At 50.1% G+C, this 70,391-nt stretch overlaps 1 protein-coding gene across 8 annotated transcripts; it reads left to right on the top strand.

Annotated features, from left to right (window-relative positions):
* The first annotated feature begins 37,891 nt into the window (after positions 1-37,891).
* On the top strand, positions 37,892-67,628 carry AFAP1L2 (actin filament associated protein 1 like 2). Of its 8 annotated transcripts, none has more exons than XM_069459832.1 (18): positions 37,892-37,958; positions 39,204-39,298; positions 46,077-46,167; positions 48,803-48,886; positions 51,638-51,843; positions 53,002-53,181; positions 54,599-54,688; positions 56,220-56,304; positions 56,852-56,956; positions 59,318-59,529; positions 61,480-61,625; positions 62,472-62,583; positions 63,243-63,500; positions 63,594-63,759; positions 64,039-64,194; positions 66,177-66,358; positions 66,490-66,612; positions 67,534-67,628. In XM_069459832.1, the coding sequence occupies exons 1-18, from the start codon at positions 37,907-37,909 to the stop codon at positions 67,558-67,560; spliced, it is 2,370 nt and encodes a 789-aa protein (XP_069315933.1). In that variant the 5' UTR covers positions 37,892-37,906; the 3' UTR covers positions 67,561-67,628. The 8 variants fall into 8 exon arrangements, with proteins under 8 accessions (XP_069315933.1, XP_069315932.1, XP_069315935.1 ...); XM_069459831.1 differs by having other exon boundaries at positions 66,177-66,370; XM_069459834.1 differs by lacking the exon at positions 48,803-48,886.
* Positions 67,629-70,391: the final 2,763 nt, after the last annotated feature.

The following is a 70,391-nucleotide window of genomic DNA, read 5'->3' as shown; positions in this document are numbered from 1 at the left end:
TCCTGGCTTCTGGGGATATAATGAAGACAATGGCAACGTTTTTAATACCAGTTCATAGAAAGCTTATCTGCTTGTCCTGGAAAGGGCTCTGATTTTGGTGTGTGTTCTGCCTTTTCTGCATTCCATCCAGGTGTCTACAAGGGTGTCACCTGGGACGAGTTCATAGAGTAATAGGTACAAGCTTCAGTAGTATGAGGCAGTTTTGCCCCTGATTGATCGAAAATGCCCTGTCAATTTCCTCTGTCGATACAAAACTGATGCTCATTTTAGAAACATGCTTAGCATTGAAGCAGGAAAGAATTGTAAACATCTGTCTTGTGAATTCCATGAATAATGTAAAGAAGAATGCTTCCACAGGTTCCTTGCAAGCGCAGCGATCCATTTGCAGGTGGCCGAACACCTGGTGACTGGAACCCTCAGTCTGAAGGCCCTTTCCCTAGACTTAGGCTCTGTTTTGCTGTGGCCGCCCTCCTGGCCTGAGAGGCTTCATGGCAGGTAGGGACACAGCCCATTGTAGGCGTTGTACCAGTGAAGACCCAGAAAAGCCATGATTCAGTTTCTTGGGAAGTACTGCTGAGAAATGTTGCAGAAAACACCTATGAGCCCTCTGTAGAATCCCTCAGACACTTGGAGGACTCCAGTGTCCCTTTGAAATGGAGCCACCTGTGTGATGCCCTCTCCTTAAGCCTCTCAAGCCAATAGGTCCTCCTTCCTCTGAGCTTCCCCAGCACTTGGTTCATAGCTATTAATATCTTGTTGAATTGAAATTAAGGCATTTGTGAGCAGAATTGCATATTGCTTGTTTTTTTTTCTAGAAGAGTACAGAGCTCAATAAATAATTATTGAATAGACCTCATCATCACACTGGGGACAACCAGTAACCATTCTATACCATTGACTATTTTGGTAAGTCCTTGGTTCCATAAACAACATTGCCCACTGGTGCATAAGTTATACTCCCTTGATTAAATACATATGGCGTATGGTATAATGTCTACGATACAGCAGACAGTCAACAAATGTTTGTGTCTTTCCCTCCCTCCACCCCACTACCCCTTGATGACAGTGATGACTTCTTTCCAAGAAGTATATCGTCCTTGGCCAGACTTCACCCAGAGTAATCTGGTTTACAAATCATGCCTTGGGGCACATTTGATCCTTGCCTCGGGACTGACCTTTTTGAAGAGTCCTAGAGGAGTAATATCTCTGATAGGCTTTTCAGATAATCTGGTAAAACATTCCTTCTGCCAAACTTGTGTGATGACTCCTCCTGTGCTAGTTAAAATGAAGTTCTTAGCATCTCACATTTGGTTGTCTTGGGAAGTATGGGAGTAGGAAGGAGGGGGTAAGTCAATTAGTAAACTGTGGACCAATGAAGATGTTTCATGCGTTTATTAGTGCAATGCCCACTAGTGACATTTGAAAGCACCGAGTTGCGTGCCCTTCATCTACCCTATGTTGGGTAGGCAGGTGGAGGAGGATGTGCACGCCGAGCCCACCCCTGGGATCTACACACCACCTCGCTCCCATCCCTCCTAGCCCTTGGCTCTGTGGGTGGTGACTTCTAGGGAGGCCTGAAAGCTCCAATGGTTTCTCAGTCCCTGGATGATTCTGCCTGGGTGGTCTGTTATTCTTCCCATGTTTCTCTACTCTTAAGTCTTCAGTATTTCAATCCCTTGGATAGTGTTGAAGTTGTGTGTGTTTTTAATTGAGCATCCACAGTTCTGGATGTAACAAGTTCAGCAACTGCGTTATCAGTGTCTGAACTTGCAGTGTCGTTTCAATGTCTGTGATCATTTCAAAAATGATCTTGCTTGCGGTTTTTGAGTTAGGTAATTGCTGTAACCCTCTTCCAAGGGGAGCAGTGATCATAGAGGTCCTTCAGTTCTGAGTAAAAGAAACTGAGTATTCTCTACACCGGGTTAAAAACATTTTGCATTTATAGGATTTAACGAATACTGTCTATATGATAGTAGATGCCACCTTAGTGTCATCAATATCAGAGTTTAGTTCTATTATTTAACTGGCACTTATTCCCTAGTCTTCTCTAAATTGAAAGCCCTTAGGTATAGATAAAGTTTCACTCTTCGTTGTATTGCACTTGCCAACCCTACTGCACCTCCACCAGATCCCAGCCAAGGTCTGGTTCAGAGCTGCTCCTCCATATATGTTGGTTTATTTCACCAAAGTGCTTATGCAGCAATGAATAAACAGAGTCCTTCTGCTGGAAAATCTCCCCATCTCTCCAACACAAGGTTCAGAGTGTGTCCCTTTAAGGGGGTAAGTTTTTGGCAGAGGTAGTGGGAAACTATACAACTGGCCACGTAATACTTTGTTGTCCCAAATCCAGTTTAAAATTTTAATATTTGTTGCTAATGAGACTCTTAGAGGACTGGAATGTGAAATTAAAATCACTTTTCTTTTTGTCTGAGGGGTTGGCTAACACAGCACATCTGCCAATGGCCCTCAAGCTAAGAACGGTTTTCACAAACATTTGCAATCGATTTGATGATAGGTTCACTAACATTGAACCTCCATTAAGCACAATGTTATCTCCACTAAAAAAAAAAAAAAAAAAAAATTCTGTTCTCATTAGTAGACCTGTATTATAAAGCATTGTAGTCTATTATATTTTGAATTTTGTCAATAAAGAGTTTGTGGACCTTTTTGTTCTGTCTGGTTGGAGTGGTACCTACACGATAGCCTTGATTTTGCCTGTTGGCCTGCTCTAGAACGGGCTGGCAAACTTTTCTGTGAAGGGCAGATAGTAAATATTTCAGGATTTGTGGCCACATGGTTTATGTAGCAGTGACTTGGCTCTGGCACTGTGGTATGTAAGTAGCTATAGATTCTATGTAAACAAGCGTTCATGGCTGTGTTGCAATAAACATTTATGGACACTGAAATTTGAATTTCATATAATTTTCATATGTCATGAAATATCTTTTTTTAATTTTATTTCAGCCATTTCAAAATGTAAAAACCATTTGTATGGCTCGAGGGCCAGACAGAAACAGGTGATGGGTTTGATTTGGACTGAGGTCTATACTGTTTGCTGATTCCTATGCTAGAGGGTGACGTCTGGCATGACTAGGTTAGCTCAGACACTCTCGTGAGCCTGGAATAACGCGCAGGTAACATCTGGTGCAGTGACAAACTCCCATTTCCCCAGAGCCACGTTCCTGTTCCTCGGCCCGCCCCACCACCCTTCCCATCCCGCAGGCCTAGCTCTCTCAAATCTGTCTAGGAAAGAGTTTCTTCGGGATGCAACATCAGCCCTGGGCCCCTTCCAGCTCCAGTTGGAAGCTCTTTCCAAGGATAGAGAAGCTGAAACAGCTGCATTTTTTTTTCTTTCTTCTCGAATCATCCAGCTTGGGGGTGAGTTCAGGACTTTGGCAGCTCCCGTGTAAATGCTGAGCAGCTAGAGACAGAACAAATGTGGAGCCAGTGCTGCTGCTCCCACACCCGGGAGGACGGCTTCATCAGAGCCGGGCCTGAAGCATCTGCCTTTCTTTGAGGCCAGGGCTGGGGAGAGGGAGTCTCGCGCGCTCAGCTGGGTATCCCTGAAGACCCTCCGGGGAAGGACGCACATCTGCAGCTCTTTAAATGAGACCACTGTCCTGATTGTTAGTCCCATTGCCCCTGGCATTGTGATTCTGTGCCAGAGGTTGAGCCAGCTGTGCTGTTTGTCTCATGGAGAAAGTTTCCAGAAACGCTTTTTCCCTTTCTGCTTGAATGACCAAGTTTCAGAAAAATCCAATGATAATGTGCAGGCGTTTCAAATCTGCAACTTTAGCTGGGATGTTTGGGGTGGTGTTGCCTGGGAGATTTAAGGGCTGAGCGTGTTAAGGTCTGTGAAATAACCAACAGAATGTCCTCCCAAGCCCCAATGCTGAAGCAACAGAGAAGGGGGGAGAGGGAATTGGACACGTAGAGTTTGTGTGAGATGGTTTGAAAAAATTATTATTATTCCTTTCGATGCTATCCTTCAGAAATGATGGTGGTTTTCATTTTAGGACTGTGTTGTGTTACTCCTTAACGTGGCACGTAAGCACCCTGAGGGCAGGGGCTCCTGTTTTTGTATGTTCTACAAGCACTAGGCAAGTGTGGTCTTGGGACTTTACTGCAACCCCAGTCGGCATCTTCTGTCCACTGTGGACTCAGGCCCTACTAATCTTACCAGCAGAGAAGGGGCAAGATTATCTTGCTACTTGGAGTTGGTGTTGGGGGAAGGTGTTGGCAGGTAACCATGGTGACAAAGGCCTGGAGACTTCCAAGAGAGGGACAGGGAGTAGAAACAGAGCTCTGGGGACATGGCCTTTATCTTCTCTCTGCTGGCCACCAAGCAGATGTCCCAGTGTCCTCATTTTGGGACAGCCTATGGTTGGGGGACTTTGAAGTGGATAGGATTGAAAATTTAAAAAAGGGGGAGGAAGGGATTTTCCTCCTTAACTCGCATTTCCTGTAATGCAAATTTTGCAAAATAATAATTATGTAGTATTTTATAAACAAAAGGATATATTTTAAAACATACATTGCATCCATTCAGTGGAATACTATGTAGCTGTTAAAAAGAGGCACATCTGTGTATTGCCTCCAAGGGACATTAGAAAGTGAAAATAGCAAAGTGTAGGATGCTATATATAGTGTGAGCTTACTTAGATAAAAGAGCTTTATCTGTATTTCTCTATGAATATTTTGTACATAGAATATTATGCATAAGAAATTGCCGGCAGGATACACAGTCATGGACAGTAGTTTCCAGGAAGGGGACTGACGCTGGGGGGTTTCTCAGATGGGCAGGGAACTTTCATTGTTTGTGTTTGTACTGCTGCTTGATATAGCTCTGTTTTTACCCTGTGTATACATTCCATTTTTCCCAATAAAAGCTTAAATTAATAAAAATAGAAGAAAGTACACAGAAGAAGTCATTGAGAAGGTATTTGGCATCATGAATGCTTCTGGAGCCGGCCCCCTTTCTCCTGTTCTGGACATTGAGATACGGAGAATAAAGCGAAAGAAAATACTGGGTTCTTTCACTCATGGCAAGCTGGGCCCCTCCCACCCCGCCCGCCCTGTGCAGCTTCCCTTATCTCAGCCGTTAATTCTGGTAGAAACAATGGCAAGTCAGCCCAAGGCTGGGCTTGGTGTTTACAGAGGGAAAATCTGGGAACCCGGAGCCCCTGGGCCTGGAGGGAGGGTCCCAAGGCAGCCCTAGGGCATGCCCAGGTGGCTGTCCACCGACCAAGGGACAAGACCAGTGGTCACTGTGGGGTTAAACTCTCCCACCGTCCCAGGATTCTCCACAAAACAGCTCTTACAGCATCAGTCCTCAAGCCCAACAAGAAACTTCAATTTAGAACAAATTAGCCAAGAATTTTGCTGTTTCATCCAAGTTAAGGGAAAGAAACCTTTGCTGTTGCTGTCTGTACAGGATGTGACTTACTGGGGAGAAGTTAATGTAGAGGTTCCGGGGGGCAAGGGGGGTGGGCATTCTGTTTTATCTTTTTTTCCTTGAGAAAATATAGTAGGACACAGCCATATTACCCACACACCGGAGTCGTATTTAATTCATTAAGTTTATGAGCTATAAAGGGGCCGTTTTTTCCCCACAAAAAAAATAATCTTCTGTCTACTCTTGTGCTGTAAAAAAAAAAAAAAAAAAAAAAATAGAAGTAGTAAACATAGGGAATTTTCCATGGCCCAAATTCTGACCTTGGTAAATATTTTTTTTCCTTCTTTCTTTTCTTTTTATTTTTTTATTTATTTTTTTGACTTCTGGTCTGATGAGGGGCTTTGCCCTGCCAGTCTGCGTTCTTCAGAGTCGGCATTCGTAGCTCCCCACCCCAGAAGGCGTTTATCCCCCGGTACCTCTTCCCAGTTGAGCTGGACTTCTTTAAGGATGGTGACCGAGTCCCTGTCCTCCTCCCCGACCCCTTCTGTGCACCAACCCACCTGGCTCTCTCCTTTGAGAAGAGAGCGTTTGGACAACCAGATTGAGTGAAGTTTCCAGTATTATTGTACCTTTTTTTGGTCCAGAAAGTGATGAGGAGAGATGAAGAAGAAAGAGTAATCCTAGCTTGGCCCCACCAGCCATGGGCTGGGCACTTAGGGACTGTCCTCTCCGTGGGCCCTGCAGCCTGCCACGGCGAGGAATTCCTAGTATTCCTGCAGTTCCCAAATAGGTTTCATGGCCATGGGAAACATGAAGTTCAGTTCCATGTTGCTTTGCTGCTGCCCGAGTCCCAGTAGTTGGAGAAGGCTTTTTGGAGAAAGCAGGACTTGAACTGGGCTTTAATGGATGGAAAGGATTTATGCAGAATGGGAAAAAAGGGGGGCAGTTCCAGATGGAGAGAAATAATGAGAGTAAAAGTTTAGAAAGTGAGGAGATAACCATACTGTGGGTGTTTCTTGCAAACACGGTGGCCTCCAATGGTGAGATACAGAGGGGGGCTGCAGGTCCCCTCTGCACAATTGTCCTCTCAGTTGAGGTTCCAATGAAAACAAGTCTCAGACCAAATGCAGCTACACCGCAAACATGTTAGCAAGCAGGCCCAAGAACAGTCTGACAGCTTCTGCCATGGGCCTGATGAAGCCCCAGCTTTCTAGCTGTTCTGCCCAACAAGCACCTGCCTTAAGGCCGGTGCAAGAAAATGCCAGGGGCAGGATTTAGCTACCCTAGTGGATCAGGCACCAGAATCTTCCAATGTTGGGTGGACACTGCACTGCGTCTTGTCCCAGGCCTAGGATGTAACTGTGAGTGGTGTAGACTGTGGCTTACCCAGATTCTTAGGTCCTGTTGGTGCAAGGGCAGATGGGCTGCAACAGTGTTTCCAGCCACTCCCTTTGTTAATATCTTCAACACCACACTCATTTCAGCAAAGAAACATTTTTAGCATCCACAAAAATAGCTGAAGCCTCCTAGTAGCTGCCTCTGGGGTGTGGACTTCTGATTAGAGTCTAACCATCAGCCTCTGGTGTGTGTAGGACAATTTAAATATTAGCTCCCCATCCTTGTACACATTTAAATTAACCTATATGCATACGTACATATTGCACTGTTCAAAGGGGAGGATTAAAGTGAATAATAGACAATATTCAGAGTATTTGGAGTTTGGATAAAACTTGAGAAATTAACCTGTCTGATTTTCTATTAGTGGGTCAGGGAGGGTGATCAGCTGGCCCAGGGTCACCCTGCTTGCTGGTGGCAAAAGAGGACTGGATATCTCAACTGCGGGAGAGGCTCTTTCCAGTGCCACCCTCTGCGTCCTGTATCTTGACAGGAGGTGCCCAAAATAACCAAAGAATACAATTTGGGCATGTTAATTTAGTTGAGTCTGATGTTTGGCTTTGAATTAATATGAAAAGATTTTATCTGGTAGAGACACGTTGAAGCATTTATACATAGTATAGTACTTATACACATTATATTTTAAATGGGCTTGTTTTAAATACTTCAGCAAAAAGAGGGAGGAGGCAGAGATAAAACCAGGATGGCAAAATGTTTATGGCCGATGATGCTCAGTGATGGATTCATGGGGGTTCACTCTACTGTTCTCTACTCCATGTTTGTGACATTTTCATAATGAAGTTTTTCAAAATCAGAAGTGATTTTTCACACCCAGGCATGGAAACCACTGTCATGAGGAACACCTATAGGTGCCCCCATAATCTGATAATCAGTTTTGATGGAAGATAGAGTTTTGTTCCCGTTCTGCTTGTGTTATGGTTATTAAATAGTGGTATTGGTTCCAGAGTGGCCACCTCCTTGAGGGCAGGTGCAGTCTTCCCCCCTCCAGCTTTATTGAGGTCTAATTGACTGACAAAAATCGTATACATTTAAGGCATACGATGTGAAGGTTTGATATGTATGTACACTGTGAAGTGATTCCCACAGTCAAGGTAATTAGCACAGCCATCATCTCACATGGTTACCATTTGTTTGTGTGTGTGTATTGTCAGGGCACTTAAGTTCTATGTCTTGACACATTTCAAGTAAACAGTATGGTATTATTAACTATAATCAGTCACCATGCTGTACGTTAGACCTGCAGAACTTTTCCATCTTATAACTGAAAGTTTACGCCATTTAACCAACAACATCTTCCCATTTCTCCCACTTTCAGCCTCTGCAACCACTATTCCACTCTCTGCTTCTGTGACCTCAACTTTTTTAGATTCTCCATATGGGTGAGATTATTCAGTGTTTGTCCTTCTGTGCCTGGCTTATTTAGCATAACGTCCTCCAGGTCCATCCATGTTGTTGCAAATGGCAAGATTTCCTTTGTATGGCTGAATAATATTCCATCGTATATATATATGCCCCATTTTCTTTATCCACTCGTCTGCTTACACGTCCTCTTATCTCCTGTGCCAAGTAGGACAATGTTGCACCAACTCACTCTTAGCCGCCACTTGTGGAATCCCGCTCCTGGTGACTCACGCTTGTTATCTCTGCTCCCTGTCTGTGTACATTAATGTGTTGATGCAGTTAATTATCCCAAATGCCACGCTTCAGCCTGGCCTGCAAGGGTGGGGAGAATAAGCAGACTTTCTGTTTGTATTCAATTAAGTGTGTGTGCATTCCCATAGCCATCAGCTGCTGGTGTTGATGTTACAAAACATTATCCCACAGTTAGAAAAGGGCGGGGAGCCGTGTTTCTTCCACCCCCTCTGCCCGCCTCTGCCTTCTTGCCAAGGAGCCCGGGCAGGCTTTGGAATAACCTGAAATAAACTTGCAAGTTCAAGCAGAGCCTTCGTTCCTGTCTCACTGGCAATTAACAGTGATTTACTGGGGGTTGCAATTCTAGCCCGGCCTCTGTCCCCTGTTATCAGCAGCTTTGAGGACCGGTCTCATTATTGGTCAGTTCCTGGCTGCTCTGCAAACAACGCTTTTCACATTTAGCTCCTGCCCACAGCCACATCCTGTGTCTTTAGTGCTGAGCGGCACTGGGCCCCCCGCCCCATGTTGAAGGAGGGGAAGGGCGAGCAGTGAAGACAGCCCCCGTAGACAGAGGGACCAAATCCCTGGCGTTTTAGGGATGGAATGCACCCCAAGACGTGCTCTCTGTAACAAGTTCTCAGAGAACATGAGGCTGGCCTGATACAAATCTAAGTCCCCGCGTGTCCATCCGCAGACAGCTGATGATGTTTTGCCCTGGCGCGGACAGGGCGCTTTCGGAGGCTGTTTGTCTTCTCGCCTGTTCTCAGTGAGGCTCCTGTTACATGTACGAGATGGGAAGGCACCCAGAGCTCTGTTTGCCCTTTGGCTCAGCCAGTCAGCCATGTGTCACCCCCACACATTTGGGGCCCTGTGCATTGGCGTGGTGTGGCCTGGCCATCTTAATGGACCAGCTGGTCCTGATGCTAGCTGCTAATATGAAATCCACATCGGAGGAGCCCTGAGTGGTCCAATGTGAGGAATTCCTCTTTCAACCCAGGACCAGGAGAAAGACGGTCACTCCCGAAGAACTGGTAGATTTCTTTTTATCAGACAAGAATAATTGCCTTCCCTCCTTTACCTGTCGTCTTTGACTGCCTGGACGGGTGGCACTAGATTCCATATTCTCTACAACTTCAGCCAGGGTTTGGGCAGTATTTTCTGTTTCTGTTTTCAGAACTCCCGTAGGAAGTGTGCAGGGCACACACGAATGGCCTGGTGCAAGGCAGGGTCCTGCCCTTCCACCGGTCATCTCTGGCCTTCGGTTTTGGGGACCGTGCACGGCCCCACCTGCTGGAGTCTGCTGTGGGCTTCCTGTCACCGAATCCCTACTGGGCCTGCCTTTTTACAGCTCAGGCCTGCCTCGGTTGCACATTTCACAAGTGTCTGAGAATTTTGCCTTTTTGTTTAGACGTAGCATCTTGTTCCCGGGAGTGAAGACACATGGCTCTTCTCTGTGCTGAATGAATCTGTTCACTAAACATTCCTCCTGGGAACATGCTCACCTCCGTGATCCATCTCAGCCTCAGAGATGGACGGGGTGACAAATACATGAAGAGCATCTAGAAAATCAAGGATGGTCAAAGACAAGCTGCGCCTTAAACCGATCGTGGTAACTGGGTTTGGATGGAATTGGGCGGGAAAGGCATTTGTGCGGGTCGTGAGCCTTGCAAGGGGGTGTCCTTGAGGAAGGGTCCGGTTCGTTGGAGGCTACTATAGATGGTTTTCTGCATAGGATAAAGATCATGCTTCTCAAACTGAGCCCTAGGGGTTACTTGTTTCTCTGTGAGTTCTCTATGAGGATTTTAAATTTTCGTTTTGGTCATAATTTAAAAAAATTATTTTAAACATATTCTGGATCAAGTGGATGGCAACCTCATGGCTGAGAATTTGGGGCCTTCTTGCATTTACCATCAGGTTGGTGCCCGAGGATCACCCCAAAATAACAATCCTCCCTGGACTCCCGGGAGGATCCACAGGGCGTGCTTGGGGATTCTTGGGTTAGATGTTGGCGTGGGAGTGGAAGAGAACAACGTACACACCTTGACACTTCTGTGCTGGGAGGAAGCGGGAGGAGAGGCAGCCCTTAAACAAGCCTGGACTGCCCAGGAGTGTGGGGACAGACAGGATGGGGGGAAACCCTGGAAGCACCTTGCAGAGGGCTGCCCGTCATTGGTGGGTGTGACTTACCACCTTTCTTGAACCAATGGCTTAGCGAGTGTATGCCCCAGGACTCTGGTTTTTAATCTTGTCATTTGCATCAACTGAGGAGCCTCCAGGTACTTGAATCCTCCAAGAAAGATTCTGATTTATTTGATCTGGAGTACAGATATTAAAACAAAACAAAATTCACAGCCCAAGGAGGAGGACTCAGAGGGGCTTCCCAGCCTGGTAAGTCAGCTCAGGCCCTTACAGCTGAGGAGGAAGGGCTCAAAGAGGGGGATCCATTTGTTTTGGCTTCCATGTGCCCTGTTGAGGGTTGAATTATATCCCCCCAAAAGATATGTTCAAATCCTCACCCCGGGAATGTGACTTTATTTGGAAATAGGGTCCTTGCAGTTATAAACAAGTAAAAAGGAGGTCATGCTGGATTAGGATGGGTCCTTATCCAATGACTGGTGTCCTTATAAGAGGGGGACAATTTAGACAGAGACACACAAGGAGAATGCCCTGTGACAGCGCAGGTTGGAGTGATGCAGCCGCAAGCCAAGGAATGCTAAGGATGGCTGGCAGCTGCCAGAAGCCAAGCAGAGCCAAGGAGGGATCCTTCCCCAGATTCTTCAGAGGGAGTTTAACCCTGGTGATGTGCAATTTTGGACTTGCGGCCTCCAGAACCATGAGAGGATAAGTTTCTGTTGTTTCCAGCCGTTCGGTCTGTGGTACTCTGTTACGGCAGCCCTAGGTAGGACTCACAGGTACATGAGGGGTGATGTCCAGGCCCCGCTGCAGGAGACCCTCTGCAGCTGCCACAGCTGTGACTTTACTGAGTCTTTAACAAAGTGGCAGCCTGCACAGGAGAATGTCAGCAGGGGAAAAGCATGTGACAGCTCGACTCTCGTCCCCTTGCCCCTTCATTGACCCCACAGCAACAGCTCTGCTCAAGGTGCCTTGCTGTAAGTCAGCAGCAGAGACAGGGCTCTGTCTGGGCAAAGGGCATGTGTTTCAGGGCTCTGGCTCCAATCCTGCTCTGCACTGCATTAGGCGTGCGGCTTTGGGCAAGGCAATTTGTCTTTCAAAGACCTTAGTTTCCCCATCTGTGCAATGGCCATCATGCTATATTGCACACAGAGTTGTTGTGAGGATTAAGTAAAATAATATGAGTAGGATGCCTGGGCGTGGCACTGTCCTTTCGTGGTATGAGGGGAACAGGCTGAGTGTTGGAGGACAGAAGTCAAGTGGACCGATCAAGGAAGGCCTCCCGGAGGTGGGGGATGAGCTCTGGATGCCGGGCCGGAGAGCTGGGCTTTGATCCCAGCTCTGCCACTTGTTACCCCTGTAACCTTAGGAAAGGTACTTAACTCGGTGTCCTCAGGTTTCAGGTTGGATAATAGAATCCATCTCACAAGGTGGAAGAGGATAAAATGAAATTTAAATTACACAAGAGCCAAGCCCAGTGCCCCCACGTTCAGTGAGTGTTGGTTGGAGCCCAAACACGACAAGAAGGACCAGGAGCCGGAACCAGAGAACGAGGTTCACCTTCATTCTCCCTGCTTGGGCTGGTGAAGACCCAGCAGACGGACTCTCTAGAATGGCGCACTGGGCAGCTGGCTTGACTCTGGGCCAGAGAAACACTGCCTTGTGGCGTGTGTGGCGAATTCTGCAGGCCACATGTGCCATGGGAAGCCGGTGGGCTTGGGGACTGTACAAGAGACACAACTTAGAATTTCTAACTCCTGCATGCATTTCAAGAGTGGCCTCTCTCTGACTCCCAGGAACCCCTGTTTCCTCAGTTTGCTGCTTGTGTGTCCAGAACCTGCTCCTGCAAGGTGACTCTCAGCGCTGAGAGGCTCAGTTTGCTGTCACCAAGGGAGGGGCAGAGCCTGGTGGAGGGCGGTGTGTTAGTTTCCCAGGGCTGCCGTAACGAATACCACAGTAGCTTACGGTGCTTTAAAACTACTGAAATTTAATCTCTCACAGTTCTGGAGCCAGAGTCCAAAATCAAGGTGCCAGCAGGGCCACGCTTGCCCTGGTGACTGAGAAGAATCCTTCCTTGCCTCTTCCTGCTTTTGGAGGTGCCTGGCATTCCTTGGCTCTGACAGTGTCACTACAATCTCTGCCTTTATCTTCATGTGGCCTTATTCTCTGTGTCTCAGACCTCCCTCCCCTTTCTCTCATAAAGACCCCAGCCATTGGGTTTAGAGCTCTTCCTAAATCCAGGATAATCTTATCCTGAGATGCTTAATCTAATTACACCTGCAAAGACCCACTTTCGAATAAGGTCACATTTACGGATACCATGGATTAGGACTTGGACGTGTCTTTTTCGAGGGCACAAATCAATCCACTATAGTGGGTGATGATAACATTTGTTAAGTAGTGCTTTGTGTCTGATTTTCACGTGTTATCTAATTTAATTTTCACACCAACTCTGAGAGTAGATATGATTTTTCTCCCACTTCCGTAAATGTGAAAATGAAGGCTCAAAGAAGTTATGAAACTTGCTTAAGTTCACACAGATTGTTAGTGTAGCCATTAAATTCCAATCCAACGCTCTCTAACAACACTGAGTCCCTCATTATCATAAGAAAGACAAGATACAACAGCTGTCATAGTAAAATAGCTGTAGAAAAAAACAGGTTTTTCTGCCACCCATCCGTGCATAGGGAATCCCAGAAGAATTCCAGGAATTTTGTACTGATATTCATCCAAAGGTACAGAAAGGCTACCATCACTGTAGCAAGAGAACTGATCCTGAGATGTGTAGATGTGCACTCCAAAGAGGCCACACCCATTTTTGTTTAGTGGCCAAATCTAAGTCTAACACATATTAGGTGCTCCATAAATATTGGCTACAGCAGTAAATGCCTGGGGAAATGAAGCTATGAGAAGCACAACATGCCTGGCTTGAGACAGAGCCCCACTATGGGATGTGACCTCTTAGCTGCCAAAGGGAAGTGAAGATGGTTCCATCACTTTGCAAACTCGGCATCAGGGTTGTCCTAGCATCTCTGTTTAAATGTCACACGTCAGATGGGCATACTGATCTTGAGTGTCTACCGTCCCTAGGCTTTCAGTTTAGTGTTTGTCAGAGTTCCTCCAGGTCAGGGGTCCATGTTAAAAGTCAAGTGTCAGGAGTTTGGGAACAATCTCCAGATCATCTCATTGGTGTTTCTGGACTGGGATTGGTTGAGGCATCATAGTCATGCTACGAAATGTCACACCTTCTGAGACAGGAATCGCCCACCATTTTCTGCTCATGTTCATTTTCTGACACTTGCTTCTGTGATTTCACCAGAACAGCATAGATGTAAGTGGGGGAAATCACTATTCTGATGCAGAAATTCTGCTTGGAAAAGGAAATACATGTCCAAAGTCCTAAGAACTTTTGAGCCTCAACACTGACTGTTCTGATCTATGGGGTTTTGAACTATGTTCACTGGAATACATTTGGGAAGAGTTTTTAGGTTCCAGGACAATAGTGGTAAATGTTTTAATTCCCAACCATGCAAAATTTTTCTTCCCTTTTTCTAAATGTGTTTCAACTTGATCAGATCACCTCCCTGGTTTGCAGAAGCTCTCTGTATTAGACAAGGTTCTCCAGGTGAAATAGACCCAATAGGCTGGCTAGCTAGCTAGATATCTTTCTCTTTCTCTCTCTCTCCATCTGTCTATCTCAGGAGGTATCTATCTATCTATCTAGGAAGAGACTTATAATAAGGAATTGGCTTCCACAATTATGGAGGCTGAAGAGTCCTAAGATCTGGAGTGAGCCAGCTAAAGCCCAGGAAAGTCAATCATGTAGTGCCAGCTTGAGTCCAAAGACCCGAGAACCAGGAGAGCCCATCAGAGTTCCAGTTTGAAAGCCTTCAGGTTTGAGACCCAAGAATAGCCAAAATTTCAGTTCAAAAGCAGGAAAAGACTGATGTCCCAGCTCAAGCAGTCGGTCAGGAGGAGTTCCCTCTTAATCAGTCTTTTTGGTGTCCTTGATGAAGTTATATTCAGTTGAAACAAGGAGAGGCCAAGACAGAAATCCACAAGAGAGGCTTGTAAGATGGGATGTTTGCTTAGCCTTCTGAGTTTCCACTGGCCTCCTTTGCCTTTTTCCCTGACCATGTCTGCACCCTTTGTTAAATGAATGAAAAAAAGATGGATACGATCTATTATTCCAGTATAGGAAGAGCCATCTGGGTTTCTTTGACCAGGTCTACACTAAACCAACGAACACTTCTTTGAAATCTATTCCTAAAGGCCAGAGGAAGGCTTGATTAAAACATCATTTGCCAGCCAGCCTTTGCCATTCCATTAACAGATATAACTCCCCACGAACCCACCCTGAGGAGTAGACCTGCTGTGCAGGGTGCAAGGAGAGTTGATTCATTTCCAGGTGAAGTCTCCGATGAGTGCCACCAGCAGCACTGGTCCGTGAGTGTGCACTCAGCCTCCTTCCTGCCACCTTTCATTTCCCAGTTGCTCTGTTGAGAAGTAAGGCATGTTCACACACGGGGCTCACAAAATACATGTGAGTGGTGGATTGGTTTTTTTTAATAGCTAACATTATTAGAACTCATTTAGTCTTTTTAAAACCAAAGGTCGTTTTCAACCCAGTGATAAAGTTGTTACGTTTTGCAATTTGGCCACCCATTCTTAACAAATATTACACTAGCAAAATAATTACCATGCAAGATTTGTTGGTAAACTTGTCAGGTATTTGAACATCTCAATGTCACACACCAGAAACGTCAATAACAGTGGTCTCAGCACTTGTTGTAGTGTATTTCCTGAGTCTTTTACCCATTTTCTTTTACTGTTTGACTGTTCTCAGAGGGTACGAATTGATCACTGGCAACTTGTATTAATAAGCAGGGTCAAAATAGGCTAGCAGAATTCTCCTGTGCTTATATAATACAAATCTAGGCAAACCGTAGTCTCTTAGATTTACCTTCTCTGCTAGGCTCTATTTTCAAGTGACTGTGGTTTTAAAAATTATCATTTTACTATTTGTACGTGAAAGAAGCAATTGCAAGGGAGGCCAGCTGAGGTGATGGTGGAAGGGGTTACAGTGATTTGAATCCAGATCTGGATTTACTGGCTGTGTGACTTTGGGCAAGTTACTTAACCTCCTCGAATCTGTTTCTTCACTAAGGGATGACGATATATACGATATAGGTTTATCATAAGCATGAGCTCAGTGAGATAACCTTTGTCATCATTTGGCTGACTTTATTATTAATAAAAGCAATTTCCCTTTTTGGGGTTGTATTCTGCTTTTTCTTTTTACTGGTTTATTATTAAAAGCATTTTGTATTATTTAGTTAACTATAATTCTGTCTTCATAGTTTATTTCAACAGAAAATTACTCATCATAAAATCTGTTAATCCTTGTTGCTGAATTTAGAGCTCATTGAATTTGTGTTTTATTTCAAGCCAAATTATATTCAGAACAACAGAAGACAAAAAGAGGCTCCTTTGTTCCTAGGTTTTTCTCATTCAGCTTCACTTCTAAGTAAGCAACCCTTGAACCAAGTTTGGGATTCAGAGCTAGGATTGTTCTGAGGATGCTGAACCCTAAGACCCAATGCTTGTACTATAGAAATCTGGTTTGAGGTTTGAGATAGACACAATTTTAGCATTTAAGGGACTTGAAAACACTTAAAATGTAGCATATTGTTGAAACTTATCTCAGTGCAAATAGCCCCCTATAAGAGAATGGAAAATAACCGTGGTTGGAAAGAGAGGAGCTGATTGAAGAATGAGTGATTCTTCTTCTTCTTTTTTTTTTTTTTTTGAGACAGAGTCTCGCTCTGTCACCCAGGCTAGAGTGCTGTGGCGTCAGCCTAGCTCACAGCAACCTCAAACTCCTGGGCTCAAACAACCTTCCTGCCTCAGCCTCCCAAGTACTGGAACTACAGGTGCACACCACTACATTCAGCTAATTTTTTCTATTTTTAGTAGAGAGGGGTGTCTCACTCTTGCTCAGGCTGGTCTCAAACTCCTGACCTCAAGTGATCCTCCCACCTCAGCCTCCCAGAGTGCTAGGATTACAGGTGTGAGCCACCGTGCCTGGCCGAGAATGAGTGATTCTAAGATGTCACTGATTATAAGAAGCATCCTCAATTTAATAGCTCCCTATTTGAGAGAAGGGAATAAAAGAAACCCTACTGCATCACATGCAAACAGAATTGCAACATGCATTCCTCTTTTATGATTTTCTGGGAAATACTTGAATAATCGCTGTGGGTAGACAGGGCTGCAGTGAGACTGGGGCAGAGAGTTAGACTGAAATGCTGACCACACCTTGGGGGCGCTGTTAACGCCTGGTTTCAAGGTCAGGGGGATAATAGTTCAGAAAGAGTGTGAGTTTGAGTGGGTGTTGCATTAGAGAATGTGGTTACACTAGATAAAAAGTAGCCGAAGACAATTGCAGGGTGTTTGAAGGCAGAGGCTACAGTGTTGACATTACAGCAAAGAGAGCAGGCAGATGAGGAAGGTAAGGAGCTGAGGGGGTCCCTTTGAGACTAGCCAGAGAGGGAAGAGGCGATTTGAATGAGGAGCCAAATGCAGACTTAAAATGTTCCCAAAAAATGAAATGCACTGGAAGAGTCTGAAATTGTACATCAGCAGTTTCTTTTGACAAATTTTGGCTGAAACATTAAACAAAAAACAATGATCCAACTCAAGACTCTGTGATACCTTTAAGTTGTTTATACAATAGGGCTTCAAGGGTTTAATTTAGAATATTTCTGTGATGAATACCTGGCTCTTGTTCATGTAAACAAAGTGCAGCCTGCACAGAGTAACCAAATCTTTTTCATCCAGGTCATGGCTATTTTCCTGAGGGGAGAACTTTCCTTTTTTAGTCCCTTCCCACCTTAGTAAATCATAACTAACATATTTCAAAGCACTTTTCCAAGCTTTTCTCACTGTTCCCGTGGAATTCTCACGAAAGAATGACCTCTGTTCTTTCCTTTGCTCTCTAGGATACAAAATTAGGTTTAGAAAGCCTTGGGTAGGAATAGGAAATTTGGGTTTTCTACAACTGTGTGACTTTGGTTAAGTCCCTTTCTCTCTCTGAACATTTTCATTTTGTTTTGACCAGGATGACTTTTTCATGCTTTTAAAAAGCTCTGAGTCTATGGTAGATGCTTCAGACCAGGGTAGTCTAATAGAAATAGAATGCAGAGCACAGATGTAGTTTTAAATTGCATTTAAGAAAATGTAAACTTAAAAAAAAAGATGTTATTAATTTTAAGGATATATTTTATTTAACTCGATACATCCAAAACACCATCAACCTACAATCAGTGTAACAAATTGTTTATTTTACATTCTTTGGAGAAGGGGTACTAAGTCTTTGAAATTCCTTCTTTATTTTATATTTGCAACACGCCTCAGTTCAGACTGGCCACAGTGTATGTCCTCAAGCACCACATGTGGCTAGTGGCTGAAGAATTGGACAGTTCCTTTTTATCCCCCTAAATCACTGAGCAAGCCCCACTTAGGAGCAAAGTTAATTTGAGGAGGGTTCTTAAAAGGCTCACTTGCCCCCAGCCCTGTGAATTTCTCAGTTCTTACAGTTTTCTCTTGGTCCATTAAAAGCTTAGTGTGGGTTCACTATCATTCACAAGCACCATAAAAAATGGGGAAGTTAGAAGTCAATTTTGAGGCAGAAGGGAAAAGATCCCAAGAATCCGTCCGTAGGTCCATAATCCCATCTCATCAACTCCAAAATCCCAAACTTGGAAACCAGGAGTTTCTTTGGAAAGCTGGCACAAACTAATTTGGAGACAAAACTTACCCTGAAATGATATGAGGTGATTTAGCATCTCTTTATCCCACTTAGTATAACTATTTATATATTTTTACATAAAGATATTAATGCATTCTATTCCTGAGTGTTTACCCAGAACTTGCTGGGGGAATGTGCCTATGTTACTTTTTTAAAATCTGAAATATACTGGATTTCAAAACACTTCTGGCTTTGGGGTGTCAGGTAGAGAGCATGGACTGTAGTGGTCCTTTTCAAACTTTTTGATTATGATCATGGTAAGAAATGTACTTTACATTGTATCTCAGGAGACACACACACACACACACACACACACGTACACCCCTGAAACAAAAGTTTTATCAAAGAGTGGATACCTTTACTAGATACTGTGCATTCTGAGATTTTCTATTTTTTTTCAGAGACAGGATCTTGCTATGTTGCCCAGGCTGGCCTTAAAGACCTGAGCTCAAGTGATCCTCCTGCCTCAGCCTCCCAAGTAGCTGGGACTACAGCTACTTTTTTTTTTTTTTTTTTAAGTTGCCAGTGCTAACTCACTGAGTTGACAGCACAGCCCAGTAAAGGGTCATGCCCACACTTTGCAAAGCACTGCTGTGAGCCGTGTGTTGGGGATCACAGGGAATAGCACAGGGAAGTGGACATCAATCAGAAAAAAGAGAGAGGAGATGGGCTTCTGGTAGGGAGGCAACCCCTGCCCCCTACCCCTCTCTTTGCCCCCTCCCCCCTGCATCCCTAGGCCTGCTATTCTCTGTTGTGGTTTAAACAGCACCAATTATAGCCATATGCCTCAGTGTTTGTTGGCCATTGTCAGCAGTTTTTCTGGTGGTTTGGGCACCATGTGGTTCATCCAAGATAATTACCTGGTCCTGTAGGTTTTGTGCTTGGACTTTTCAAAGGGAGCAGGAAAGTAAGATTACTATTGAACCATTTTATGGCCTTGAAAAATTGGGGTATGCCTTATAAAGGAGGTGGTTTATATGGGGCCACCATTTGTTCAACCTTCATATTTATATTACTAAGGACTTTTTGGTCATCAATGTCTAAAAACCAGCTTATGTAAAATGTGGTTGGCAAGTGCAAAGTCAGTGTCAGGCACAGCTGGACCTAGGAAACTTAGCTGTTGTATGGCCAGGGCTTTTTCTCTCTCCAGTTATCAGCTTTGTTCTCCTGTGAGCACTGGCTTCATCCGCAGACTGGAAAGGGAAAGGTCTCCTGCAGCTCCAATCCTCATGGCTTGTGATCCAAAGAGAGGAAAGACTTCTTTCTCCCAAAGCCATGTAGGAAATCCCAGGGAAAAATCTTACTTGAATCACTGGAACCCATCACTGGGCCCCGAAGGATGGACAGACCTCAGCTACATCCCCACCTCCTATGGCAAAAGTGGGGACAGTCAAATCTGAACCATACGGAATAGGTTCTCCCATTATCCAAAGAAGGGGAAAAGAATGCTATATAGACCAAAATAATTAACTTTCATTCATTATTAATTCTTAACTCCTTTGAGGCTGCTAAGGGGACTGATTTCAAGTTGGTAGGGTTTGCATTAAGGGATCATATAAGTCTCTGTGCCTGATCATCAGTTCTTATCCATTAGAGATGGTATGGTCAGCAGAAACATGTTAGTCTAAGCCTGACGGCCATTCAGAACTGTCTGCTCCTTTATGCCAGGCATGGTGGCTCACATCTGTAATCCTAGCACTTAGGGAAATCAAGGCAAGAGGATTGCTGGAGTTCAAGACCAACCTGAGCAATGTAGTGAGAACCTATCTTTACAAAAAAATTAAAGAAAAAAGAAATGCTGGGCATGGTGGCATGTGCCTATAGTCCCAGCTACTCAGGAGGCTGAGGCAGGAGGATGGCTTGAGCCCAGCAGCTAGAGATTACAGTGAGCTATGATCACGCCAGTGCACTCCCGCCTGGGCAACAGAGTGAGACCCTGTCTCACAGGAAAAAAACAAAAGTGCTCCTTTGTGTGTGGGCTTTTGCTCCTCCACTCTCCCTAATGTTAAGGATCATTTTGGGCAGACCCTTCTTGTGCGCTCCCAGAACTCAACAGTCACGTTCCACCTATTTCATCAGCTGTTTTGTCCTCTGGGTTCTGGCCCCGGTGGCCCCTGGCACCGGAGTCGGGCGTGGAGGCTCAGGGATGGCATTCTTTCCACAGCTGCTGCACTCCAGGAGCCAAGAGTTGCAGCTTCCTCCCTTGTTTCTCCCATCAGGCTGTCCCAAGGGCACGACTATCTTGAAATCTGTGAGCACTCCCTGGGATCAGGGAAGGTCTTCCTTCATATCCTTCTGTGCCCCCAGGTGCCATGCCTTTGCTGTGCCCAGCCCTCCTGGGCCTTTGGAATTCCCCCTCAGTTTCTACTCCTTCCTAAGGCTGGCGGAAATTTGTCTTCACTGCCCTCTGCCCCCCACCCCAGGCCTTAATGACATTATATCCCAGGCTTCTCAAGGTGCCTTCTTTCTGGGTCTTTTCTCATACTTTGCTTTCATCAGAATGTTTTTGAAGCCCACTCTCTGCAAGGTGTGTTTTAATAAGCAAATCTTGACCAATGTAAGGTCAACTCAGATTAATGGAATAAACTCGAGGTTTGGGGCCAGAAGGACCCATTGGTTCTGAGCGCTGATGTTTACTGTGTCACCCTGGTGGGACCACGTAGCCTCCTTTGGCTTCAAATCTGGGGATAGTAATGCCTGCCTCATAGAATGAACTGGAATTGTATATGCAGACTGCCTGGTTCGGACTGCAGAATCAAAAAATGTGCTATGATGGCCCATTCCCAGGATGCAAGCAAGGGAAACCCAACTCAATCTGGCTTAAACAAAAAATAGGATGCTTTGGCTACACATAATTGCATGGTATATAGGGACAGCTAGTTTGAGTCATGGGTGAATCCAAGTGCTGAAACGATGCTACCAGGAAGCTCCAGGCACTGCTTTCCTTCTCAGGTAGGCTGTTTCTGCACATGGCCACGGCAGCTTCAGGCTCGCATTCTAGCAGCTCAGCAACGCTGAGGAAGGAGACCCCCACTTCCTGGTAGTTCCACGAAGAGTCTCAAGGCTGATGCCTATTGGCTTGGCTCTGGTCATGGGGCCACCCCTAAGCCAATCACTGTGGCTGGGGAATGAAATGCTCTGATTGGTTAGGTCCAAGGTCATGTGACTGCCCATGGAGTGGGTTCTATAATAGTTCCACCCAAACCACAAATACTGACAGTGGGGAAAGGGGGGTTCCCAAAGGACAACTGGCTACAAATAAGAGTGAATAGATGCTGGGGAAGGGGAAAAGCAACAGATACCCACTGCACACCCTCATGGATTATCCCTTCTGGGGCAACACTGTGAACAGTGTTGTACTCATGGCCCAGGGGAACATTGCCTGTGGTGGCTGTCAAGGCAGGCAGATAGGGGGGCGGGTGGCGGGGGACATACAGGTGGAAGGGTAGAGAAGTGGAAGGACTTGGTAGCCACCTCTGAAGTCACAGCCTGGTGCTGGCTCTTGTTCTGTCTATCTACCGGTTTTAGCCTGTTGAAACCTGGGCTGAGCTCCGGAAAGCTTTGAAACCCTTCCTTGTTTATTCTCAGCGCTGTGTGTCCCTATGAAAGTGCTTCCCTGGAAGGGCTTAACCCAAATTCCATCTCAGCTTCCCCTGTTCCTCTCTGCTAGGACACAGTTTAATAGTCCTGCAAAATCAAACAAGACATCTCCAATTGCTTTTTTGAAGCTGTCCTACTGAAAGTATAGTGTGTGTGTATGTGTGTGTGTGTGTGTATGCGCATTTGACGTTTATGGGTAGTTTTCTATATCACTCTTCGAGGAGAAATTAGGATTTATTTAGCAGCTAATATTGAACTTAGTATAATCACTTTAGGAGGTTATTTTGTGATCTTCACATCAATCCCATGAAGTAGGTACTAGTATTAGCTCCATTTTATAATAGAGGAAACTGAGGCATAGAAAGGTTAATGAAGCTCCCCAAGGCCATACAGCCAGTATGTGGTGAAACCAAGAGTGAACCAAGACTTGGAACTAAGATCTAGGCAGTTTGAATCTGGAACCCAGGGCATGTGGGAAGGGTGTAGAAGTGGCTGTTCCCCTCCAGGCCAAGAACCCAGGGCAAGAGGAGCTCGACTGCCAGAGCTCTCCAGCAGTTCAGAGGGGGCGTAAGTGCAAGCGAGAGACACTCCAGGTTCTAGCAGCTACCGAGGTCCAGGCCAGACAAAGAGGCTTGGGGGACTCAGGAGGCCTTTGTTTCTTCAGCCCAGTGTCCTTGGATCCTCAAGGAAGGGTTCTTGCTTGGTGGTCCAGTGGGCACTGAATGAGCCCCCCATGCCTCTGGCTGGCTGACTCCACGGTTAGCCAAGGGTGGTGGTTGCTTTAGATTGCGGGAGCTGATTTTGCCCTCCTTGGAAGCAGAGGCCTGAACCAGGATGAAGATGCCCCTGCCAGCACATCAGTCTGTTGGTGTATCATTATTTTTGCCAAATGCTGGAAAGAAATAGTAAATCTGGGTTTGTACGGTGACATTTTTCCTTCTGTACATCTTTATAGTATGTGTCCTTTTCCTCTAATAGAAACAACAAGTGAACAGAGATAAACCTAGATTTACAGTTCACGTTGAAAGTACAGTGGCCACTGCACAGGTTCTTTCTCCATGTGACAGCTTAGAACTGCTCTGTGTTGAGGAATAGGGGAGGGTATAAAGAAGGAACAAAAATTTCCCGTAGCCCCTCCACTGAAAGATAACTGCAATTACCATTTCCCAGCCTTCTTTTTTTTCTATCCGACAGTCTTTCTCAAACTTCCAACATGAACTTGAGTGACCCCCAACAGCCTCTTGTTCTGAGACTGAAATGATTTGTGCCAGTCGTGGGACTTGCCATGCAGGGAGACACCCAGCTAAACCTTTGTGCCTCCCACCCGCATAACTGGCCCCTGCTGACTCTGAATGAAGCCACTCTTCTGGCAGATTGCATTTAAGGAATGTCTTAACCGGGCTGGGGAACAAAGGCCTCCTGGGCCCCAAAGCCTCTTTGTCTGGCATGAACTCTGGTGGCCGCTGGAAGCTCAAGTGTCTCAAGCCTGCCCTCATGTGCCCCCCAAACTGCTGGCGTGCCCTAGGGGTCGGGCTCCTTTCACCCTGGGTTTCTGGTCCAGCAGCCACCGCCATGCCCTTCCCACCTGCACCCTTGAGAAAACTCTCCCACCGGAGTGCCACCCAGGAGTGGAATGCCTCATGTCCTCCCAGTCCCATCAGCTGCCAGGGGCTGCCTCTGGTGCTCATTCCAGAGATGTTAACTGGCCCAGGTGACAACTGGAATTGTGGCCAGGACTGGTGAGCCCTTTGCCTAGGCTTACTAGCCTGAGCAGCCTAGACCTTTTTAGCAGGAGGAACTTTCATAGGTGCTGTGTGTGGGTGTCTGCCTGTCTGTCTGGAAGCCTTATGTTCAGTAGATGTTTTCCAAGCACTGACTTTGAGCAAAGTACTACTAAGACACGGTGGGGGAAACCAAGCCAGAAGATGCGGTATCTCTACCCACACAGAGATTTCAGTTTTGTTTCAATTTTGACAAAGGACTTGCCTTTATGGCAGCAGTCCCCAACCTTTTTGGCACCAAGGACTGGCTTCATGGAAGACCGTTTTTCCACGGAGTGGTGTGAAGGGGAATGGTTTTGGGATGATTCAAGTGCGTTACATTTATCGTGCAAACCTCTCTGCTAATGATAATCTGTATTTGCAGCCAGTCCCCAGCACTAGCATCACCACCCCAGATCGTGAGGCATTAGATTCTCATAAGGAGCCACAACCTGGATCCCGTGCATGTGCAGTTTACAGTAGGGTTCACACTTCTATGAGAATCTAATGCCTCTGCTGATCTGACCAGAGGCGGGGCTTATGCGGTGATGTGAGCAATGGGGAGCGGCTGTAAATACAGATGAAGCCTGGATCGCCTGCCGCTCACCTCCTGCTATGTGGCCTGGTTCCTAACAGGCCACGGACTGGTACCAGTCTGTAGCCCAAGGGTTGGGGACTGCAGCTTTATGGAACAAATAGAGAACAGTAAAGATGGGTGAATCACCAAGTAATAGCCCATGTGCTATTGGGCTGGACCAGGCAGAGTGGAGGTGGTGCTTGGCAGGCCTGGGGTCTTTTCTGCCTTGCTGTGCTTGGTTTAATGTCTTCAGCTGTTGCTGTGTGAATTTCCAAAGGGCCCTCTCTGAGGAGCTCTGGTTCCAGCTGGCTCCTCAGCTGGGGTTGGAATTCTGCTCTTGCCGAGGTCTGTTCCATCCGAGAGGTCAGCAGCGAGCAACTCGAGTTGTTTTTCCAGTAGTGCAAGCTGCAGCCTAGCATCTGGCCCTGCTCTGCAGCTCGAACAGCTAATCTGGGAATGCAGAGGGTGGGCTGTTCCTGGGAAAAGTGTTTTAAGTGATGAGACTCAAAGATAGGTGAGAAAAAGCAGATCTTGCAAAAGTGACGGAAAGATGACCCTTGCAGGTCAGGCTCGGCAGGGAGCAGAGCATTCCCAGTGCCAGTAAATGAAGCAAAACCCCTCTCCCCCTCGCCATTTCTTGGAGATGGAGATAAAGAAAAACTCCTGGACTATTTATACTGGAGAAAGTTATTTACATTTCTGGCTCAGTCTCCTGGGGTCCAAGCCACAGGAACGACTTCAGTCTGCGGAAGGGGCAGTCTGTGAATCTTTGGGTGCTGATTTTCAGTGATAAGAGTTTCCACTTGCTTAAGTAGGATGAAGAGCTGAGTTCAGTGATATGTAAACATAAGACATCTTGGTCCTTGCCTTCTACACTACTGTCCAAAGGGAAAGGACATTAGGGGGAAAAACATTTTCAGGTATATCTGACTTCATGTAACAGATGTGAACCTAGAATGTTCTATATGTAAGTTAGGATTGAGTCATATAGAAGCACTATGGAAGTTTAATTCAGTGGTTCTTAACCTTGGCTGAACATCAGAATCACCTGGGAAGCTTTTAAAACTCCTGTTGTCCCAGGTCACAGCCACGGCAATTACAGCAGCGGCTGTGGGGGTGGACCCAGGCAGCAGGATTTTTGTTTAAGTTCCCCAGGTGATTCTAGGGTGCAGCAGGCTGAGAACCGCTGCTTTATCTTCTGTATGCTTGTCCCCGAGTGGCCACACATTACGTGGACTTAAAGCAGGATGTGTCCTTTAAAGTCAGGACTAAGGTGCCTTTGAGAACGTGACAGACGGATGCTGGCACACGGGAACCTGCTGTGTCTGTGCAGACGTGCGACACAAACACTTCCTGCATCCACACAATGGAATGCTACGTAGCCAGAAAAAGGAGCAGACTTCTCATACGTGCAACACGGATGAATCTCACGTGCCTTGTGTTAAGGAAGAGCTGTCAGACTCCAAAAGCTGTGCGTGTTGCCACGCTCTGGGAATGGGGAATGGGTTGCCTATAAAAGGCACAAAGTACTATTTTTGGGTGATGGAAATGTTCTATGCCTTGACTGTGGTGGTGGTTACCACAGTTGAGGGTGTTTATTAAAACACATAGAACCGTACAGTAAAACCAGGGGAGTCTGCTGGATGTAAGTTATATCCCAATAAAAACGTTGTTTAAAGGAAAAAATCCACTCCCTCATCAACAATGAACGAATAAGCAGAAGTGGACATATAATGGAATTTTATTCAGCCACAGAAAGGAATGAAGTAGCAATACATGCTACCACATGGATGAACCTTGAAGACACCATGCTAAGGGAAAGAAGCCAGACTCAGAACGTCCCAAATCTTACATGATTCCATTGAAGTATCCAGAACAGGCACATCTGCAGGATGGAAAGCAGACGTTTGGTTGCCAGGGGTTTGGGGAGAGGGAAGAATAAGGGCGTGGCTGCCTAATGAGCCTCTGTTTGAGGTAATAAAAAAAGTTCTGGAACTAGATAGTGGTGGTGGTTTCACGACACTGTGAATGTACTTAATACCACTGAATTATAAACCTTAAAATGGTGAAAATTATACATTTCATGTTATGTGTTATTTTGCCACCATAAAAAAGAAAAAAAAAACCCATTTCCTATGAGCGTGCCAGACACGCAGTAGGTACTTTGGTAAAGACCAACTCAGTGTTTGGCGCTTTTGAAGAAGGGGGCATTTGCTGCGAGGCCTCCCTTCTTAGGTGCAGGAAGGAGCATGTTTTGCACCCTCAGTGCTCCTACAGGATGCTGTTGCTCCTCACAGAAACGTGCACAGGGCTCGTAAGTCAGGTGGGTCCCCAGCACTCGGGCTCATGAGGGTAATGTGCCCAGTGGCTTGCTCTTGGAGCTGTCTGGGCGGGGGAGGGGATGCATGACTTTATGCAGAAAGCACAGGTCTGCTCAGTTTGACCTTGGGAAGGAAAATCATGCTCAGTAACGGGTTTTCAGCAAATGCAGCTGAATAAATAAAAATGTGTGCATAAAACAGCAGGGGCCCCATGAAGAGTGGCTCTTTTGGCGTGTTGAGAGGACATTTATGGTTGGGAACCTAGTGACCAAAAAGCAAGACTGCCTCAAGATGAGAGAAGCTGGGGGAGGAGGTCATCTGGAGACGGAGCTTCGCCACGGCCGAGGGCAGTGAATTGAGCAGTTGAACCGTTGAGCTCTGCGTGGGCCTTGGAAGTCCCGAACAAGAATCTTATTGATGATCTGTCAGACCCCGAGCAGACAACCCTGAACTTTAACAGAGCCAGGATGGAAAGCTCGCACAAGGGCCTACAGTTTCCAGAATGAACAACACATTTATTTTTCCCTCCCTGCGCTGGAGGACGAGGAAGAGACCAAAATGAAAAGTGTGGGGGATGGAGGGGAGGAAATGTGATGAGCATGTTCCAGAGCCTCAGTGGAATGGCCACATTCCTCCAAGGGACTGCCTGCCCCTCTGAGCCCTGGGGGTTGAAAAATGTCACTGGGGTTGGCACAAACTGGGGCCTTGCCTTTGTTGATTGTTATTTCCCAGAGCCTGTAGCTGGACCCCGCGAGGGCGTGTCTGTAGGGGAATCACCAACAGCCTCTTGTATGCTTAGCACCTTGTTGGATGCCCAAACCTACAAAGGCTGACCCTTGACCAGAAAGAGCTCACGCCTAGCCCTGGGCACAGACACAGGCCAAGACGGCCACAGACAGTTGGTTGTGGCAGTAAAGGACCTAGCGAGGCAGAAGCCAGCAAGAGTGATGAGTACCTCTGGCCATGACAGCTTCACGGAGAAGGGGACCTTGAACCATGATGTGGATCCAGAGAGAAAAGAGAAGTGACATCCCGGCCTTTTTGACTCTGTCTTATTCCTGGTCCTATGTTTCTTCAACCTGGGTTCCCCTCCACCCAGCACAGCCTAGAGGAAAAGGAGGGTATTCACATTGTCCTCAGCAGAGAGCACCCCGAGTGCCACAGTCCCCACCCACCTGCTGGCCCATCAGTTCCCCGATGACAGGGACCATGGCTGGTTCACCCTGGTATCCCCAGGCCTGGGCGTCTGATGGTGTTCTGCTTCTCAGCCGCCCAGGCAGCTCCTCCCGAGGTCCCTGCGTCAGTATGTCCTGTTGGATCTACCTGCCATGCGTGTCCAGTCGGCCCCTCCTCTCCACCCCGTGCCCCACCTTGTGGAGTTTGAGAGTCAGGAAACAGAGGCCAGGACTCAGGTACTCCTCCCTGGCTCCCGGGGAATGACTGCAGCTGATGGACGGCAGACAGCAACTTTGAACTTGGACATGCTTGGGTTCGAACCCCAGTGCCACTACTCACTGGGGATGTGGCCAGATTAGGTGTAATTCAGCTTCAGCAGCCCGTTCCCACGCTGTGCACCTGCAGGGTGAGAACTGGAGATGGAGGGTACAGTTGATGGCGCAGGGCCCAGCTGCTGTGACGAGGTCACACCTCATTATTCTCGTCTGCACTAATGTGGTCATCTAACTGGCCTCCCTGCCTCCCCTCCTGGCCCTCTTGTCTCTGTCCTCCCTGCTGTTTTCAGACTTACTCTGTCTCTGGCCTGTTGAACAGTCGTGCGTGGCCCTGCAGGATAAGGCGCCAGCCCCTGAGCAAAGCAAATGAAGTCCTCACCGTCTGCCTCACCCCCAACCTGCAGTGCTGGCCTCAGAGCCCACTTCTCAACTTTGGGGCCCTCACTCCACCCCTGTGCTCCACGCGTCCCAATGCACAGAGCCACTCGTGGTTTCCCGAACACACCATGTGCTTTCAGCACTTGAGTCTTCTGAGCACCTCACTCCCTTTTTCTTAAAATGCCTCTGCCTTCTCCCAGTGAGATCCTATGCATTCCTCAATGGCCAGCTTATAAATTCCTCTCCCTGATAACCTCAGGGTTTGCGCCTCTTTTCTTGGTGCATTGCTGGTCCCTAGAAGGGCCAAAGGCCCCTCTGGGACAGCACAGCACTTTCCACCCTTTGGCGTGGGACACACTTCCTCAGGTGAAATGGAAACAAAGGCCGTGTTCCAGGAACCCGGCGGCTTTTGGGAAGAGCTAAGGATGTGGAAGTGGAGAGATGCTTTCGGTTTTCATGCTTTTTTCTTTTGTGAGTTCAGAAGAGCAGCAGAGGGACAGCCTTGGGGAGTTCGGGAGGTCAGGGGAAAGGCAGCTGGAGACCCCCGTTGCCTTGCGAGGCCCTTTCACTTTCCCTCGTCCACTGCAGCTGAGTTCAGGGGTCAGTTTTCCTCGCATTTATCCATTGTTTTCCCTCCTTCGACTTTAAGCTCACTGCTCTTTAGCCAGTCTAGTTCCTAAGGCCGACAGGAAGCTCATGATTAGCTTTTAAAAACAAAACAAACCACGAGCTAAGGCCTTTCTGTTCAGAAACCGTGTTTTATTCTTTTAAATCCTTCTGTGGGGCCGGCAGCGGTGGGCGCTGAATTCACAGCAGTAAGTAGTGTTCGCAGACTGCCGGGGCTCACGTTTAGAACGCTGGATTAGGCCCCTCCTGACTGTTTCTCGGGCGAGAGTTGTGATTTTGCCAGCGTCCCTCTCCGTCCCTTTCCTTGTTTAATTCCGTTTCCCCCACCCCGCCCCCGCCTGGGTGCCAGCTCCGGTTCTGCTCCAGCTCGGCTCAGTTGTCCAGGCCCAGCAGCACCGCTGCCTTAGTGGAGGACAGGGTGACGCTGGCCCTTGGTGAGCCAGTCTGCTCATAGCAGAGCATGGGGCCAAGGCCGCTGGCTCCAGCAGAGGAGTTCTGGGGCAGATGGCAGGAGCCCCCACCCATTAAGGTCACCAGGGCATGCTCTAGTGATGCCCGTGGGGACTGGTCTCCTCTCATGTTTCTCTGTCCACCCAGAGGCTCCTGCGGCCCATCCTCTTTGGCAAGCACTGGACCACCTGGAAGAGCTTAGTCTCTGCCCTGCACTCCGGTGTGCCCTGTGCCCCCCTCCCGCCCTCTCTCCCCCCGAGGTATTAGTACCTGCCCAGTGTGAGGGTGGGTCTGACCAGCCATGCCAGGGAGGCAACGGGGTGGGCTGGGGTGACACGTGGGCGCAGGCTTCCCCTAGACTTGCCCCCAGAATGACACAGTGAAGAGCTGCCCATGCAGACAGGAGCTCGCTCTGCTCTGCAACACAGTGGTCATGGGGAAAGCGGAGCCACCAAGGGTTCCAGAGGGTGTGCAGGTTGCCAGGGTCCAAGTTTTAGAACAGCTGGTCATGCGATACACTTCAGGAGTTGGTTTCATTTAGACCATTTGGGGGAAGAATTGTTTAACTTCCCAGTGTTGTTACTGTATTACGTAAACCAGAAAAGTGGACAGAGATCCTTTTTCCAAAGCCCATCTGTTCTAATGTTTTGGCTAGGGTAAGACCTGCCAGATACCTGGATGTTTAGTGAACTTCTCTTTATTCCTGACCCAAGCCAGTCCTTTATTTTTCTTACAAGCTGGCCATGGAGTTCTTTCACATATAAAAGTAAGCAGATGGATTTGCTTTGCTTTCATTGATTAATTTACTCGGAACATATTTATTGGACATTGTGCTGGGCCCTGGAAATGTGAGGAAGACACGGGGCCTGTCCTTTGAGTTTCTAATAGCTAAATAGTATTACAGCCATGCCAGGGTGCAGTTGGAGCTGCGTATTCATTTCTTACTGGTGCGGTAACAAACTACCAAATTTGATGACTTAAAGCAACACAAATTCATTAACTCACAGTTCCAGAGATGAGAATCTAGAAGGGATCCACAGGGTTCTGTTCCTTCTGCAGGGTCTAGGAGAGAATTCATTTCCTCGCGTTTTTCAGATTCTAGAGCCCATGTGCCTTGGCTCACAGTCCTCCACCCTCAAAGCCAAGGTTGTAGCATCTTCTCTCTGGCTCTCACTCTCGTGCCCCCCTCTTAGGAGGCTCCCCTAGATAATCCAGGATGATCTCCTTTATTCAATTACATCTGTGAAGTCCCTTTTGCCATGTAAAGCAGCATATGCACAGGCTCAGGGGATTAGGTCATGGGCATCCCTGGGGATCACTGTTCAGCCCACCACAGAGGCCAGTGCTGGTAACACGGGGTCTTCTATTTTAAAAGCCTAACTGTCCCAGAGAAGGCAGCCCAGGAGGAATGTTATATAGACCAAGACCTGAGGGATGAGTAGGATTTAGCCAGGGGAAGAGAAGACTATGATGTGTGAAGGCCAGAGAGGGAGAGAGGTGTGCAGTGGCTGGGCTGTAGAGCATGACGATGCGTGTGGGTGGGTGACCCTGGAGCAGTGTACGGGGCTTTGGAGGCCAGGTGGGACCAGGTCCCCCATCTGGGGAACTGGGAGCAGCTTTGAATCATGGGCAACCTGGGAAAAGAGTCGTGTTTTGGAAAGCCCTGCAGCCAAGCCAACATCATGCTTAGAATCATAGAATTTCAGAGCTGGAAGGAACTTGATAATGCATTTGACCTAAATGACTGAGAAGGTTAAATAACAGGCCCAAAGTCACCCAGAGAAAATAACCCCTCCCAGCTCTAGGAGCAGAGCTCGACAGCCGGCCAGGCTCTTTAGAAATGGTGTCTTAGTTTTCCCCCAAGAACCCTGTGAAGGCAGACATTGGCAATGGAGGAGACACACTCAGAAACTTGGGACGATGTGGCCACTGTCATTGCCCCAGCAAATGGAAGACCTGGGGCTCCTGTGAAAGTTGTCCATCTCGAAACCGAGGGCCTGTTTCTCTGTCCCTGTGCCTCACACTAAACCCTTCCCCTTGGGACCAGAGGGTGCACAGTGGGATGCTGCGGGCTCCGGAGGTGTGGCGAGCTGGGCCTCTGGAGAGAAGGTGGCCACTGTAAAGCTTTCTCCTGCTTTTGTCTCTAGCCCTGGAGCAGCTGCTGACGGAGCTGGATGACTTCCTCAAGATTCTCGACCAGGAGAACCTGAGCAGCACGGCCGTGGTGAAGAAAAGCTGCCTGGCCGAGCTGCTCCGGCTTTACACAAAGACCAGCAGTAAGTGTGGGCCCCGGGCCTTGGAGAAGGTCCCTTCAGAAGCAGAGAGGTGGCCATGTTAGTCAGCAAGGGCTGCCGTGACTACACACCATGGTCTGGGTGGCTTCAACAAAGACTTTTATTTTCTTACACTTCTGGAGGCTGGAAGTCCAAGATCAAGGTGTCAGCAAGTTTGGTTTCATCTGAGGCCTCGCTGGTATCTCCCTGTGTCCTCACGTGGTCTTCCCTCTATGTAGGTCTGTGTCCTAACAGCCTCTTTTTCTTTTCTTTTTTTCTTTTTTTTTTTTTTTTTTTTTTTGAGACAGGGTCTTTCTCTGTCACCCAGCCTGGAGTGCAGTGGCAGCATCAGAGCTCACTGCAGCCTCAAACTCCTGGGCTCAAGCGATCCTCCTACCTTGGCCTCCCAAAGTGCTGGGATTACAGGTGTGAGCTACTGCCTAGACCTAATCTCCTCTTCTTATAAGGACACCAGTCATATTGGGATCAGGGCCCCCCTAATGACCTCATTTTAACTTAGTTACCTGTTTAAAGACCCTATCTCCAAACACAGTTGTATTCTAAGATACTGGGGGCTAGGATTTGACATGAATTTGGTGAGGGACAAAATTCAGCCTAACAGTGGTGCAAGGGTGTGACCTAACCTGAGCGGGAGCCCCAGAGATCTCTGAACACTCAACCCAGCAGCCCATGAGTGAGGTTTGAAACAAAGTATTTTCAAAGCACTCTTCCTTGCCGGTTGAACGTGGAGAAGGGATAATAAACTGTTACAATAGCTAAGGCTTAACTGAGCACTTCCCACGTGTATACATGTTAACTTGTTTCATCTTCAGGACACCCTGGTGAGGCTGGTGCTATTGTTACTGGGGAAACCGAGGTCCAAAGAGTTTAAATAATTTGCCCAGTATTGTACAGCCCAAGCGAAAACAGGAAAACACAATTTTAAGACTTGTAAATCACAGAACCCCGAGTTGATTTTTCTATTTTTTTATTGAGATAAAGTTTATATATAATAAAGTATACACATCTTAAGTATTCAGTGAGTTTTGATAATTGCATACACCCATGCACCTGTATCCCCACCACCCAAAACAAGATGTAGAACACTTCTATCACCCAGAAAGTTCTGTCTTGCCACCCTGACCACAAGGTAACCATTGCTCTGATTTCCCCCAGCACAGACGGGAGTTGCCCGTCCTGGAGATCTGTACAAATGGAACCATGCGATGCACAGTGTGTCGGCTTCTCTCACTCAGATTTGTCCGTGCTGTTGGATGTGTCAGTAGTTTGTTCCTTTTATCGCTGAGTAGTATTCCGTTCTGCGAATATACCACACTCTGTTCATCCATTCGCTTGTTGATAGACATTTGGGTTGTTCACAGATTGGGCTATTATGAGTAAGACGGCTGCGAACAGTCTTGTACGAGACTTGGGGAAATATGCTTTCATTTGTATCAAATTCAGATTTTTTCCGAAAAGAAAACCGTCTTGTGAGATCGTAACAGTTGACTTGATTTTTATGTCATATGTTTGAGAATTGGAAGTGCTGTTTGGGGACAGTAAGGGACTGCACGGGGGCATCTAATCCATCTGCCTCTCGGCAGGAGCAGCCTGTATCCGAGCCAGCCAAGGGCTGTCTGCACCTGCTCCAGCCACCCGGGAACGCATCCTCGCAGCCGACCTGAGCCTGCCGGGCTACACTTCAAGGCCTTTTCCCCTCCTCTGTTCCCCCAGAACGAGTTTCTGCTGTCTGAACGCAGAGCGGTGGTAAAGCTGAGGCATGTTGCTGCGTGCCCGTCTGCCTTGCCTTCTGGCGGAAACATCCGGCTCCTTAGCCTCTCATCAGAGTGTTTTCCTCCAGTCCCTTTGTCGCCTTTGCAGCTCCCCAGGCCACCCCCGGTTTCCAGGCTCCTCAAGGCTTTGTGGGGAGCGTCTGCTGGCCGGCAGCACATCAAAGCAGCCACGGTGGGAGTGGCGGGTGGTGGATCCACATTACAGGGCGGGAAAGTCGGAGAGGGATGATTCACCCACGGAAGGATTCACGGTGGAATCCTTTAAAAAGCACTCTCCCCGGACCACTTGGATGTGCTCCGACTTGCCAACATTCAATCAGCAAGAGCCCCTCTGCTGGGAATTGGAAAGCACCTCTTGGTGATAGGTCTGGCCCAGGGTTCTCGGTGCTAACCGCTCTGGCAGAGCCTCCTGCCTTGGGTCCCCCTTTTGGTTAATATGCTGTGCAGCTTCCTGCGGGGTGACTCTACGCTGCCCTTGATGTGCACTTGTAAAGTCAGGCCTGCCCCACCCTTGGACTGTGCAGCTTGTAGGTGGCAGGAGGCTGCTGAGAGTTGGTCAGGAGTTCCCCAAAGTGAATCACCCCCATTGTGCCACCCAGGTCGCTGGGAAATATGTACAGCCACACTGAGGCCTGTGGCAACCGCTTGTATCCTCAGGGGTGACATCCATTTATCAATAGCCTCTGTCTGACAGGGAACTTTCTCTTGGGTCCTCTTTGTGTGCCTTAGACTGCAGAGTGGGTATGACAGTAGCTGACATTTATTGTGTATGGACTGTGTCGCTGCACTGTGCTTGATGTGTTAAATGCATCAATTACATCATTTAGTCCTCATCCCGAGTCTGTGAGGGAGTTGCATTATCCCACTTTACCAAAAAGGGAACCGAAGCTTGGAAAGTCACTTGCCCAAAGGCACACGGCTGGGAGTGGCAAAGCCAGGGCTTTGGCTGAGCAGGTGGACCTAACCTCGCTTCCCCGCGCTCTGTCGCACTGGATTCATGGTTGTGTTGCACAGCACAGAATCCTGAGTACCCCCCAGCCTGAAATTAAAGCATTCGTCTTTCTCTCGGCCTCCCAGGCCCGCCCCGCTGTGTGTCTAAACAAAAACTGAGCTCAGCCTGATGGGGCTTGTAGGTGGAGGCGGACTGATCATTTCAAGACCGTCTGTGGTCCACGTGGGTGGAGCCGTCGTGGGCTCCCACACAGTCTGGGCAGGGTGTGTGGCTGTGCATTTACGCTTTTCACGTGGGATGGTCCATTTGGGTTTTCTGATCTTTGAATTTCTTAGTGTAACATGACTTTTCTACCTTGTTTGTTTTTTGTCTGGATGGGAAGGTCGAGGCCCACTGAGGTCTTTTTCCTGGGGGCTGCCTGTGGTCTGTTCATGCCCTCACCATCAAGAGTGCTGTCCCATCCCCCTCCCCTCACCCAGCTCCAGGGACGTTTCTGTGGCTGTCCCTTTGATAGAAAGGGCTTCAAATGGTCTGTCTATCGAACTCTAGCAAAGAGGTTCATGCCCCTCCTCCCTGCCCTACCCCAGTTCTCTGAGAATTACCGCCCTTGGGGGTGAGGGAACTGAGGGAATGGCCATTTCTCTCTCACCTGCTTGTGCAGCTCTCATTTGTGTCTGTCTCCCCCACAGACTGCCGGCTTCACAGAGGCAGAGACAATGTCTGTTTTGTTCTCTGCTGTCTAGCACCTAGCACACTGCCCATGCTCAATGCACTTCTGAAAGTGAATGAGTGAATGGCGGAAAGTTCTCCAGCCTAAGGCGGCTGCCTCCCTTTCTAAGGTCAAGTTCACTGTGCTTTTCCCACAATTGCAGAAGGTCGTGGGAGTCTTTTACTTACCAACCTGGGTAGTCCTGGCTTAGCAACGCTCCGTGAATCAAAACCAAATCAACCCCCTCCTGCAGAGAGCCCAAGGGGGGGCTGATGTAGCCACAGGAGGTGGCCAGTGTGAGTTGTCTATGTAATTTACAAATCGCCATCTTAGGCAGAAAGCACCTGCTCAGAGCCTAACAGTTAAAATGCTAACAATATCTTGCCTTTTTTTTTTTTGTTCAGGAGTGTGAACTTATTCAATGATATGAAAAAAGAAATGAATGTAAAATGAACATTGAGCACTATTTATGTTCCCCCAGTTCCTTTTCTGATGCTTATCCATGTCATCTGAATATTTTTGTATAGTCGTGGTTTACCTCTGTGTTTCTGCTTTACGTTATTTTTGCATTTAGAATTGCCGCATGCACACATTTCCATGTGTTGGCAGTTTATATGCTATTTTTTCTTTTTGCTATTCTGAAGCTTGATCTTTTAATTTAACTCTGAGTCTTGGATAACTTTGTAAACAGCAGACATAGAGCTACCTTGTTATTTTTCACGGTTGGGTAGTGTCTGCTGGTGGATGCACCCTAATGTTCAAACAGCCCCCTATCGGTGGACATTTAAGTTGTATCCTTTAAAATAAAAGTATATATATATTAGAAGCCCAAAAGACTCACAATATTGCAGTGAGCATCCTCAAATAAAATTTTGTTTATATGCTGGAATTTATCTGTAGGATAAATTTCTGACAGTGGAAATGCTGGATCAGAGAATATGAATGCGTAAAATTAAATTATCCCCCAAAGTCACCTCCAAAATGATTGTGCCAATTTACATCTTCAGTAATCCATTTATTTGTTAACGGTGACATGCTGTTACATATGTTGCTATGCCATGGTTTATTTTACCATTTTCCTATTGTTGAGCCTTTGAGTTATTTCCCGTGTTTTAGGCTGTCGTTTTTAATCTTTGTTAGTCATAAGGTTACCTTACCTTTTGAAGTCCCCTAACATTTGAGTCTTGTACTCTTGAGAACTTCAGAGTTAGGTGGAAACAGGCAGTACTTCATCATGATTGTTTTCCATACTATGCAGACAAGAACACTGAGGCACGAGGGTTAGATGTTTTGCCCAGAATTATGCCAGTAATGGCAGAGCTTGGCTGAGAACCTGTGTCCCTCCTCCCCCTGCAGGGCACTTTTCCCCTGCCACGCATGGGGAAGGTACTGACCCGGCCTCCCCTGTGTCTCAGCAGGTGGAAGTGTGCAAGGTGTGGCAACTCCATTTGCACCTTCCGGCTCCGTCCTCTCCTGCTGCAGTCCCTGGGATGGGGTGACCTCGCTGACTTTTCCTGGCAGGGCTGGGCTCTGAGGTGATGGTCCTGGGGGCTGATGGCGGAGGGCCTGTCCAGCCCTCTCCTGTTCCTCTTGGTTCTCAGTGCTCCGCTTTTGCAAGCCTGTTGGCTGCAGTCTTGGTGGTCTGTGGCCGTGGGACAGACTGACGTGGAACTGCTTCCTTCGCCAGGGGTTTGAATTGGGTCCCTTGGCTCGGTGCACGGCCTCCAACCACTGGAATCTATCAGCCACAAGTTTCTAGGAAATGCAAATTAAGGGCCTCAAAAGAAATTCAAGAGGATTTTGAAGAAGAGAAACACTAGGATGAGCTTCCTCTGAAGGCTTCTAGAGAAAGGGTCCTTGGGGGATTAGAAACCACACAAGAGTTAGGAGACCAGCTTTTCTCTGCCCAGATGGGCACTGGCAAGGTGACTTAACTTGCACAGAAGCTATTTTAAAGGAGGGCGTGGGTTGTGCCACTGCAGTGTACAGTCTACAGGATAAAGCCAGCGGCTGATGGCTCCCAGTTCTGGTTCTAGCATACTTACCTCTTCAAACTCAGAGCTCATATGAGCACCCCTCCACCCTTCAACAATGATACACTACCCAGAGGCCTGGGAGCTCAATGTGCACGTCCTCAGTGTGACCTATCTTATCTAGACATCACTCTGATGAGCCCATTCGAGTAATTCAGACTAGAGTGAGAATGACAGACAGGAAATATATCATTTAAATGAAATGCCAGGAAACTCAGAGACATCTTTACTTGGTGAAATATGAGGCAGATCATCTTTGAAGTATGGGTTCCTTTCAGCTTAAGATTTTTATTCCTTAAGCTAATACCTTCCTATCCTTCTGTATCCTCCCCTGCCCCTACCCAATGCCACTCTTTGCCAGCTGGAAACCTAGCAGTCAGCAACCTGTCATTTCTTTTTTGGAAATCTGTCAGCTCTCTCTATGATGGGCTCTTTCAATCAGCTAAAATTCTGTATAGTTTACTGGAACCCAGGCAGATGAAAATGTCTCCTAGGGGGACATGGTTTCTGTCTGGAGGCCCTTGCCTTTCAGGAAGTCACATGAAACCCTTGTCTCCCATCCTCCTCCTGCAGGTGCCGATGAGGAGTACATTTATATGAACAAAGTGACCGTCAACAAGCCACAGAATGCTGAGTCTCAAGACAAAGGTATGGGCTGGGCCAGCTGATAGGATGATGCCCCGGGAGGGGGACGGCACCAGGCTCGGTCCCAGCCCACCCCTCCCCCTCCCAGCCTGTACACAGACAGGCCCAGTGGCGTTATTTTTGGAAGCCACATTTTGGTTGGTGGTATTTTGGGTTGATGTATTTTTGGGATGTTTCAATGCACCACCCCCTCCTTGCCCATTGGATAAGGAATCTGGCCCTAAAACATCTTGGCTGTTCCCAGCATCATCCCAGGAAGAGGAAGTCATAATTCAGATGTTCGAAGAAAGCAGCTGTGTGTGGTGCTGGTCCCACGGCTTTATGTCTTTTGATCGAAGTCTGTTTTGGGGAGGAAGGGAGAGAAATGGTGGTGTCAGCAACTGCCTTAATAGTCAGAGATGATGTTCAGAGGTGCTCTCTTCTGCAGAACATTTTCTCTTCCATTGGAAGGACATATGGTGTCTTCTATGGTGCCCTGCTCTTCCGCTCTGCTCTGCTCCACTTTTCCCTTAAATCCTCCAGCAGTGGGTCTGGCAGGACCCCAGGGAGGCCCAGAGGTTTGCAAAGCCCCATTGCGGAGGAGCAGGGGAAAGAAGCTCCGTCTCCCAACTCCCAAGCCTGTGGCTCACATGCACCACAAAGCACTCAATCCTGCTAAAGGCTTGTGTTCGAGACTTCAGCCACCAAAGCTGATGGCTTTGGTGGCCACACCTGCCTGAGCCTTCCCCAGGGTGGCTGAAACATTCAGGCTCAGAAGGGCTTTCGGTGCTTTCCTTAAAAGTGCACAGAGGGCTGGTGCCCTAACTTCCTCGGTGTGGCTTCTCCACCTCCTGCCCCTCCGCCAAGCCTGAGACTTAGCAGAATGCAGCCGGATGAGATTTGCCACTCTGCCCAGGGTCGTTTGCCTTCCGGGTAAACTGTGGGAGGGAAGAGCCATAATCACAGGGTCGGTGCTGAGAGTGGCTCAATATAGTGACCGCTGGGCAGCTCCTTTGCTCCCCAAAGCTCTGTGGCTAGACCAGCTTTGACAGGGGGCGGGTAGGAGAGCAGGTGCAGAGCCAGCCAGAAACCCCAAGCCCATGGCTGGGGCATTACTGCACCCTATTCTTGGAGGAAAAACAACTTCAGCTCCAGGGACTGCCTGCCTGGGTAATTAACACTTGCTCAAATAGAACTTGCATTCCTGGGTGACAAGACTCCGCTGTGAGGCTGGGCACCCCTCACTAAAACCTCCTCTTCTGCCTGCAGCGCCCGAGGAGCAGGGCCCACTGACCAACGGGGAGCCCGGCCAGCACTCCTCAGCCCCTCAGAAGAGCCTTCCGGACCTCCCACCGCCCAAGATCGTAAGTGTCGGTCCAGGACCCTTGATTTCCCTGATGTCGGCCCCTTGAACTTCCAGTTGTCCTCACGAGTGTCAGTCCACCAAGCCTCTGGCATTTTCTGAGCACCTACTGTATGCAGGGCCTGGGCCAAGGCACTTGGAGGGACAGAGCAAGAGTAACTGCCCACAGGGGGTCTGCTCAGGGCCACAGCACTCCGGACGCTGAGGGTGACAGGCCTGGGGAGATTTGACCAGTGCCTTTGTCGAGTGCCACCATGGGCCCCACACTAGCTGGGGTCTTTCTCCAGCGCCCTGTGAGTGGGGCCATGGACAGCGGTGGTCACCAGCTCAGGCCACAGTGACCTTTGAAAAATTTGTAAATCATATCACACCGCTCTTCCTGCTTGAAACCCACCAATGGTTCTCATTAAATTTAGGGGAAAAAAATCCCCGTTCCTGAACACAGCCCCAGAGCCGAGTGTCTGGCCCGGCTGCGTGTCCAGCCTCACCGCACGGGTGTCTTGCTAGCCTCCCTTCTGCTCCTGAACTGTGTCGCTCTGGTCGGTCGTGCCCCAGGGGCCTTGCACTTCCTGCGCCCCTGCCGCCACCTCCTCTCTCTGAAGTTCTTAGACAGACTCTCCCTGACCTGGCTAAGTGAGGCACCGCACCCCATCCCTGCCTGACTGCGTCTGCCCGCCACCCAGGTACCTGCTCCCTGGCACTTGCCGCTGTGGAAATAGTCTGGTTTATTATTTGTCTCCTCCCCCAGATGTCAGCTTCTTGGGACAGGAATCACGTCTCTCATATCCTGTGTTGTGTCCAGTGTCTGCTCGCAGAGTAGGCTGTGCACAAATATCCATTTATTTGGATAGGTGGGTGGAATTATAGAATCACACGGATCTGCATTCAGATCCCAGCCCTGCCAGGAACTAGCTCTTTGACCTTGAGCAAGTTATTAAAAGTCTCCAGCCCTTTGTTTCCTGACGTTTCCATGAAAGAAATACTCACATCTGTCTCATCAGATGGTCTCATTGCACGGGCTAAGGCTGTGCGCCACCTGGCACTGTGTGTGGCACACTCTGCTCGTGTTCGTGTTCATATTTGAAGGGTGAGGAAGCCTCATGTCACATAGCCTCAAAGTGGCAGAGTCAGAATTTGAAGCCAGGTTCTTTCTGTCTAAGGCATTTTTGTGGAGGCGTCCCAGGGAAGGGATGGGCCCCAGGAGGAAGGATTTATATGGGTAGAGGGAGCCTGGGGCCAGAGCCAGCACCAGCTGACTCCACGGTCACCAAGCTCCTGCCAAGTGACCCATCACCTGATCTGTGGGCTCATGTCACTGCTGAGGGGGTCCCAACCCCAGATGGCTCTGGACTGGCCCCTTCATTCACACCTTCCTGAGGGGTGGCAGGGTTCCTCAGCTGCTCTCTCCTGTGGCCACAGCTGGGGACGCTGAAGCCACCATGTTGGGCAGGCAGGGCAGTTGTGGAGTGCCTGGGACCATGTCCCACTGCGTGAAGTCCCTCGAGCTGAGTAACAGCTAGAGGGGACTCTTTGTCTCGGGCTGGGTGACACCTGATGGATGGATCTGGGTTTCTGTGACGCTGACAATGCTGGTGACTGCCACACCCTGAACCTCTACCCATTCCAGGCACGCAGACATGATCCTCCCCACCCCCCATCAAGGGATGGGTGTTTTTGTCACTGCTTTTCATATGAAGAAACAGGCTCAGAGAGCCAGGGTCCCACAGCTGGGAGGTGGCAAGGCCAGGATTGAATGCAGGTCTGTTGGCTCCCAGGCCCCCCTGCTGCCTCCCTGACTGTGCCTGTGTCTGTGGCAGAGCAGTGGGGCACGTTGTGTTCCTTCCAGCGCCAGCCCCCCTCACGCTCAGCCCCGCACTTGGGGCGGGGAGAGGCACGTGTCCCCTCTGCTGTCCCCTCCACTGCTGATGCCTTTAAGCACAGGTTTTCCGTGTGGCCCAGGCATCTCTCGCCAGGTAGTGGGGGCAGAAAGGTGGCTGTTGTGAGCCAGGGCTGGGACTGTCCTATTCTGATCTTTTGCTGAGCGAAAGTGTCACTGTCTGCCATGCCAGGGGCAGCTGCCGTGAGCCAACACCTGGTGGCTAGGGACATTCAGCAGGCACAGTCCCACTGCCACCGAGTACTGAGTGTCCTGGAGATCTGTGTTTTACAAACGCGGTCTGGGACCCGGTGATCGTTATAAGTTAATTGGGTCACGGTGGGTCCCAGCAGCCCCTGGGATTCCCTGCTCCTGTGCCAGTCTTCTGTACCGTTGGCACCGAGGGTCTCCAAGCGAAGGAGCGGGGAGGAGAGGAAGGCACGTGGCTCCTTCTAGGGCAGACTTCCTGCGCCGTAGCCTGTGACTGGGCCTGTGTCCCTGTCTGAGAGAAACCTGGTGTGGAGTTGGGGAAATTGTCCCTTCCCAGGAATAGCATGATCCCAGGGTGGCCTTGCAGCCCGTGGTAATTGTTCCCGGGACAGCCTCCAGGCCCCGGGGAGGTTTCCAGCCAAGCCGGCTAACGGCTAACTTTACAGTAAAGCCAGCTCCTCCCTGCTGGCGCACTTGGAGCGGGACGGCAGGGTGCCGGCTGCGACTCCCCTGGCCCGGTTCCGCCGGGTGCTGCTCGAGGCACCCCCTCCACCCCAGGGGCTCCAGATGTGGCGTGTGCGAGCCGGTGGTGTCAGCTGGGGATCCTCCCCCTGCCGCCCACACGCGTGCACACGTCTGCACTCCCTCCAGCCTCCTCTCGTCTCGGGTCAAGTCAGGCTGAAGCTGCCGTAACTCTCAGCTCAAGGCCCCCAGAGCAGCGGTGTCCAGGCGGAGCCCCGTCGGTGGCTCTGAGGGCGGAGGAGGACCAGGCAGCAGCGGCTCCACAGGCAAAGAGTGTGACAGCTCAAACCCAGCCTGAGCCTGCAGTGACCTGTGGCCTCTCTTCCTCAGACAGACAAAACCCGTCCCTTCCTACCCTGACCCCAGAGCTTCCAGATGCCAGGGAGGTTCGTCCCCCCGAGTGCTGGGCCTCACCCCACCGCTGGCCCTGGGCTCTCGGGGGGCCCCCAGGTCCCCCGTACCCGTGGCTGGGCCGGGGCTGTGCTCTGCCTGCCGCAGCCTGGGTGTCTGCCCACGAGCCGCATTCTCTCTCCAGTTGCTCGGGTCCTTACTCCAACCGCCACAGACTCAGCGCAGAGCAGACCCGTCCTGCGATGGAAGGGGCAGCCAGGGGTCTGGAGCATCCTCGCGGGTGTGGACAGTGACTCAGGCAGCTGTGGCCTTTCCAGGCCTCTGTCTGCACGGCCAGGTGCTCGCTGCAGGAGAAACAGATGTTTGCTGGCCACTGTTCACGCTCTGGCTAGCACAGCCATCTCCACCCATCGCGCCTCTGAGGCCTGAACACGCGTTGGCTCTGGTCTCAAGGGAGCTGCTCTGTGGGTGCAGCAGCTTATTCCCCAAAAGGACGCGGCCATGGTCAGTCTGGGAGGCCAGGGCTGGCCTATCTACTAAGCCCCACTGTGAGCCTTCTGCAGGGCACCGTGGGGCAGGCTGCTCAGAGCTGCAGGGACACCTCAGGTCATCTGGGCTAAGTGAGGGCTTGGCCAAGTCGGATCCACCACCTGCTTTGGTGAATAAAGCTGTATTGGAACACAGCCGCTCTTACTTAGCTGCGGACGCTTTTGCGCTGCAGCAGTAGAGCTGAATAGCCGAGATAAGAGACCCCGAGTGGCCCACAAATCCCAAAATATTTACTGTTTGGCCCTTTTCCAAAAAATCTGCCGACCTCCCTCGTCCCTTCTGTGAACAGTCGAAAGGTTATTTCAGGCCCTGAAGTCAAATCTCTTCAGCATCTTCATTGAACACACACAATCTCCACCATCATAATGACGAAAATTAAAACCATAGCCCTTTCTCCCTAACCCGGGAGATGAGGATCTCTCTCCTCTGACCTCTGATAATAGGTCATTGTCCTGTTATGTGTCTGTGTAACTGTGACTCTCTTCTGAGTGTTATGTAAATCATGTCATCACTTACCTGGATCCAGGCCCTGTCCTTTCCGTCTGCATCCTGCGGAGCCGGGTGTCCTGTTCCCCTTTAGAGAGGCGGAGCTTGGTAAAGCCGGGCCAGGTCTCTGCACACCCCAGGGTACACTGGTTCATCTTCCACCAAATACACGAACACAGAACTTTTCACCCTTTGATATTTTTACATTTTATTTTTAGGTTAGTAAAAACTGATATTTATTGAGTATTTAACAATGCTGAGCACAGTTTAATCCTTAGCCCTTTAGCCCCATGTGACAGACGTGTCTACTGTATTTTACATGGAGCCCAGAGTGGTCAAGCGAGTTGTCAGGAGTCACACAGCAAGGATGTGCCAGGGTCAGGATTGTTCACCCGTGCCCTACACCACCTCTCTGTATTGATCCATTTACAGATTTTGCAGTGTCAACCTAAAGGGAAAAAACTGAGGCAAAATCAATGTAAGTAGAGAGTTTATTGGGGCCAAGTTTGCCCTGAATATATGCTCTGATTAGCAGCAGTTACTAGTCGGGTTTTAAAGGAAAAAGGAAGAAGCCGTCCCTAAGTTGTTTACCAATAATTTACATTAAAATAACATAAACTATTGATTGGCTAAACATTGTTCTTGTAACACAGATTCCAGGAACCTGAAGATAATGGGTGAGGCAGCCAGTCTGGAACAAAATGCCTTTAAACAATTGCCCCCCAGGCGTGGGGGGACGTGACTGAGGTCCCACACTCCCTCTCTCTGGGCCGTGAATTTTGCATACCGCACATGGCTCAGACTGCTCTCAGCTATCTTTCTTTCCTCAGCAGAGAGAGGCTTAGGAGTCACTCGGGAAACTGTCTGGTGCCCTACCCAAGAGGGGACAGAAGGCCCCCAGTGACAGACCCTATGGCGATAATGACCCATGGGGACCTCCTGCAGAAGGGCGAATTCCTCCCTTTGTCCTGTTCTAATTGTGAGACTCTTGACCCAGAGCCAGGTCTCAGGTGGCAGATGGGATCCACCTCCTGGCAGAGAGAAGGGTCTCAGCACCACCTCATGGGGCAGGGCTTCTTGGAGGCTGGAGCTGGAGGCTCAGTCCGCTCAGGACGCACGGGCCCTGGGACCCGCTGGGGAGACCTGACTGCTGCTGAGACGAGAGGACACTTCCTCTCAAGGTTAAATCTGTGAAGACTGGGCGGGGCACGGGCCTGTAACGCCAGCGCTTTGGGAGGCTGAGGTGGGAGGATCACTTGAGGCCAGGAGTTCGAGACCAGCCTCGGCAACATGGGGAGACTCTGTCGCTACAGAAAAGAAATAAATAAAAATAAAAATAAAAAAATAAATCTAAGAAGTCTGAAAACCTGGATTTAAATCAAGTGGCATTAACTCTAGGGTCTATGGAAATAGACTGTAGACTCCAAGCCACACGGGACTTGGCTCTGCGGACCCTGGTGTTCTGCCCTGGGAGGATCTAGAATGGACACTCTTGCAGCTCGTGCCAAGACAAGGGTTTCTGGATCCCCAGCCTCAGTCCCGCCTCCTCAAAAGGCAGGGCAGGGATCCCCAAGGCCCAGGGGTCGGTCTGAGCTCAGGGCCCTGCAAGGTCCTTCCATGGCTGCCTCCCCCGGCTCCCCACCAGCTTGCCCACCTTGGAGCACCAGTGCTTTCCTTTGGAGCCTCCCCGAAGGCCCGGGCCTGCCCCTCACGGGGAGCGCCGAGCACAAGGACTTCTCAAAACCAAGAGTGGGAATGCATTGCTGCTTCTGCTGTTTCTGCTCAAGTCTGTGCGTATTCCTGTGGCCCTCCGCAGGGGCGTCATGATTCAGGACGCTGGAGACCCACATTCATGGGTGCTTACACATTCATGGCCTGCCTCTCCTAAAATTAATGCCACAATCTACTTCCCTTGCTGTTCTTAAAGGGTAGTTTATTGAGGCACAGCTTCGTAGTCTAGTGCCCCTTGTACAGGTGGAGTAAGGACTTGTGTGTGTTCTTTACCTTACTGAAATTGCACGAGCTCACCCCCATCCCACACAGGAAGCTCAGGGTCATCTTTTAGGCTCAGCTCCAAAGATCCTCAGTGCATCCTTCCTTGGTCCTAAATGTTCCTCACACCCTCCTCTCCTTCCCACAGAACTTTGGCCTTGTCTGTTGTAGCATCACTGGTCACTACTGATCAGGAGCTGTTAACAATTCCCCACCTAGCTAAGGCCTCCTCGGGGACGAGTCCTGGGGTCTTCTGCATCCTTCGCGGCTAGAACACAGGAGCCATCCGATATTTGCTGAACAAGAGATTGAACTATATTATGGTAAAAGTTTGGGATTCTGGAAGTTTGGGATTTCTCTTCTGGAAGAGAAACCTGGTTCTCTTCCTCCCTGTGCCATTGGTTTGTCTTTTAAGGAAGTATATTCTATTTAAAAGCCATAATAGCTACCACAGCAGCCTGGCACTCTCTGGACCTTAAGTACATGATATGTCATGCACATAAGGATATTTTGTGTGCGTGGTGGGGGGGTTGAGCCTCATTTTGCAGGGCTGAGCCTTAGCTAGGTGACACACCGCGCCCGCAGCCCTTTCTCTGGCTGCAAACCAAACACTATGGCCTGGGCTACCGATGGGATGCGTGATGTTCCGTGTTCTCCCTCCCAGCCTGCTGAAAGGCTAGTCGGGTGCTTTTTTTCTTCTGGACTTCCCACTCCTTCCACCCAGAGGGTTCATCTCAAGTTGCTCCCAGTGTATCATATCTGAAAATATTTGTTTTATTTGTTCATGCCACAGATTCCAGAGCGGAAACAGCTTGCCATCCCGAAGATCGAGTCTCCAGAGGGCTACTATGAAGAGGCTGAGCCTTATGACACATCCCTCAATGGTACATCCCAGCGGCCAGGGCTTGGAGGGGGTCTAGCTGCTCATCCTGAGCTGGAAGGCAGAGGTCAGTCTGGACTGCTGTGACCAGAGAGTGTGATCCAAATCGAGCACTGGCCACAGAGCATTCGGCCTTTATTCTGAAAGGGGAACCAAGACCCACAGCAGACCGGGCTGTCTGCAAGGAGGGGCCAGGGAGGGCACACAGTGAGCAGGTTCACTGTGTCTGAGGTTTTCTGTGTTCCCACCTGCATGTTGCTGGATTCAGCACAGAAAGGTGACAGAGGAGGGGTGTGTCAGCCAAGGGGCCCAAAACGCTGGTCAGCAGTGGAGATGGCGGGCAGGCTCAGTATCCACGTTCTGTCCCCGGACTCACTATGCTCCTGCTGTGTGTCAGGGACAGGAGCCCAGCCATCACAGCACTTAGATTCCGTGAGAGAAGACAGACAATAGCTGAACAGAATGTGTCAGCAGTGATAAGTGTCAGCATGGAGAGGGTGTTGTTTTGGACAGGGAAGTCCTCTCGGATAGCATGACCTTGAGCAGATGAACGAAGCGGGGAGCGAGTAGGGCAGATACATGCAGGAAGAACTTTGCAGACAGAAGCACGTATGTGCAAAGGCCCTGAGGCAGGAGAGCTCTGAGTATGTCTGAGAAACAGCAGGAGCAGGTAGGGCAGGGGAGAGTGACAAGAGATAGGGATGAGATGGGGACACATGGCCACAGGGAGGACTTTGGCTTTTCCCAAAATGGGACAGATTGCACGCCTCTGGAGGGTTCCTTAGTGACTGGCCTAACTCAGGTATTGAAAAGATCACCCTGGATGCTGTGAACGGGCTGTGCAGGCAGGGCTCACACTGAAACCCTCTGTCCTTGGCCAGTGGCTCTCAGCCTGAGGCAGCTGGACCAAAAGTGCTCTTGGTGTGAGGATGCCACCACCCACGAAGGCACCAAGGTTCTGGAGGAGGTGGCTGTGACCCCAGTCTCCAGGGCAGCTGGACTCTGGTCCTCCCCTCTGACCTCCTCCATCTCTTTCCTTCCTTCCAAGATGAAAAGGTTTTGAAAGCATAAAGCAATTTGCACATTGAAAGGTGAGGGCCTGGGGGTGGGTGGATGGGAATGAACTTGGCAGAAGGGGGGCGTTGTTGGTTCCATAAGGACCAGGACCAAGGATGAGATGGGACCAGGCAGGTGGAGGCCGTGGATTCTTCTCCCCTTCCTCCTGCACACTTCCCGACTGCCTCTGGGCCGGGAACCGTGTGGGAGGCGAGGCCTGTTCAGACTGAGGCTGTTCTATTGTAAGAGTGTGGCTTTGTGGACAGCCGTCACTTGGCATTAACCCGCTGAGCTTGTGAGGTGTTGCAGAGTCACAGGTCGGGGCTGTGATTTCAGACCAAAGCCGAGGGTGCGGCACTGCTGTCTGGGTGCACGTTGAAGGTGGAAACGGTGACTCATGCGGTGAGCACCCGTGTGTCTCAAGCCTGTCTCTCTCGGGTGTGGCCGGGCCAGCAGGGGCCTGCCTCCCAGACGCACCTGGGGCCTGCGTGTGGCGCAGACGCTCCACCTCGACACAAACAAGTGGTCAGAGAGACCAGGCTTCCTGCTGTTTGTCTCTGGACCGTTGAGTTCATATTGGTTGTGGCCAGGACTGGGGGTCATCCCAAGGACAGCATGAACTCACTGTGTGGAGGGGGTCAGGATGGCTCCGAGACGGAGGAAACCCAGCTGTGGGTGAGAGATGGCCCTGCCTTGTCCTGCCAGGCCGAGGCCTGGGGGTGACTTGGGGAGAAGCGGTCACACTTAGCACAGAGGGAGGGCTTCACCCATGTTGCAAGCCAGCCCGGCCTCAGTTCCCGCCTGTTGTCCCCACACCTGTTTGTGCAACGTGACATGCAGGTTGCAGCAGGAGGGGTGAGCCTTGGCCCACCCCCCCATCACTTTGCTCTGGCTAGTTGGCCAATGGCAATTTTGCTGACATCCTGCAAAAGGCCAGTTGCTTGGATTCTTGTCCTGCCTTGTCAGCCGTGTCCTCACACCGCTCCACTGGGTCAGTCCAAGCAAACGTTCAGCAAGTGTCCTGTTGGCCTGTGCTGGAGATACTGGGGTCTGTCCTGCTTGCCCGAGACGGCAGATGCTTCATTGACGGTGTCTCGTGCTCCGGTAACAAATAACCCCCTGGTTTCAGGTGATAGTAACGCAATAAAAATCTGTTTGTCACTGTGAGCACTTAACTGTGGGCATTACTTGTCCTGTGTACTTTGGGTACCAGGCTCCTTCCGTGCTTGGCTCGGCCACCTCTAGGGCCACAGAACCCTCTGCAAAGAGAGAGCAGAGAGTCCCTATCTGCTTCTTAAAAGCACCAGCCAGAGTGACCACATCACTTCTGCCCATATTCCATTGGTGACGAGTAGTCACTTGTCATCTCTGGATGTGAAGGGGACTGGGAAATGATGTCCTTGGCTGGGCTGTGGCCTCTCCCGACAAGCCTGCACCTCTAGGGCAAGCTCTGACCTCTGGTAGGCAAGCAGCCGTGTCACCCATCTGGGTCTCTCTTTTTGCGGGTCTGCAGTTGGGTGTGTCCCTCTCGTCATCTCGTCTCTCTCCTCTCGCCTCTGTCTGTGCCTCTGGCTATCGTGCAGGTCATTCTGGAGGATTTCTCCCTACTGGAGTCCCCAGATGGGCGCAGGTGCCTGAAGGAGTCATTTACGCCACCATCACCTTGGGTACTGCTTGTCCCCAGAGCTGGGATGTCAGTGATTCCTTGCCTGCTGCCTGGCTCTGAGATGGGTGCATGCCCCGAGGATGGCTGCGGCGCTCTCCCCGTCCTTGTGCATGGGTCCTGCATGTGCGCGCCTGTGTGACATCCTTCCAGGGGAGGGACTTCCTTGCCTTCCACAGACCCTTGCCTGTGGCACCGGAACACATGGCCGAAAGAGCCAGAGCGCGCATGGTCATTCTGCCCTCGGGTCATGAGGACGTCCGACAGGACACAGTGGGGAGCAGCTCACCTGGGGAAGGCTGACCTGGGTGGAATTATCTGAGCATCCTGCCTTTCACTCTTGCTCATCCTGCACCCCCTGGCAGCCAAGTACCTGTTTTGAGAATAGCCTGCATTTATGGTGTGCTATGATTCTCCTTGGTGATAAATAAAAATGCTAATACATTTGCCTAAATTTCCTCCAAGCTACTCCATGATTATGATTTGTAGTTCGTAGTTAGCTTCCCGATGCCCCCGTGGAGGAGGGTGGGCAGGTATTAGAATCCTCCATGAAACACATGCGGCAACCCCAGAAGCACAAAACAGTGGGAATTTACCCAAATCATTCACACTAAACTCTGCAGCCTCCCTCTGTTAATTTTTGTCACCAAAGGAAGAATCTCAGTGACACTGGAAATGTTACTTATTACACAGATAACACAATACTGACAATGAGGAAAATTTTTTAAAATAACCCTGATCCTACCATCCTATCAAATCAACTTTTTTACTGTAAGCTCTCTCTGTTGCCTTACAGCGCTGAACTATTTGCATACGTAATTCTAATCGTGCTTTCCTCTCTTACCATCATATCTTAGGGAATTTATCAAGCTGCAGACTAGTTTTCGAGTTTTAATTGACTGCATGGTATGTTCCTAACTGGATGAAATCATACTTACCCAGTCCTTCTGCTAACCGTTAAATAGCAACTGAATGAATATCTTAATGCATGTAACATTTCTCCCTCCTCTTTTTTAAAAAACTAGTTTCCTAGGACAAACGCCCAGGACTGGGAGTATTGGGCCAAAGAATATAGGTATTTTTATGGCTCTTGAAACAACAGGCTCCCAGACTGCTTTCTGAGAGGCTCGTGTTAATGTCCGTTGCCACCCACAATAAGAAAGTTCTGGGTAGGATGGCTATTGTCAATCTTTGCATATTTAATAAGTATGAAATTATAAACTGTGCAACTTTTTTTATTAAGCCATAAACAGTACTACCACACTGCTTTTAAAGAAAACTGATATTAAAATATTTAAAGTGTTGTTTTTAGAAATATCAAAACAAAACACATTTTCATTGGCAGCACAGCTAGAATAACTGTTGTAGGGCCCTCGTTCTGATTTCCTGTGTTTGAATTCAAATGTGGTTCAGCTGCCTTAGTACGCGGGCACCCAGCTGTGCAGGTAGAGGGGGCTTCTGGAGTCTTCTGGGAAGTCTAAGGGGCCCATAGGCTGACCCTCTTCTGAAGGTGTCATGGGAATGAACGGAGAGTGTCATTTGGCCTGACTCGAGGGGACAGAACGGGTCTGCTATGCAGAAGTCGCAGGGAAATGGATGTTGGGCCCATTTTCTAACTGTCAGGGCTGCCCGGGAATGGAAGGGAGTGTCAGTGAGCAGGAGGTAGTGAGCTCCCCGTCTGTGGGGAATTCGGGCAGAGCATCAAGGTTAGACAGACAGGGTTCCTGTGCTGAGCAGGGCTTGGACCGAGATCCTTTTCTCCAAGCCTGGTTTCTCAGGGATAGATAAGTAGATAGACAGACAGATTTTCTTCACAGAGTGTTTGTTCACCTTGAGTAGAGCAGTGGGCCGGGGAACAGAAAAACTCCTGCAGGGTGGTGGGGCAGGAACTAGGCAGTGAGGCAGGTGGAGTGTGCATACAATTGTCTCTGATTTGTGCTCTAATAAGTTTTGGGGATTCTTTCAAAACAGAAACATGAGGTTGGCTCATTGCCAGAGGTAGAGGAGGGTATAAGTTAGCAACAAGTAAAAGGAGCTAAGTTTGTGCCAGGAGGTGGTCAGCGCAGCACAGAGGAGAGTCTGTTGGGGATGCTTAAAAAGGCTATGACCAAGAGAAGTATTTGGGGATAGGAAGCTGGCCCCTTCCTGGAAAGCATTTCCTGGTGTGGTTTTTTTTTTTTTTGCCTTTTACTTCTGAGGAGCCAAAGCCCCGTCCCTGCACCCGGGACAGAAATGGACCCAGCCAGGTGTGTGGCTGTCAGGCTGCCATGTGCACAGCTCAGAGGTGGCTCAAATGGCCCTCCTGGGCCCTTAGAAGGACACAGTGCCAGGCCTGGAAAAATCCAGAAACATCCCCACCCCACCTGCTTCCTCCTTCCCTTGAGCACACAGGGGCCCAGCATGGGGGAATGGGCTTCTCAGGGGCAAACAGTCGTCTGTGGGGCAGTGGTGTCTTCTCTGGGGTTCCCCTGGAGTCTGACATGACAGGGTTTGAGGAGGGCATGGGAGAGACTTCTGATTTTGAGTGATTTGTGTCTTGTGGCCAGAGGCTGCATCCCAGAAGCTTGGCTGAGGGGGTTTGGGGCAGGGCAGGCAGCCCTGGGCTGTGGCTGGTGGCCGCCGGGCTGGTTTGCGGGTGGGGATTGTGGCCTGGGTCGCTGCTGCTCCCGCCTGCTGCCCGCTGCCCTGCCCGGCGATGCTGGCTCAGGACCGTCCCCTGCCTGGGCGGCCCTGACTGAGCGGGTCTTCCTTGCAGAGGACGGAGAGGCCGTGAGCAGCTCCTACGAGTCCTACGATGAAGAGGACAGCGGCAAGGGCAGGTCGGCCCCCTACCAGTGGCCCTCACCGGAGGCCAGCATCGAGCTGATGCGCGACGCCCGCATCTGTGCCTTCCTGTGGCGCAAGAAGTGGCTGGGGCAGTGGGCCAAGCAGCTCTGTGTCATCAGGGACACCCGGCTGCTGGTCAGTCCACCCACGCTGCGTCCCTCGCTTCTTTCCTGGGGGAGGAGGAGGAGAGGGGAAGGGAGACAGGGTGGTGCCTGATGCCAGGGGGTTCCAGCCTGTTTGTGTCGGGTTTTAACCTCTCCCTACCCTCAAGTGTGTGCAGGATTCTGTGTGTGGATGAGTGGGCTTTTGTGAACTAGAAAGGTCTAGTGGTTTTCATCAGGCTCTCAAAGGGGGCTGATTCCCACCGCCTCCCCTCCCCATCCTCCTTTTTCTGAGCGAGGCACGTCTTCTGTGCCCTGGTCCTTCCTCACAGCCTGACCACTGGATCCCTGTCGGGCTTCCCCAGCCCGGGCCCTGGCCCCCAGCCTCAATTCCGGCTGTTGCTGTCATTTCTGCAGCACGACAAGCATAGATGTCTTCTCAGAAGCAACAATATTTGTAATTACTGACTATAAGGCAAGATCTTTAAAGAAATCAGAAGATATGATTCTGATAACAGTCCTGTCTCCTGCTATTTTAAGTTAAAATTCCCAGTTTTACATCCTGACTTGAAATGCCATGGCATTATTATAAACACCTTTTCTTCATGGTTACCAGGGGCTCTGCTCTGTGCAAATGTCATTTTGGGTAATCCTGTTAAGTGACCCTATAAGGACCCCATTTTACAAATGGGGCACCAAGGGCAAAGCCTTGTCTCCAGTAGGGGAAGAACGTCCCTTCCTTCCTTTGCTAACACATCGTCTTCCTAACCACAAGTGAGTCTGTGTGCCCTGGGGGTCCTTTACTGGGGAAGCCAAGAAGAGATGCAGAGAGGGGAGAAACGGGGAAAGTGTGTCCCTCCCAGCCACGTGACAGCTGTCCCCAGGGGCCAGATGTTAGGAGCCCATCAGGCTGAGCACGTGAGAGCCATTTGCAGAGCAGAGTCCTGGAGTGTCGCTGGCGGAGGCTGGTGAGGAGGAGGCTTGAAGGAGAGGGGGACGATCTGATGATAAGAACAAGGTTGCTCACATTTGAGGTTCAGCCTCCGGGCCTGCTGTGGGGTGTCCATCCTGCTCATGTTGCTGGGAAAGCTGGGACCTCGGCGGGTCCCGCAGTGTCCAGGTGCCCTTTGAAGGACCTGCCTCGGCCTGGCACGCCTGGCACAGTGGCGGTAATTTTTCGCCTTTCTTCCAGTGCTATAAATCCTCCAAGGACCACAGCCCTCAGCTGGACGTGAACTTGCTGGGCAGCAGTGTCGTTCACAAGGAGAAGCAAGTGCGGAAGAAGGAGCACAAGCTGAAGATCACGCCGATGAACGCCGACGTGATCGTGCTGGGCCTGCAGAGCAGGGACCAGGCTGAGCAGTGGCTCAGGGTGAGGGGACGCCAGGCCGCTCGGAGGAGCTCTGGAGTTGTGGCTGCCACTTTTCCAAAGGGAGGGATGATGTGGTCGAGGGCAGAGGGTCAGTGATCCTTCAAGTTCCCAGGGCTTCCTACATCCTACGTGGGAGCGATCCGCCATGGAAATGGGCTGCAGCCTCTGCTGCGGGGTCTGACACCTTCTGCAGCCTGGACTTCACCTGGTCACCTCTAGTGGCGTCACCAGCCTCCTTATTAAGGAGGAATAGATGTCACTGCCGTTTGTTACATGTTTACCATGGACCAAGGGATTTTAGCAAATTTAATCCACCAACCACGCTGGGGTGGCTGGGCAATGTTAGTGTCCCCATTTCACAGGAGTGGAGATCAAGGCTCAGAGGGTGGAGGTGACCGATCAATAATGAATGTGCCTGCCCTGTGCTGGGCCCTTTACGCAAGTCCTCACAGCGACCCTGTGGCGTAGGTGTTGTCCCAGCTTACGGATGTGATGACTGAGGTTTAGGCCCACGGCCACACCACTAATCTTCCGACTCCAGAGTCTGTGCCCTTCCGGTGACACGATGTTGCATATTCACAGTGGACCGTGGTCCTGACCTGGAGTCAATCGAAGAAGAGAGAAATGCCTTGAGTTTCCCCTTCCCCATAACTTTTCCTCCTCTGTTCTTTGGCTCTTGCGATTTTAATCCCATTTCCACAGACTGCTCTAGGCAGAGACTGAAAAAGCAGGATCTCTGACATTACTCTTGTTAATTCTGCACCTCCACAGGGCTCCTGGCGGGGCCGTGTGTCTGCAGGAGCCCTGGGAATTCCCACCGCTCCCTTTCTGCCTTGCCCCAGGCCAGGCCCGGGGGGCCGGTTAACAGGCTCCTTCCTGGAGGAGCGTGGGTGGAGGGTGGCAGGCAGGTCTGGGAGCCAGCCGTCAGTTCCGGCAGTCTGCAGGCTCCCCAAGCAGCACAGAGACTCCACGGAAGGTCACACAGCCCCTGAATAGCCAGGGGACCATCCAGCGAGTGCAGCTGTTCATCACACCTGCAGGAGAACAGCACCCCTGCCTGGAATGGCGGCAGGAAGGGGACCCGTGGAGCCGAGGGTGGGCTGCTCTGGTCATCTTTGGGTTTTGCTGCAAAGGCCCCCCCTTGCCCTCCCTGAATATGAGGGGGGCCTGCAGGAAGAGGCATAAGCAACAAGCCCTCCCCACGACAAGCCTGCCCCCAGCTGTGTCCAAGCCACACGCAGGCCAGGGGCTAAAGTAGGGGTGGGTCTCTCTTCCTTGGAAATTGAACATCCTCTCTCCCACCTCTGCCTGCTCTTCCCTGAGCCAGAGGGGCTCTGGCTTCGGTCTGGCTCGCGGTGCAGGCCAGAGGGCCTCACGGGGGACCCTGGCCTCTGCTCACGGCTGTCCTCTCGCCCAGGTCATCCAGGAGGTGAGCGGCCTGCCATCCGAAGGAGCGTCGGAGGGAAACCAGTACACCCCCGATGCCCAGCGCCTTAACTGTCAGAAAGTAAGCTCCCACCCTGCCTGGGGGGAGGGTCCACTTCCGTGTTTTCTCCGTAAAAATTACAAGTGTAAAATTGGGAGCTTTGTTTTTGCATCTCAGCCCAATTAATAAAAATACAATGCTTGGATAAGCGCAGTAACTTTAGCTTGGCAGGAAAACAGATGAAATTGATACAGACCTAAAATATTTTCTTGCTGGAGGGGGAAGCTTTATTGGAACACAAGCACCTTTGGCTGCATTCTCAGCAGGGAGATTTATTTCATGAGGCTCTTCCTTCCCCTCCCCGTAGGGCCTCTGGGTTGGGGGGCATCTGTCTCAGTGCTGACCCCAACCAGAGGGCTCTGGTGCTCATCTGCATGGAGCTTTGGCCTCAAGGGTCAAGGTCAAGGAAGTTGGGCTGGGTGCTGGCCAAGGGGAGGACCACCACCTGTGGGGTCACATGTCACGTCCCTGAGGATCTGCAGATAAGTACCCTGAAGCCTCAGCGTGCCAGAGAAGCCAGAGGGTCTCATCTGGAGGTCCCCACCCCTGGCAGGGAGGAAAGCAAGAGGGACGCAGAGGGCTTGAGCAGGGAGGAGGCCGTTTGTTCTCCAGGAAGGCAGGGACCGTCCCACGTGGAGAAATACCCATAGCCCTTCCAGAAGAACTTAAGAAGAGCTGATGGTTTCGTCATCTCATTCATTCCTTGGCCACTGACAGAAAAAGAAAAGTTGGAGTGAATTTGGGTTTTGTTCACTTTGGGGTGTGAAACAAGAGCTACCCCGAAAAACTTAGCATGCAGTGCCTCCCTGGCCAGGTACTGCTGCCCCTAGACCCTGTCTGAGGCTGGTCCTGTTGCCTGGGAGCTGGTCAGCTCGTTTGCTGGAGGTCTGGAGTAGGCGCCTCTCCAGAAGAGGCTTGATTGGAATATTCCGAATGCACATTCTAGCAGCAGCGGTGGCTATGCTTTTCTAGGGATTAGCTCTATTCTCCAAGACCGCTGTGAATGCACACTGGGACATCATCCCTGTGTGACACACATAAAGAGTGAGGCTGAGAGGGGCTCAGTTAACTCGGACACCGGCTGCAGAACGCTCCCGCTGGGGGTGCAGGCCGCCAGCTCTTCTCCGAAGCCTGACGTGTTGCTAGTACAGCCAGCTCTCAAAGACTTGCTCACCTCCAGGGATGGGTGGTTCCCGCTTGACAGTCAACTTCATTAGGGATGCAGACGCTAATGCCACCCCTGGCTGGCTGCCTGTCCCTCCCACTGGCTGCGGGCCACAGTCACATCAGGTAGAGCAGCCTTTGGAGAGCCGGTGAAGAAGGATGGGGAAGGTGCTCTGGGCCGGGGCAGGGAGGGCGAGGTCAGGGGCTCCACAGAGACCCAGAGGGAAGCTGGGCCAATGTCCTACCTGCTGTTTGGGTGGCTCCTGGGGGTTTGGTCAGGGACCTCTGAGCTGCACCCAAGAGCCATCTGTTATTTCCCCTAGACTTGTAGTCCCCGTGGTAACTCTTCCCAGCCAGCAATCCCCATCCACCCTTCTCTTGTCCACAGCCAGATATAGCTGAGAAGTACCTGTCAGCCTCAGAGTACGGGAGCTCCACGGACGGCCACCCGGAGGTCCCAGAAACCAAAGATGGTAACCGCACTATGGCTCTCCCTGTCACAGTCGGGAGGGAGGTGGCATTCCCGGGTGAGAGACTTGGCTGTCTGGCTCAACCCTGATGGGTTTGAGCAGCTGATTCTGACTTAGCCTCCAATGAATAAACTGCTTGGAAATATGACAGCTGATAGATCCAGGGAAAAGGGAGAGACGGCCAAATCAAAGTGAAGTTTCATGAAATTCTGGGGATCGAATATTCTCCCATCTCTCTCTTCTTTGCTAATCCTATTTCAAATCCCTTTGAGCCAGTACAGTTGGTAAAGAGTCTCCGTGGTTACATATTCTGTAAGAAGTCTATGTATCCCTCTTGAGTGTGTGGCTTTAGAGACACCTGACTCTGGCCCGAGGACCCTGGTTTGGGGAGCAGACTGTGTGTGCACACGTGTGTGTGTGTGTGTGTGTGTGTGTGGTGGCACAGGAATGGGCGGATGTCATGGTGGAGGGGTTTGCTATTTTTTCCATCTCTCATGGGCACGTGGGTGGACAGTGTGCAATGCCAACTCTTTCTCTCTCATCTTGACAGTCAAGAAGAAATGTTCCGCTGGGCTCAAACTGAGCAACCTAATGAACCTGGGGAGGAAGAAGTCCACCTCGCTGGAGCCTCCAGAGAGGTCCCTCGAGACGTCCAGTAAGAATCTCAGCCACCCCTGGGGCCAGAGGGCTCGTGCACTGGGCCGGAGCCTGTCTCCAGGGAGGCGAGCTCGGACGGCACGGGCAGAGCATTTCGGGTCTTGCTTTAAACACCTCTAGGACAGACAGCGCGGAGCCCTCAGGTCCTGTTTGATTTCACCGCGGGGAGTTCTTTACGCCTAACCAGACTCTGTCTCGCTGCAATGCTGGGTCCTTTGTGGAAGTGGAGGGTAACTCCTTGGTGTCCTCCTAGTGTTCTTTTAAAAATGACCTTCACTTGATCTGTATTTATGGAGTACGGCGGGCAGAGTGTTAGGAAAAGGGGACAGAACCGAGGGCAGGCACAGCACTGAGATCGCACAGCCCAAGGGAGACGATGGCTCTATACCATGAGTGCTCACTGCGCCATCTTTGTAGCTTTAAGACTCAGGGACAGAAAGAAACTTTGCTGCTCTGTGGTCAGAGGTGGCTTCCTGGACCTGAGTCTTGAAGGGTAGGTGGGAGTTGAACGGGCAGGATGGTGCCTGAGGGCCGGAGCATGACCTATAGAGGGGACAAGAAGAACCCCACGTTGAGGCACGGGGCTGTGTGGGTGCTAGTGGGCTCTTAGAGGTCATCTCTATGCCCTCGCTCATACTCGGGGAAACAGGCCAGGAGAGGAGATAGGCCTTCCCTGGGGTGACGGGCTCATTGCTGTCACCCCCACCCCCTGGAGCCTAAAGGCCATTACTGTCCACCTTCAGGCATTTTCTTCTTCCTCATGGAGCCTATGTCTCATCCTTGGGCTCTTTTCCTGAGTCCCAGCTAAGGTCTCTTGTTCTCTGAGGCTGCCAGGGCGGCCGGGGTGGGATGGGCAGGCAGCAGAAAAGGCCTGACCTTTGGAGCCTCCTGCTTCTCTGGCCAGGGTGCTGGGTGGTGGCTGGCTCCGCTGGTCCCTGCAGCCTCGGAGGACAGGACATCTGGCACAGAAGCCTGGTCCCAGCAAGTCGCTGTCATGGAGACGTGGCTGGGCTCTGGGTGGAAGTCTGCTGGGCAGCTCAGAATGCTCCTGTCCCCTGGGCTGGGGGAAGGGCGAGAGAACAGTGGCTGTCCTTCCCAGGACTTTGGGGTGCTCACGATCTGAGCTCCTACCTCTCTGGACCCAAAGCTTTCTTTGCTCCTGAGGATTGTGATGGGCGTGTGTGACTTCTGCCCAGATGGGCCAGAGTTCCTATGTCCTGGTCTCTAATTCTTTCACTTTGCACTTGTGATGTATGTGATGCTACTGTGGCTGGGAGATATTCCTGATCCCCACTGTGTGTCCAGCTGGGCTGGGCAGGAAGGTGGCAGTGCACTTTACCCTGTGGCCTGGTTCAGGGCAGCTTCCAATCCCCTAGGGTGGAGAGGGTACCCACGTTGTAAGCCAGTCCTCTGGGAAGGCAAGCAGCGCAGAGAGCGGGCAGCACACCAGGGTGTGCAGAGGGGACCAAAGCCTGGATTTTACTCATCTTGGTAGCCCAGGGATAATGCTGTGCTTGGTGTGAGGTGTCAGCTCAGTAAGTGTTCCTCCAACGGGGCAGGGAGGCTTGTCTTGTCCTTAGGAAGCTGAACTGCACACATGCAACCATTTGAGAATAACAGAGGATAGCATGGTGTGTGCACCCCGATGCTGGCAGCCTTTGCAGGCCACAGAGAAACAGGGAGACCACCGGGGAGAGGCCGGAGGGCCGTAGACCCTGGGCCCTGGAGAGGAACGTGGCACTGTTCCTGCCTTTGAGGAGAGCACTGTGTCCGGCTGGGGAGGCCAACCTGGAAGCAGAGTTCCACTGCATCGGGCTCCCAGTGTTATCACAGGAGGCAGAGCCAGGAGTCGGGACCCAGCCAGGGCAGGTCCTTGAGTGGCGGCATGTGGGAGGGTGAGAAGGAGTTGGGCACGTCAGGCTGAGTCCAGAGGGCCCAGCGGTGGGAAAGCTACAGAGGTGACAGGATTGAACCTGCAGCAAGGAGAGACTCGGGCTGGGCGCGCTTCCTGCCACAGTGGCCTGGGCAAGCGGAGGCAGGAGAGGCGGCCTCTGTCCTGTGCACGAGCCAGGCTTGGTCTAATCAAGGACACAGCTCACTTCCCTCTGGACGTACCTGCCCAAAACCAGACAGCTGTGCTGCCCACCTTCGAAGGGTCTGGCTACTGACACCATGGGGAAAAAAGGTACTACAAGATTGAATCTCTGAGAGACATGAAAGGCATGCCCGGTTCTGAAGCTGAGATTCCAGGGCAGACTCTCAGGAGGCCCAGAGGCGATGGCAGCCTTGGACGACACCCTTGGGCACCCATGGTCTCCTGCCACCATATCCCCTCCCGCGTCTGCATCCCCTCCCGCAGGTTACCTGAACGTGCTGGTGAACAGCCAGTGGAAGTCTCGCTGGTGCTCCGTCAGGGACAATCACCTGCACTTCTACCAGGACCGGAACCGGAGCAAGGTGGCCCAGCAGCCCCTCAGCCTGGTGGGCTGTGAGGTGGTCCCGGACCCGAGCCCGGACCACCTCTACTCCTTCCGCATCCTCCACAAGGGCGAGGAGCTGGCCAAGCTGGAGGTACCGTGGCCCGAGGGGCGGCAGCAGGGCAGCCAGGGTGGGGCGGTCACGGCTATTTTGCTGCCGGTCTCGAGGAGGACTGTAATCCTACCAAGGCAGAATCAATGTCACTCCATGTTATTTTTACTTCCTTTGCCTGAGATTGTTTGCATTTTTTTTAAAAATTTCCATTCCTTTTCTGACCTCAGGGTGGTTGTGTTATAGGAGTGGGACAATGAGCTACTTCCTGCACTTAGGGCAGAAAGAGTATTTATAACTCCCTGAGCTGCTGGAAAAGCTACTAAGGATTCAAAGTGGTGCCATTTCGTGTGTGTATCACCAGCTGGGAGAGCCTCTAGGCCCAGTGCACAAAAATGACAACTGTTAGGGCTTATCTGGGGAAGAATGAGTTTTGTGATACAATTACATTCCTCCCAGTCCCCACCCTCTGTGTGATGTGATGTTACATTTACAAAAATAAGAGGTGACATAATGCCTTGCAGTCTGGGGCAGGCGGAGTCCAGATCCTTTCTATGCACAAAAGCACACACTTGCCTGTTAACTCCTGGTCACTTCATCTTTATCCAGGGTCGTCATCCAAAGTTTGCTCCAATACTGCCCTCTGGTGGCTACAGACCCACATCGCAGTTGCTTCCCAGGGACCAGCTTGTGCTCACTCATCCACTCACTGTCTTCAGTAGACAGGTGTCTCCTCAGTACAATGACACGGTGGACGAGAGAGAGATAGTCCCCCTGTCCTCATGGAACTTACATCCTAGTTTGACAATGCGATGTCATTCAGCTAACTGCCCAACTAAGGGAGAGTGACGTGCTAAGATTTGGGTTTTGAGACATTTCCTTCTGCTACTGGGTGGGGGACGGATGGAAGAAGTGACAAAATGAGACCTGTCTGGAAGCTGTCACCGCTGCCCAGGGCAGAGGTGTGGCAACCTGAACTAGAGGATGCCCTTGAACAGCTGCATTGAGAAATCAAGTTGAAACCAAGCGGGAAAAGGAAACTAATTCTGCTTAATCGTTGCCTCTCTGATTAAGAGAATGTAGCCACAGAGTGGTAGCGCTACGGGCTGTAATACCAAAGGGGTAGCCGTTTTCCTCATGAAAACAAACCTGTAGCTTTTATAGAATTCTCAGTTTTGTCTCAACAAAAAGGCAAGAAAAAATGTTGACATTATAATAGAAGTACCCAGTGTATATATTTGATGAGAATGCATTGTGGGCCAGGCGCAGCGGCTCATGCCTGTAATCCTAGCACTTTGGGAGGCCAGGAGTTCAAGACCAGCCTGAGCAACACAGGGAGACACCATCTCTATAAAAAATAGAAAGATTAGCCAATTATTATTATTATTTTTTTTTTTTTGGAGACAGGGTCTTGCTCTGTCACCATGGCTAGAGTGCAGTGGTGTCGTCATAGCTCATTGCAACCTCAAACTCCTCGGCTCAAGCCATCCTTCTGCCTCAGCCTCCCAAGTAGCTGGGACTACAGGCACAAGCCACAATGCCTGGCTAATTTTTCTTTCTTTTTTTTTTTTTGAGACGGGGTCTCACTATGTTGCTCAGGCTGCTCTCAAACTCCTGGCCTCAAACAATCCCAAAGTGCTAGGATTACAGGCATGAGCCACTGAGCCTGGCCTCCACTGTAATTTTTAATAGAGATCACCTGGTGATAACTAATAATCATTATGGCCTTCTAGAGACACATGTATGTAAATCACAGGTGACACTTGTGGACAAATGTCCACAGCATCATTGAGGCAGCATCAAGATGTCAATGGCAGGAAATGTTATTTGGGGTCACTGAGGGACGGAATATGCTGGTAAACAGGAGGGAGCATGGCCCCAGGCTGTCACAGAGGCCTGTCCAGGTGGGGACTGGGGCGGGGTGTTGTCATGGCCTGGCGGGGAAGGGCGGCATACCTGGGTCTGCTCACGTCTCTCTCGGCCTCCTTGCAGGCCAAGTCTTCCGAGGAAATGGGCCACTGGCTGGGCCTCCTGCTCTCTGAGTCGGGCTCCAAGACAGACCCAGAAGAGTTCACTTACGACTATGTGGACGCCAACAGGGTTTCCTGTATCGTGACTGCGGCCAAAAACTCCCTCTTGTGAGTGTCAGGGGGCCTCTATTCCCAGCCATGCTGCCCCTGGTGGTCAGCCGGAGCAGGGAGGCAGCCGAGCACACAGGGTTCGGCCCTGCTCTGCCCAGCAGCAGGAAGAGGCAGAGTCCAAGGCCAAGGAGCAGCCCTCGGGAGGGCCCAGCTAAGACCCAAGAGCTGGGCCGGGCCCCGGGCCCGAGGGGTGGCTGCAGCGTCCTGGGCTCTCCAGCTCCTTTAGGGCAGAGTTGCCACTTTCCTGACCTTCTACTTATTCTTCTGTCAATTGGGCACTTCCCATGACCCCTCACCAGGTCCCCAGCGCACCCTGGAAGAAGCAGGGCAGGGTGGGACGTCTGCTTTCCAGATGAGCAAACCGGGGCTCTGGGAGTCGTGTTCCCAGGCTGGGGGGTACAGCCAGTACCGGAGGGAGCTGGTCAAGCCACCGAAATGGAATCTGCCACCTTATGCACAAAACGGGCCACCTCTGGTCTATGCAGCCCCCAGCGTATCGCAAAGATGGAACGAGAAGGGATTTTCCTTGTGGGTGTTGGAAGGAGATCCTAGAGGGGAGGAGTCGGGGGAGAAGAGGGCGAGGGAGCCTAAGCGGAGGGCTGTGGGGCAGGGCAGTTTGTTTTTCTGAGAGAAAATTCTGAAACCAAGAGTTCCAAGAAGGCGGCACTGGGAGATGAGGGAGGAGATGCCCCGAAATGCGCGGTGGGTGGTGTCAGTCCCCAGATGTCTCATGCAGCCGAGGCCTCCGTGGCACCACTAGTCGTCATGACTCCCTCGAGGCCGGTGCTTCGGCCACGCTGTCCCGCGTGCCTCACGCGTGCTGTGACTCGCCGTGTCTTCCAGACTCATGCAGAGGAAGTTCTCAGAGCCCAACACTTACATCGACGGCCTGCCCAGCCGGGACCGCCAGGAGGAGCTGTACGACGACGTGGAGCTGTCGGAGCTGACGGCCGCGGTAAGGACACAGCCAGGCGGTGGCCTGCGGCCGCCCTGTCTCCCCCGACCCCCGCCAAACCTCACTGCCTGGACCCCAGAGGTCGTTAGATGGTTCCTAAGGAGAGTGGGTTCTGAGTCACCTACCGGGCCATCAGCGCAGACGCCTAGGCGCAATAGTGTCATCTTACATGTGACGCTGCGCAGCTTGCCTGGCTCGGGGACTTGTCTAGACAGAACAGCTGGTTAACCGCCCTGCTCAGTGCTAGGTGTGGGAGGTGTGGTGTTGGGATTGGGAACAGCGACACCGTTAGCCTTTGGGGGGTCCAAAGTGATAGCTGAGGTGGAATGATCATACTGATGGCAGGTTCCACGTGCCGGACAGTGAGCTCTGCTGAGCTAAGGGCTTTGTGTAGATTAGCTCCTTCAGTGCCACCCACCACCTGGGAAGTACTGCTGTTTTCCTCTTTACAGATGCAGAAACGAGGTTCAGGGAAGTTAGGTATTATGTCCTGGGTCTCCCACCTCTTGAGTGGCATATCCAGGACCCAACAGGTGGCTTCCCCAGGAGGGAGGTCGGTCTCTGGGGACTGCAACATGGAGCTCTGTGGCAGGGCTGGGGCCCCTCTGCAGCCAAAGGACCGGAGGTGCAGTGGTGCATGTCCCGACTCTCTCCTGCAGGTGGAACCCGCCGAGGAAGCCACCCCTGCTGCAGATGCCCCGAGTGAGAGTGAGCCCGACCGAGTGTACCTGGACCTCACGCCTGTCAAGTCCTTTCTGCACGGCCCCAGTGGTGCTCAGGCCCAGACCTCCTCCCCGCCGGCGCCCCACCTGGACAATCTGGCCGAGGCCCTCCCTGCAGACCCAGGCCCAGGCCCAGGCCCAGGCCCCATCCCAGATGAGCCCTCCTTAAAGTCTCCAGAGACCCCAGAGGCACAGGTACAGGCCGTCCCCCAGCAGATGAGCTGGACCACCTTCCCGTGCCCCTCTGGCTGGCTGAGTCACGTGTGCTTTCTCCCAAAACAGAGGCAGCTGGACAGCCCGGAGCCTGAGGAGGCTTCCCCGAGAAACACCACCATAAAAATCCAGACTGAGCAGCAGAAAATCTCCTTCCCATCGAGCTGCCCTGACACCGTGGTGGCCACCCCTGCTGGCGCCAGCCCGCCTGTGAAGGACAGGTTGAGGGTGCCCGCTGCAGGTGCTCATGCTAGAGAAGAACTGGCCGTTTGGGACATGGTTTGGAGAAGTTAGCCTGATTCCTTTCTTTTCAGATGAGGACACAGAGGTTCAGAGAGGTGGAGGGACTTGCCCAGGGTCACACAGCAAGGACAGTGTAGGCCCAATTTCCTTTCCTGTCCCTGCTAGGCTGACCTGGTATCCAGCTTTGATTTGGTGCCAAAGCCCCAGGTTCCGAGCCTGGGGAGAGGGTTGGGGACAGCCCCTGGCTGACCTGGGCTTCCCCTCTCTGGGTCTGTAGAGATCAAACTCGGCAAGAATCGGACAGAAGCCGAGGTGAAGCGGTACACAGAGGAGAAGGAGAGGCTCGAGAAGAAGAAGGAAGAAATCCGGGGGCACCTGGCTCAGCTCCGGAAAGAGAAACGGGAACTCAAGGAGACCCTGTTAAAATGTACAGGTAAGGGGCTGCCCGCTGGCCTTTTGGGTCAGGGGCACACGTGGGCATGGGCTGAGGAAGACTCTGGATCCGTCGCCTGCCTTCCTGACCTGAGAGCCGTCGCCTCGCAACCTCTGGCCTAGGCGGGTGCTCCCTGTGGTCCTCCCTCCCCCACTCCTGTCTGAAGGTTGCTGTCCTGTACAGAGACCCTCTGACGGGATGGCAACAGGCCCGGCGGGTCACTGAGAAAGCTAGGTAAAGGAGGAAGTCTTTAAAAATTATGCTTAGGCTTTAAATGTTTTATTTTCACTTAAATGCATATTCCTTGGCCCGTCTTTTGATGTCACGTCGCAGCCTGGCACTGCAGGTGTTCTGAGCTCTGGGTCAGCTGCCGGGAGTCCTAGGCCATCCTTCCTGCATTAACTCCACCTGTTACCATCCTTCATTTCCAGGCTTGCTTTAAAGTGAACAAAAACTTAAGACACTTGCCAAGAAATCCGAGTCCTTCTGGATTATTGTCCAAATCATCTTCACAGCAACTGGCCTTTTACAGAGCCTTTCTGAAGCATTTGGCTTAGTTTCCGTGGAGTAACTTTGGGGTCATTTAATATTTAAACTGCAGAGTTGCATGAACAAGTGAAATTGGTGGAACAGGTTTGGGGACAAAGTCAGCTGTTTGGTGAAGGAAGGTGTTGAGGGTACAGAGTTACCCACTGGTTTTTTAAATAACAGCTTTACTGAGACATAAAGTGTGCAAATTGTTTTTAGTATATTCACCGTTATGCAACTATCAATTTTAGAACCCCAAAGAGACCTCGTCACCTGTTAGCAGTCACTCCTCATTGCCCCCAGCCTGCCTTCTGTCTCCACACGTGAGCACCCTCTGGTCCGGAGGGTTTGGTGGCCTAGGACATTGCCAGTCTCAGAGGTAGGGGGACAGGAGCTGGGCTTCCTTCCATCCAGCAAGACTGGAGGGTGGGACATGAGCCAACAGATGTGACCAGAGACTCCTCTACGATAGTTCTGGAAACCCCTGAGAAAGTGTGGCGCTGGGGCTTTGAGGAAGGAAGGGGAGATTCCCAGCCCTTTCTCTCCTATGTGGATACTCCACGTGGGAGAAGACAAAGGATTTTCACTACAGTTTATTCTCCTGGCAAATAAGCCCTGTGGATCCTGGGTTAGTAAGTCACAGATAAGAAAGTGATCCTCAAAGTATTGATACCGACCACTGCATAGGAACTGTATTTTTCTTTTTAACTTCAAAGCCCAAAACACCCACACATTTTCTCAACTTTCTTTTTCTGCATGGTCTTTAAAAGACCATCTTCAGGAGCATCTGTGAATTCCTGCACAGTGACTCCTGTTACTGCTTGTCCCCTGACAGAGGATTATTTACCATACAGCTGGGAAGAATGTACTTAAGTTTTTTGGGTGGTTGTTGACCTGTGCTAGGGACTCTGTATGGGACACTTTTCCTCTAGCAGGAGGCCATCGTTCTTGGTGTGCAGTGTCAACCCGAGAGCCCCAGGGTTAAGAGGAGAAACATGAAGCAGGGCAGAGAAGGGTGGGAGCTGAGGTCCCTGCTCTGTGGGGCCTTGGGGAGCACCAAGTGTTGGAGGACTGTGGGGGCCGTGTGGGGCAGACAGCCCAAGCCTCCTTCCTGGCTCGTTAATAAAGCCTCCCTCATCCTTATAGGTCACTGTCAAAATAGCAGATAGCAAAACAATTGAGAGCCTCTGAGAACCTACCAGAAGGTTCTCTGTGAAGGCAGAGCCCTCCCAATCCTTGCAGAATGCTGACACGGGTCTTGGGCTTCAAGGCTGCCTGCTGCACACAGAGCGGCCCATCCTGGCTCTGGGTGCTGGGGTCACACTTGGGGTCCACAGCTCCCTGGCGTCCTTCTCTGGTGGGGTGTATGTGTGTAAACCCTGCCTCCACCCAGCAGGGCTCCCTGGCCTTGGCTGAAATGCTGTTCTCCACGGTTGGCTTAATCTTCTCTCCAGACAAGGGGGTCCTGGCCAGCCTGGAGCAGAAGCTGCGGGAGATAGACGAGGAGTGCCGGGTCGAGGAGAGCAGGCGTGTGGACCTGGAGCTCAACATCATGGAGGTGAAGGACAACCTGAAGAAGGCTGAGGCAGGGCCTGTGACGCTGGGCACCACCGTGGATACCACCCACCTGGAGAACGTGAGCCCCCGTGTGAGTGCTGGGCGCCTCGGCCTCTCAGCTGCTTGCAGGGTCTCCTGGCCGCCGCCTGGGGAGGTGGGTCAGGTCTCCGGCCCCTTGACTCAGCCCGTGCTCTTCTCCTGTGACCACAGCCTAAAGCTGCCACCCCCACGCCTGCCCCGGACTGCACCCCAGTCAACTCTGCAACCACGCTCAAGAACAGGCCTCTCTCGGTCATGGTCACAGGCAAAGGCACCGTCCTCCAGAAGGCCAAGGTAAGCGGTCACGCCCAGCCTCCCGCAGGGCCTGCATAAGTGTCACCAAAGTGGAGGCTCCTCTTCCAACCTAGGCGGTGCTTTACAGCTTTTGGTGCCAGCTCCGAGTGAGGGCTCAGCTCTCAGCAGGAAGTGGCCGGCTTCACCCTGCCTTTGGCTCCGTCCTGGACACTGACCAAGGCCCTTGTACTTTCTGGTTGGTCAGTCCCTAAACACTTTCGGGTTCAAGTGTTCTCACCAGGAAGCCTGAGGACGCTGGGGTCCTTGACCTGCCTACCATGCAGTTATCGGTAGATTCTGGGGGACAGCTGCAGCTTGGGGACAGACTGTGACTGAGCAGTTTTCAAATCAAAAAGTCAGTGACCTCAAAGGGCTTCTACCATTAAAACTAAAGAAACAGATTGAGACAGGTGACATGGTTTGCCTAAAGTCACCCACCTGGTTAGTGTGAACAAGGAATGCATGCTATGACTGGGTCCCCGCCCCCAGGGCTAGACAAAAAGGGTTATTAATCCTTTACTCATTTGTATGCTAAAGAATATGCCTAGGGCTGCCTTTGTTTCTGGCAAACTCTGCTCTTCATTCCTATCCTGCTTACCTGCGGGAGACATAGCCATTGGTGTGGGCACCTGCCAAAGTATTGAGTCTGTGCAAGCCCCAGAGCTACTGCTCCCGTGCAGCCATGGCAGACATCACCAATCACTTGGAGCGCTCTCAGCTATGCCACAGCCTCAAAAATCTCTGAATAGGTACTCCAAGCAGCAGTGAACACACAGGGTTTGAAATATATGCCACCTCTATTCCTAACTGCTTTCCTGTGCTTAAAATATTTTTTATGAACATAAAGATTGCTACAGAGGATAACTAACTTCCCTTTTTTATGGGGGGGGGGTGGGTGTTGGTATTTGAATGGTACCCTAGGAATGGGAGAAGAAAGGAGCGAGTTAGGAAACCACCTTCAGCGAAAGACTCTCGTGTCAATATGGACCTTGGTGACAATCCTGTTTCGTTAAAGCAGCAAGTCTGTGAAAGGGTGAGTCTGTTGAGAAGAAAAAGGACTGAGGTACTGTGAATGGAAAGCTTCGGCTAAGAGGAGGCTGTGTCTCTTTTCAGAGCTAAAGGACACAATACAACAAAAGGTGGCTTCTTTGGAGACCTAAGTCTATTGGGTATAAACAAGACATTGTTGTATTTAGGGATATTCTGTGTTTCTTTTTGGAAGTTTTCATCAGTTGCTTCATCAAGATTTTTAAGTAATGGAAACCTTGTGATGTTTAGACATTGGTGGAAGAGAAATCAAAGGGACAGGGCCCTGTCCTGTGGGTCACGTGGCCTTGGTGAGTGAGAAGACCTAAACTCCCGAACGTCATCTCTTAGCAGTGCTGAGGGTTGAACTGCCCTTGCCTTCCAATTTGTTCTCTCCAATATTGGTAGGTCTGACTCAGTCTTTGGTGATTTTTAAACAGCATTGACACCACCTGTGTAAAACCATCGATGACATGAGTTTCAAGAAACAGTGGGGTCAGTGCCTTAGCTTGGTCCCAAATATTTCCCCCATACTAAGTTAAGGACTTTTTTCCCCCTGGTCCAAGGCAGGGCTGAATCAACTGCCTTTAAGTTTTAAGTGATACTGTATTATGTAGGAAAAAAAGTTTAAAAATCCTATTTAGAACAGTGAAAAGTGTCTTTTGAGATTTAATTGAGTTTTTATGTTACCATAGGGGGGAAAAATTACTCTGTGTTTACAGATTCAGTCCTGTGGCCAGGCCATTTTTAAGGGAAGAGTTATTTAATAGAATGCTTTTTAGTCTCTGATTAATGTCCAGTCCCCTTCCAAGAAAAGAGTTGGTTAGGGTGGTCTCCCTCTTCTCTTAAAATTGGCAGTGCTGTTCCTTGTGCTGCCCTGTCTTTTTTTAACACAGGTTGAAACATTTCATCTGTCATCTCTGCCTCATTTTGGGGGGGTTCTGAATCAGAGTTCTCTAACACTGGTTCCTGAGAACTAAAGGTCTTTTTTATTCTTATCATCTTTCTAATCCCAGGGCATTTATTTCCTTTGTCATAAACACTTGGTGACCTTTTACCAAGTGGTGAGTTAGATTTTTTTTTTTTTTTAATAAAATGTTCATTGTATTTTGGATTTTCCTTGTATTTCATGGAATGACTTGGGGCAGGGCCTGGGTCATCTTTTACCCCAAGGAGAGGAGATGTCTTGGTTATTTACACACTGAACTTCAAAATATGTGCAGTAAAGACTGGTGACCTACAAGGCAGTATCCTAACCAGGAGACTTTAAGCCTCCTTACATCAAGTAACAAAGATAAAGCTGAAAGAAGACGTTAATAGTATAGTTGGCCCTTGAACAACAGCAGTTTGAACTGTGCAGGTGGGTCAGTTACATGCAGATTTTCTGCCACCTCTGCCCCCGCTTAAGACAGCAAGACCAGCCCCTGCTCTTCCTTCTGCTCCTCAGCCTGCTCAACACAAGGATGACGGCCTGTATGGTGATCCACTTAATCAATAGTAAATATTATGTTTTTCTTAACATTTTTTCTTTAGCTGACTTTATTGTAAGAATATAATACATAGAACATACAAAATATGTGTTAATTAACTGTTTCTGTTTTCAGGAGGGCTTCCAGTCAACAGGAGGCTATTAATATTAGTAGTTACGTTTTGTCAAAAGTTATCCATGGATTTTTGACTGCACCGGGGGTCAGTGCCCCAACCTTTGTGTTGGTCAAGGGTCAACTGTATAATTAACAGCGTACCAAATACACAGGAAACATCTGCAGAAACTGATCACATATAGGTGATTGAGTATCAATACCTGTAGATGTTAAACACACTCCTAAATAATTCTTGGGGGAAAAAAGAAACATACCAATACTTGGAGGGCCACCTAGTAGTAAATAAGGCATAAACATATTTATTAAAAAAAATGACAAAACCAAAATCTGGTTCATTGAATAGACTAATACAATAAACAAAAGCAAGCCAAGGAAATATAAAATAGCAGAACTGAAAAGAAGGCCTTAAATACAGATACTGACAAAATTTAAATTACAAGAAAATACTATGAATATAGATAGCATAGTGAAAGTTTGAGAAATATGTGTTCTCCGTTATAAAGTTAGCATAGCTCTGATACCAAAAGGTCAACACATATTGCAAGAGAAGAACCAAATCTCAATTTTGGACACACACAAAAAAATCTTAACTACAATATTGGCAAAATGAAATTTAGCAGCATTTATAGAAAGATGTATCATGACCAAGAGTTTATCCAAAAAGTCGAGAATAGTTCAATGAAAATATACAAATGGGTAATTTATCATATTAACAGATTAAATGTGAAAAAACATGATCTCAAAGGAAGAGAAAAAAATACTGTAAATCTCAGCACTCATAATAAACACTCCTAGTTATCTAGATAACCTGATAATGGTGACAAAATCCCTATAGTCAAGAACCAGATGTGGATATGCTATTATCATGACTTTTTGAAGCATTATTCTATTCTGGAGGCCCTAGGCAATGCGAAGTGGCATACAACTTAAAAAGGAAGAGACAAAAACCATCATTTTTAAATGATATTTCTCTAGAAAAGCAAGAGAACCAATTAACTATTAGAACTAGATTATCCAGCAAGATGGCTGGAGTTAGGATCATTCAGAGAAAATAAAGAGATTAACGACCTATCTGTAATGTTTTAGTTTTTGCAAGGAGAATAAATTTATATATTACATGTATAATGAAAGCTAAAAATAAAAATGAAA

The sequence above is a fragment of the Eulemur rufifrons genome, chromosome 28 (genome assembly GCF_041146395.1).
Source record: "Eulemur rufifrons isolate Redbay chromosome 28, OSU_ERuf_1, whole genome shotgun sequence".
Taxonomy (NCBI): Eukaryota; Metazoa; Chordata; class Mammalia; order Primates; family Lemuridae; genus Eulemur; species Eulemur rufifrons.
Note: the sequence above shows the minus strand (reverse complement) of the source record. Positions and strands in the feature narration are given on the sequence as shown.

Excerpts from the sequence above, each read along its gene's own strand:
- AFAP1L2 (XM_069459831.1), top strand. The coding sequence starts at position 37,907 with ATGAACAAAGTGACCGTCAACAAGCCACAGAATGCTGAGTCTCAAGAC. Across the intron at positions 51,844-53,001 it reads TCAGGGACACCCGGCTGCTG|TGCTATAAATCCTCCAAGGA; the intron begins GTCAGTCCACCC and ends CCTTTCTTCCAG. Across the intron at positions 59,530-61,479 it reads AGGAGCTGGCCAAGCTGGAG|GCCAAGTCTTCCGAGGAAAT; the intron begins GTACCGTGGCCC and ends GCCTCCTTGCAG.